General features: G+C 39.1%; 3 protein-coding genes and 4 long non-coding RNA genes across 11 annotated transcripts; 4 read left to right on the forward strand and 3 right to left on the reverse strand.

Annotated features, from left to right (window-relative positions):
• Positions 1-16,242: 16,242 nt before the first annotated feature.
• On the forward strand, positions 16,243-20,976 carry LOC120558794. Its single transcript, XM_039800054.1, has 6 exons — positions 16,243-16,821; positions 17,912-18,259; positions 18,619-18,900; positions 19,380-19,417; positions 19,507-19,665; positions 20,320-20,976. Exons 1-6 carry the CDS (start codon positions 16,782-16,784, stop codon positions 20,518-20,520), a joined length of 1,068 nt encoding a protein of 355 aa, XP_039655988.1. The 5' UTR covers positions 16,243-16,781; the 3' UTR covers positions 20,521-20,976.
• A 3,492-nt stretch (positions 20,977-24,468) lies between these two features.
• Positions 24,469-24,938, reverse strand: LOC120558809. Of its 2 annotated transcripts, none has more exons than XR_005639197.1 (2): positions 24,760-24,938; positions 24,469-24,662 (listed from the first exon to the last, which is right to left on the reverse strand). It is a non-coding gene; the product is annotated as an uncharacterized LOC120558809 (long non-coding RNA). The 2 variants fall into 2 exon arrangements; XR_005639196.1 differs by having other exon boundaries at positions 24,469-24,675.
• A 1,020-nt stretch (positions 24,939-25,958) lies between these two features.
• LOC120558796 lies at positions 25,959-33,549 on the forward strand. The gene is made up of 10 exons (XM_039800058.1): positions 25,959-26,055; positions 26,421-26,513; positions 26,866-26,964; positions 27,096-27,133; positions 27,224-27,329; positions 31,447-31,605; positions 32,160-32,258; positions 32,390-32,427; positions 32,518-32,623; positions 33,425-33,549. The coding sequence occupies exons 1-6, from the start codon at positions 25,989-25,991 to the stop codon at positions 31,566-31,568; spliced, it is 525 nt and encodes a 174-aa protein (XP_039655992.1). The 5' UTR covers positions 25,959-25,988; the 3' UTR covers positions 31,569-31,605; positions 32,160-32,258; positions 32,390-32,427; positions 32,518-32,623; positions 33,425-33,549.
• Positions 33,550-51,106: 17,557 nt separating this feature from the next.
• On the reverse strand, positions 51,107-53,967 carry LOC120558623. The gene is made up of 6 exons (XM_039799688.1): positions 53,903-53,967; positions 53,322-53,465; positions 52,492-52,522; positions 52,195-52,353; positions 51,917-52,009; positions 51,107-51,409 (listed from the first exon to the last, which is right to left on the reverse strand). The coding sequence occupies exons 1-6, from the start codon at positions 53,965-53,967 to the stop codon at positions 51,107-51,109; spliced, it is 795 nt and encodes a 264-aa protein (XP_039655622.1).
• Positions 53,968-54,365: 398 nt separating this feature from the next.
• LOC120558805 lies at positions 54,366-58,102 on the reverse strand. Its single transcript, XR_005639188.1, has 3 exons — positions 58,022-58,102; positions 56,287-56,355; positions 54,366-54,423 (listed from the first exon to the last, which is right to left on the reverse strand). It is a non-coding gene; the product is annotated as an uncharacterized LOC120558805 (long non-coding RNA).
• A 6,439-nt stretch (positions 58,103-64,541) lies between these two features.
• On the forward strand, positions 64,542-68,261 carry LOC120558808. 4 transcript variants are annotated; one of them, XR_005639195.1, is made up of 4 exons: positions 64,542-64,889; positions 65,678-65,752; positions 65,951-66,037; positions 68,178-68,261. It is a non-coding gene; the product is annotated as an uncharacterized LOC120558808 (long non-coding RNA). The 4 variants fall into 4 exon arrangements; XR_005639193.1 differs by having other exon boundaries at positions 65,962-66,037; XR_005639194.1 differs by lacking the exon at positions 64,542-64,889 and having other exon boundaries at positions 65,125-65,752.
• An 18-nt stretch (positions 68,262-68,279) lies between these two features.
• Positions 68,280-71,454, forward strand: LOC120558816. The gene is made up of 2 exons (XR_005639203.1): positions 68,280-68,320; positions 70,887-71,454. It is a non-coding gene; the product is annotated as an uncharacterized LOC120558816 (long non-coding RNA).
• Positions 71,455-72,089: the final 635 nt, after the last annotated feature.

A 72,089-nucleotide genomic window follows, 5' to 3' on the forward strand; every position in this document is an offset into this window, starting at 1 on the left:
TTGCGGTAGAACTGGACATTTAATTCGTAACTGTCCTGACAAAGTTTCAGACAGGGAAGCAAACGCAGTGAATGGGAACACTAAAGGCGATGGTGGTGCGGATGGGGGGGCTGACGTAGTTGAGGAGGTATTGCCGGGGCCGAGCTCGGCTGTGGCGGTGGCGGTGGCGGCTGCGGGTGTTCCCGGTGGGAGTGTGGTTGCGTCGACTTCGCTGCACTGTGAGCACTCGGAGACGACACACACCACTACACTTTCAGAGGCTAGTGTTGAGGATGTACCGAGCGTGGCACCGGTTTCTGAAGATAACGTGTTGAACAAATAGAAAGTGAGAATAGTCCAGTGACTCTGAAGGAGGCAGGTGGAATGGATGGTGTGGGGAAAGACATTTTTTTTTAAAGTACCTTCTAATAAAAGGAAGATAATTGATAAAATGGTTGATGCCAAAATAAGTAAAAGGAGTGAAGTGCAAGAAGATGTGGATCAGGAAACGGAAAGTGATGGTGGGTCTTCTGACTCCAGTATGACACTTTCTCAGGGGGATCTTAGTGGTCGGGAGTATGAACTTCATGATATTAAGTTATTCCTTAGATCAACAAAAAATAAAAGAGGTGTGCGTGTGCAGGAATATTTTCCTGATGTTAAGCAGTTCACTGAAAAGGCAAGAAGCCTAATGGCAGAGAGTTGCTTTACTAATAAAGAAGTCTATCGACTTAAGAAAATTGTGAGGAGTCTCAGTACTGATTTAAACAGCGATGTCGGTTAAAGTTGAAAGAAGAATGGCTGATGGGTTTTTACCTATTTGGGTGGCTTTTCTTTTCCTTTTTATTATGAGTGAAGTTCATGTAGCTACTTTGAATGTTAATGGGGCAAGGGATTCTAGAAAAAGAGCTACTATATATGAAGTAATTAAGCAAAATAAAATCGATGTTGTTTTATTACAAGAAACTCATAGTGACTTGAGAAATGCTGCCGACTGGGCGAGGGAGTTTGATGGCATCCCTGTGTTAAGCCATAACACTTCAATAAGTGGGGGAGTTGCCATTTTATTCACAAAGAATTTTAGTCCTATTTCTTATGATGTGGATGAAATAGTAAAAGGTAGGCTTCTAAAAGTAAAGGCTGTTGTTGAAGGTTATGTGTTTGTTTTTATTTGTGTATATGTTCCAACTGCACCAGTTGAAAGAATGGTTTTTTTGGACATATTATGTTCAACTCTACAAAACTGTTGCTCTGAAGACTTATTGTTCCTGGGTGGTGATTTCAATTGTACTGATAATAATCTAGATCGGAATCACATGGAGCCTCATCTGGCTTTGCGTAAACGCTTAATTCATATTAGTAAAAAGTATGATTTATGTGATATTTGGAGATCTTTAAATGGTAATGATAGACAGTACACTTGGCTTCACACACGTGATAATGTTATGTCATTAGCTAGGCTGGACAGACTTTATAGTTTTAATCACCATCTTAGTATTTTCAATAAATGTTATATAACACCAGCTAGTCTTTCAGATCACAGTATGGTGCACTGTAAGCTTATTTTAAGCTCAATAAAACCAAAAAGCGCATACTGGCATTTTAATACTAATTTGTTGAGTGATAATTTTTTTAAGGAATCATTTAAGTACTTCTGGGAAGTTCACAGAGCAAAGAAGTCTTCTTTTTATTCATTGCAACAGTGGTGGGATGTTGGTAAGATACAAATCAGACAGTTTATTCAACAGTATACTCATAACGTTACTAAGGAGTTGACTCGTTCTTTAGAGCTTTTGGAGGGAGAGATAATTGAATTTCAAAATCTGGCACAATCTACCGGTGAGATTCATTATTTAGAAGACTGTTCAAAGAAGAAAGCTCAGTTAGCGGATCTACTGGGGCATAAAATACAGGCTCTCGTTTCAGTTACGCATTGACATTCCAGATGGATGCACCGTCCCAATACTTTTTCAATTTGGAAAAAAGAATGGTCAGAAACGGCTTATTCATGGATTGTGCTCGAAGATGGAGTATTAGTGTCAGATCCTGCTGGTATTCGGGAAGAGCAGTTAATTTTATCAAAATCTGTATAAGGAGCGACGCAGTCAAGGTGTTTGTGTGGACAACGTTTTCCTTGACAGCCTACCAAAGGTGTCAGAGGAGGCCAATAATGGTCTTGAAGGGGTGCTGACCCTGGAAGAGCTTTATAAGGCCGTGCAAAGCATGGAGTCCGGGAGGGCCCCAGGAATGGATGGCCTCCCGATTGACTTCTATAAGGCTTTTTGGTTGGAAATGGGTGTAGATCTGCTGGAGGTACTGAAGGACAGCTTGTCGGAGGGTGGGTTGCCGTTGAGTTGCCGAAGAGCGATGATCACTCTTATTCCAAAAAAAGGGGACCTCACAGATATAAAGAACTGGCGCCCTGTCTCGCTTCTCTGCAGTGATTATAAAATACTGTCTAAGACATTGGGAAGCAGATTGGCTGGAGTGTTGGGTCAGGTTATCCATCCGGATCAGACGTACTGTGTCCCTGGTAGATCTATATTTGACAATATTTCTTTAATTCGGGATATTTTTTACGTCTCTAAATTGTTAAATTTGGACTGTGGCTTGTTATCTTTGGATCAGGAGAAGGCATTTGACAGAGTAGAGCACTCATATTTGTGGAGTGCTTTAACAGCTTTTGGTTTTGGCAAAAACATTATAGATATGATTAGGGTACTCTATTGTGACGTTGAGAGTATGCTGAAAATAAATGGTAGCTTATGTGCTCCTTTTCAGGTTCTTAGGGGTATCAGACAAGGTTGCCCCTTGTCTGGAATGTTGTATTCCTTGGCTATTGAGCCATTGCTTCAACAGATAAGAGGTCAACTCAGTGGTTTGTTTTTACCGGTTTGTAATAAAAAGATTTGTTTGTCAGCTTATGCCGATGACATTATGGTCATCATCAACAGGCAAAGTGATGTGCAGATTTTATTTAATTTAATTGAAGAATTTAGACTGTTGTCTTCTGCAAAGGTTAATTGGAAGAAAAGTGATGCTTTATTGGTAGGACAATGGGCTGATGGTAAACCTTGCCTTCCTGATGGGTTGTGTTGGGGAAATGGGGGTATAAAATATCTAGGAGTTTATCTAGGGGATGACAGTGTGTTACAAAAAAAATTGTGAAATTAAAGGGCGCTTGGAGAAGTGCAAATGGTTATTACCGAAAATGTCCTATAGGGGGAGAACTCTCATTGTCAACAACTTAGTGGCATCTTCACTTTGGCAGAGATTGGCATGTGTAGACCCTTCTCCACAGTTTTTAGCGGAAGCTCAAGCTGCTGTTGTGAATTTTTTTTGGGACAAATTGCACTGGATCCCACAGAGTGTTTTATACCTCCCCAAAGATGAGGGTGGGCAAGGTTTGATTAATTTACAAAGTAGAATGGCTGCCTATCGGTTACAGTTTGTAAAAGGATTACTTGATGGTTCTACAGATTTCAGCTGGCGTGCTGTGAGTTGCACTATTTTGCACACTATTGGGGGTTTCGGACTGGATAAATCCCTCTTTTTAATGGATCCAACCAAATTGGATTTATCGGAGCTGCCTGCTTTCTATCAAAATCTTTTCAAGGTGTGGAGTTTTTTTCGTGTGTACAAGACTGAGAACTCATATTCTCTCCACTGGCTCTTGCAGGAACCATTGATATTTGGGGCCCGTTTGGACATTGCTACTTCCTGTTATCTGCCGGGGTTCAGCACCATTTTTCTGCAATCCAAGGTCTTTACTTTGGGACATTTGTTGACATTAACTGGGCCTCAATTTGAGAATGTGGATGTCGTATCCAAACATTTACGAATCAGATCTGTTCGCGTATTAACTCGTTTTCTGGTCAAACTTAAAGCATGTTTTACAGTTGAAGAAGAACATTTGTTGAGAGACTTTTCTACAGGGGTTTGTTCTCCTGATGTTGAGGACCCCTTTCCGTGTTTGATTATTAAACCCAATCTTGAAGAGTGTACAGGTTTTTTGCTGAAATCAGGTGAATCTTTGTTTTTAGATTTCTTTTCAAGTGATGGAAAAAAACTGTATAGAGCCTGTGTTTTGGTTTTTAATAAGAAAGTGTTAGAAAAGAGAATCGATACACCATGGCGTTCTGTTTTTAAACTGAGAAATGATGTAAAACCTGAATGGAGATCATTATATAAGCCACCATTGTCTAAAAGGTTTGGTGATATACAATGGAGAATTCTCCATGGTGCCATTGCTGTCAATTCTTTTATTTCAGTGTTGAATCCAGAAGTTAATTCTGCTTGTCCTTTCTGTCCTCAAAGGGAGACTGTTTTTCATGCTTTCATGCATTGTGTTAGATTAGAACCTTTATTTATGAGATTAGAAGAATTGTTTTTGAGGTTTGATGAAACATTTTGTATTGAGACTTTCATCTTGGGTTTTAAGTACTTTCGGAAAAAACGTTTCATCTGTCAATTGTTGAATTTCATTTTAGGGCAAGCAAAAATGGCTATTTACATCAGCAGGAAAAACAGAGTGGAACAACAGTGTAGCGATGATGTGAACGTATGTTTTTTAACTTTGATCAAAGCTAGAGTCTTGATTGATTTTCGGTTTTATAAAACTATGAGTGATCTTTCAACTTTTAAATTGATATGGTGCAGTCATGGTGCGCTGTGTGCAGTTTGTGAAGGTGATTTGTGTTTTTCTTTTTAATTTCTGGAGGTGTTTATGCTGAAGAGATATTGTTAAAATTTATTGTGAAGAGATACTGTTAAAATTGTAAATAGTTTTTTCAAACTCTCTCTCTCTCTCTCTCTCTCTCTCTCTCTCTCTCTCTCTCTCTCTCTCTCTCTCTCTCTCTCTCTCCTCCAGATCTCCCCCTGGTTTTGGCTGTGTGTGTCCCTGTGGTGGTGGTGGTGCTGGCTGCTGTTCTGCTGTTCTTCTACAAAAAGAGGACTAAGCACTCTGATGGTGAGTTATCTTTCAACATTATCTGCACCATTTTAATAATTACTCATTCAATATAGAGAGAAATATGTTTGTCTGTTACTCAGGTTCAAACCAGAGAGGAAACACAGACATCACCAGGACTGAGGTGACTTTCTCTATCTCATCTATCTTTGTTAATTCTCACTGTTAGCTTTTAATATGGCTGCTGATGCACTGAGAGAAGGAAAGGAAACACAGCAGTTCAATCGCACAGTTTGCAATACATGTTCTGTAAAACTACAATCCAAGATGTTAAATTCAAGTATATGCATGTTGCACCAACAGTAATATTGTTTCCTCGAGGTTGAGGGTGGAAATTCGTTGTTTTCGGATGTCCATTACATTCCTCTTTCTTTGTGTTGGCGTTCTAACCTCCGGTGGATTTCTGAGGACTATGGTTAACTGCTCCTCAGATCTCTGCAGGGTAAATCCAGACAGCTAGCTAGACTATCTGTCCAATCTGAGTTTTCTGTTAAACTAAAACAACTTTTAAACAAAGTTCCTTCCTGAGGCTGTTATGCAGAGTACTTAGCACCACCAAAGACTGTTGTGATTGGTTTAAAGAAATGCCAATAAACCAGACACGTTTTTCTCCCATCCCAGAATGTTGTGTGGACTAGCCAGACCCTCCTCCACAGCTCTGTGGAGGAAGGTCTTGCAATGAGACTACCAGCACACAGTTGCTTTTTTTACACATCCAGCAGTTATGGAGCAACATGATCATTTCTTTGGAGACATGTTTCTGTCCACCTGAATGAAACAAACAGCAGACAGAACAGTTGGTGAACATAGAGAACCAGATTAAGAACCAGATGTGTTTTTAGGAGTTGTTTAAGCTGAAAACAGAGTCAAAATCAGAGTGAATATTAAACTTGCAGCTTATTCCACCGTCCATGTTGTGTAAAAACATCCAATATTAGATAGTAGTTGCTCTTCACTGAGAACAGCTGTGGTCAGCTGTTTGACAATTTTCACAAATAAGTATCAAAGTGTCAACAGAAACCTCTCAAACCACAGCAGCATAGTCCACTTCTCTCTTTACTCAGTATGCTCCAAACATTCACTACCTAATGCCTAATACCTAACCCTGACCCAAACACTCATTGTTCCTCCAAAATGCAGATAAATACACAGCTTCTGTTTCCCTCTCATGTACAAATGTTAAATGTTGACAACTTCTGCTTTCACATCACACAATTACATATCCAGACATGGTGCCACAGTATTTGAGATGTGTGGTTAAGTTGCTGTTACTGTATTTTGCTGTATTTTTGTTGTTCGATTAACATCTATGAGAACTGCCCTCCACTCTACACCCGTGCAGACTCCACCTACCAGAGTCTGGATCCAGCCTCCAGGGATCCAGACCACATCTACTTCTCTCTTTTCGATACAACACCTATGATGATGTCAGCAAAGGTTTCTGCTGAACGCAGCACAGCGAGCTTGGCGCTGCTCATGGCAGTGAAGGATTTTATTACCAACCAGAAGCGTTTCTAGGACTTGAGGAGGTTCAGGGCTTAGCCCGGACCCATTTAAAGGAACACCCGACATATTGGGACTTTAGCTTATTCACCGTATCCCCCAGAGTTAGACAGAGTAGAAGTCCATACATACCCTTCTCATCTCCGTGCGTGTCGTAACTCTGTCTGACACACCCACGCGCTAGCTTAGCACAGATCCTGGAGGTAACCCGCTCCATCTAGCCTACTGCTCCTAATAAGTGACAAAATAACACGCAACATTTTCCTATTTACATGGTGTGATTTGTATAGTCACAGCGTGTACAAATAACAAGGTCACATGAGACACAGCCATCTTCTAACCGTGTAATAAACTGGGAACTATATTCTCAGAAGGTGGGCACTGCTACTTCTGCTACTTGGAGGATTAGCTTGCAGCACCTGAGAAGCCCCGTGGTGAGGAGCAGAGAGAAACAACGGTGCTTTTCAGGTGTTGCGCTAATCACTCGCGCTAGTAGCAGTGCTACTAGTGTTACCGGCACCAGGCCTAGAAATCTGGCTACACAGGCTAGGAAGCACTGCGCGTAAGAAAACTGGGAACTATGAATCAATAGATAGAGAGCACAATGTTGCGTGTTGCTCAAGGCAAAGCTTGTTTATTTCTGAGCTCGCGTACAGTTCCCATACATTCACATTGTCTCTACTGTATTAGCTCTCTGATAAAAGTGCATGTCAAAATGATAATAAACCGTTATAAAAATAAAATAAATGGTGTAACCAAACTGATGATGAATAATATGAAACCGTCTCTCTCAATACTGGACCAAATTCAAAGATTTTGGTCAAATTCTAATAGACACAAATGCATGAGGAAATGGGGTCCAGGTTTAAAGGACCATACAGTTCATGGGAGAAAAGGTTAAACTGATATCAGCATAGTCCATGCCTTCCTGGGAACGAGAGGCAATGAGAGGCAAGTTCATAATGTTCATATGTTGACTGAGGCTACAGTGTCTGGGCAGACAAAATGAGGCAGTGTCTGGGCAGACAAAATTCAAACACCAAATGTTTAAACAAGACACAATAGGTAAGCAATGAATTATCCCTTGTACAATCATTGTAGTTATTTCCATATGACATTAACCCAAAATATAGTGAAACAAAAACAAATGAAGGAAGATAGGAAAGGAAAGTGAAGTAGTTAGGGGTTAACAGGTTCACTCCAGAAAAGAATTGGGGTTCACCAGTGTATGTACATGTGACTGTGTGCATGTACCTGTGGACTGGTGCATGTATGTTTTAATGTCAAAACAAAATACTCAATGCAGACTCTAGTCTGTATACATTCTGTCTTCTGATGCGTAGGTAAATAAAATTTGAGTCCTATCTCTCATTCTTATGAGCTACGTAAATTTTGAATTGCACTGCCAAGACTATACGTCAGATGTACCTGTGAAGATCGCACAATACGGTTAGTAGCAGATTTATGGGTCTACAACAAGGCTTGAGTTTGTTGACCGAAGAGATTCCTTCTCTACCGATGCTTCGCATTAAATCTCTCGCTACTAGTACCTGGTTGTGTTTCTGTGACACCCACAGTCTAAAAGCGTGCACTGGGTTCTTGAGGAACAGAATGGAACTAACAGTAAATGGTATCCTGAAAAGAATGTTACTACCGAAGCTCTGAGGTAGTTTGATTACTGTTTGAAAAGTTTAGGATGGAAGCCCATGTCCAACCGGAGCGGGTGAGGCATGCAGCTATCCCTACCACTCAACTGGTTTGAGTCTTATCCTCTTGGGGGAAAAGTCTCCCCTCCCCTTTCCAGGTGCAGAAGCTGCTCTTCTCCTGGGAGTGAGGATCGCATGTGGAGTTGGTCTGACTGAACGTGTGGTTCAGGAGCAGGACCGTGGTTGTCACGGCTGTGCAGTTGGGTGCAGGAGGTACTGGTATCCTCGCCCAGTTCTGGTAACTGGGCCAATCAAGTTCACCTGTAGGTGGGGCCATAAGTGTATGACCCCTTTCCCTGAGTACAGAGAGACGCCTGCTCCAGCCACCTTGAGGAGAGTCTGCGGGGACTCTGAAGAAAGGCAGTGGTTTTGCTGTGCAAAAGCTGGAGGCGGGTCAGGTGGGCGCAAGTGATGGTGCAAGTCTGTCCTGACACCGGGTTTCTTTGGCCAAAGTGATATGGGGACGTCTGTTGGCGTGCCGCCATAAAGGGGTGCACCTTTAACCATACAGGTGTGTACGGTGCATCGCTGTTGTTCAGCGAGCGAAGGAAAGACCTGTGAGGGTTGGAAAAGTCAAGGCTGCCAGACTGCGGCGGCTGTGTGCTGCGCCCGGCGGCAAGAAAAGTCAGAGCCAGGATCAGGCTCAGGAAGAATCATGGCAATTTGCTCATGAAGTACGGTAGTCCTTGTCCATCTGGGGCTGGCAGACTGCCTGCAGGATCAAGTGGCCTCAGGGTGTCGACCTGAGCCTGAATGTGTCCCTGGTGGCTGTCAGCGAGTGGGCCTGGCCTCAGGTGATTGTGACCGCTGCCCAAGTCCTCTGTGTCACTCACACAGATGAGACTAGGATGCCCCAGAGTCATCCTCTGGGGTGCGATATCGACCAAAACAGGTTTTGTGATGGGCGGTTTATCAGGCAGGTAGCTGGGAATGCTACCACTGAATGCTACGCCTAATACTGGTGTACTGAGGGGAAGCATTGTTTTAACGACTTCTGCAAAAGTGTTAGAAGGTGTCTGACTTACTCTGGAGACGCAGTCCAGCAGGGCTAGGGTGCTCACACCCCTTTTTTCCCCTGCTGTGGTATCTGTACCGTGGGCGTTGCCCTTGTGGGCAGGGTCTTTCCAGGATGTCAAGGGAGGAGTTTGTGAGGCGCTAGGCGTCGTGGTTTCGGGGAGCACTCTGGGCTCCTTTAAGTTACCTCCCTGGTCTAGTTCTGCTGATGACGAATCAGTGTCAGGCCCCTTTGGGGAGTCTGACAGTTCTGCTGGATACAGACCTTGTTTTGGGGATGGACGCGTGTTGTCCGAGTCATCGGGAGCTCCCTCCCCCTTTCGTGGGGGTGGAGTCCAGTCCGAGTGTGGCTTTGAGCTACACAAAGTATCCATTGCAGTGGGTGAAAGTTTTGATCCACTTTTACCGCACAAGGTTTGGAGGTTTTCTTTCTCTTTAACGAGGGGAGAAGTTATGGTTTCTTCAGGAGGTAGGATGTTGCAATCAGAAATTAGCTGGGGTGTCTCCTTGAGGAGTGGAGCACCTGTTTCCAGCAAACGGCCCGATAGAGGCTCTTGATAACTCTCACCGATGACAAGTTCTGACGCCTCTCTACTGGAGTTCACTAGGCTGCTAGCGCCGTGGTCTCTGAGTAGACCGGTGACTGGAGGCTTCGAGGGGAGCAAGTAGGTTCATCCAGGTCGGCTGGACCGTTGGATGTGGTAGGAGGGTCAGGCTCAGGGTCAAAAGGCAGCATCACGTGCTTCTTGGACGTGTGAAGGTGTCAGCATACTTACCAGTTCCGTTGGGTCACACCGGTCCCTCTGTCGTAGTTGGAGAGTATCATGCAGCCAAGGCCCGATCAGATCATGTCTCTGGAGCCGGGGGTCGTTCAGAACAGGAGAATCATAGTCACTCAGTTGAGGACGGCTCCTCCCCTTTGGCAGTGGGGAGGGAGTCTGATCAAAGCGGGATGGCGAGCTTTGTGGCTCGCACCGTTTGTCAGTGGACGGAACTCTGATTCTAGCTGTGTTCCTCTGATGTTGCAAGACCTTCCTCCCCCTTTTGGCAGGGGAGGGGTGCTCTCTCCTCCGAGGGGGAGGAGATGAGGAAGAAGGGTCCCTCCTCCGGGAAGGTGAGGAAGAGGGTTTTCTCTGTGGCGGAGATGAACAAGATCGGTCTCTCCGAGGAGGAGGACGAGAAGAAGATGAAGAACGGTCTCTTCTCTGGGAAGAAGACAGGTGGTTTTTCGCCGAGGTGGCGGAGAGAAACTGTGTCTCTGACTGTGAGGAAACCCAGGGGGAGGAGAATAGAACGCTGTTCTTTGCTTGGCACGCCGGAGCTGTGCCGAGAGGTCCTCACGGCTCTCCTCTAACCGGGAGACCTCATCACGCCTGGCTTGGACTCTCTGTCTAAGCCAGGCTGTTTTGCGCTGCTCAGCTTCATAGCTGTCTTGCAGCAGTGCGAGCTGTGCTTGGAGGACAGCGCGTTGCCGATGGGTTCGGCTCTGATAGATTAGCACCAATTGGCCAAGCAAGCCTTGTATGCAAGCTTTTAGCATCCAGGACGGCTGTGCTATGTAAGCTAAAAGTTCCTGGAGTATTTCATCGCAGGTAGTTCTACAACCATCACGGTTATTCTCTTCAGAGTCTAGGATGAGACAAGCGACCACATTCTGCAGGACTGTGTCGGTCGGCTCTTTGGAAGCTTTCGCCTCCAGCCTCTGGTACTCGAAGCGACTCATTTTACTTCTAGCAAACAGATTGCTACCAGGGCTCAATTCCTTTGTGGTGACAAAGGAAAATTAACTGTGAACAAGTTGATTCAAGGAGCAGGTGAAAGGCTTAACCTGTAGTTCCTTTAGTTTTAAGTGTTGACTGCTAATTAAGCTTATTACTACCATTTACCACCAACCCAATTCTATTGGGTAGTCGCAGAGGTCCACCAGTTCCGGTGCGTAATAGCTGTTACTGTCAAAAATCTGAGTGTTAGTATCAATAACTTTAAGATCGAGTAGAGCGTGAAAATCTTGACTGCTAACTAAGCTAGTTACTACCCTTTTACCACCAACCCGATCGTGTCAGGCGGCCGTAGAGGCCCGGACACCTCAGTTGAGTAATAGCCGTTACTGTCAAGGAGCGTGAAAAATGTTGTCTACTAACCAATGTACACACTGAAAAATTCACAGATCACAACTGAATGTATGCTTGGCAGGTTGCAGAAAAATTAATTTTCAAAAATAACAATTTCAGAAAAATTGATTTCTTTTTTTATATTTAAAATTGAAAAAAGGTATGGACAATTATGAATAAATGTTGCACTAAAGCTGGTATTCAACGCTCGCACAGGGCGTTAAATGTTGCGGGAAAATTATAAATTTTCAAAAACAAAATTTTTTTTTTTTCAAAGAAAAAAAATTAATATTCAAAAATTATGGATTATTATGTATAATTATTGTAACAACGCTGGTTCTAACAGGCTCACACGGGGCGTCATAATGTAGGATTCTCGTAGGGTACAGATTTGATCATTGGCAAATTATCAAAGATGTTTTATCAATATTAATAAAGTTGTGAATATGGTTATTAATAACTTTATCAAATCGACAAACAATCAAAACAGGGCACCACCCTGCTAGTCAGGGACCAATAATCAAACTGTGGAACAGTCTCATTTCTGTGGTAATCCTTTAAAAAGGAAATAAAGGAAGGGGTGAATCCAAGCAACGGACCTGATTGACCAGCAATTATTACAACAAGTACACAAATAATCACAAGCAACTGCTAATTAAGTATAATAAGATTTATTAACTTCACAATTATCAGTAGCTAAACAATAATCCTTCAATAATAAACTCCTATACCTTTTTATAATATCACAACCAAAAACAAAGCAAAACAAAGCAGCATGTGTCATGGACACGTCTGTGTCTGTGTGTGTGTGAGTGTGTGTGAGAGAGTGAGTGAAAAGAGGAGGGGGCGGTGTCGGAGTGTAGTTCTAAACACCAAAACAACTCCAAAAATGGCTACTCCTGTGAGCTGCACAAAACTATTTAGCCTCAAGAGGGCGGTAGTGGTGCTGCGTGCGCGGAGAGGGCTGAAGAAGCCGGGGGGTTGCTAGGCAACGAGAACGCTTAGCCGATCTGGTAGCTAGTTCCTGTTTTAGCTCTCTGTTCGAACGTAGGGAGATCCCTGTGAAGCTACGCGTTAGCTTGGTAATTGCGCCGGCTAGCTCGGGGGGTGTGTGTGTGTGTGTGTGTTGGTAGAAGAAAGAGAAGGAGAGTAAAGAAAAGAGGCACTTCTGATCTTAAGATATTGATAACGGCCAGCTCAGTGGCTTAACAGCGGATTCATCGCGAACTAAAAATCCTGAAAGGAGTTAGCAGATAGCAATTACGGTTTTAACCCTGCTACTTTAACACAACCAGAATCAAACGATATAATGATCAGTTATATATTCACAGAACAGATTAATAACCAGATATGGCCCATACATGATTACAATCAGATCACATTAATGGCAACAGCGGTAGCGAGCCCTTTGCTCATTAGTAACAAACCAAAACGCACTAGTTCTAATATCTGCCCAGAACTGTGTAAGCCTCTTACTGTACATGCGTTGTTTGTCAGTTAAGTCTCTCGCCAGAGCTTAACGATCCATTTCGTCCGAAGCAGAGGGGACGAACGTAAATCCAGGTCGACCAAACAAGAAACAGAGCGTAGTCCTTTTCTTGAATCCAGGCTGATTAAGCCCGCTGCAGATGAAGGAATACTTCGCCCAGTATTCCCTCGGATCCCCTTTGTATCATCATCATCATCATATTCTTTATTCAGGACACACACAAATGGTCCATAGCACAATACAAAAACATAGCAAAATACAAACAGATACAAGATAAAACACATACAATAAGAAATGTCTACAACAGTCAAAATTCCACAATACACAAAAAAGTGTTCAGATATTAGCATATAGATTAAAACGCCAGTGGTTCCACAATCTTGAAGTGAACCTAACTGCACTCAATGCAGGGTTCACTAGTGTTGCAATGATGCTGTTGTATGACTCTGTTAGTCTACACATACATCTGTACATGAGATTCCTGAGTACAGCAGGACAGGTGAATACATTGACACTTACAAACATTTGGCTTGCACTGCTCCATCGTGGCATTTTAAGCAGCAGCCTCATGCCATCATTATATGCCACATTGAGTTTCTGCATACTGCTTTTTTTATAGCGCCGCCACAAATGGGCAGTATACATTGGAGTACAAAAAGCTTTAAAAAGCGTGGTCTTCACAGACAGTGAACACATGCTAAATTTGCGATTCAGCATATTAGCTTGTGCATACAACATACAATACTGTCTATGAATGTCCCTATCATCAGACAGGTCATCAGTTATATAGTGCCCTAAGTATTTGACCTCAACACACACTTTAAGGACAGTACCAGAGAGAGAGAAATCAGGAAATGACAATTTGTTGTCGTCCCTGCTTCTAACAATCATTATATTACTCTTCGTAGAATTGAACTTAATATCAAAGTCTGAGCCATATTGGGAGCAGACCCTTAGTAGCTGTTGAAGGCCAGCACTATATGGACAGAGAATGACCAAGTCATCTGCGTACATCAGGTGGTTTACAATGGTGTCCCCAACCATACAACCTGTTCCACAATTGTTTAGCAACTTTGATAGATCATCCATATAAATATTAAAAAGAAAGGAGACAAAATGCTTCCCTGCCTAACTCCATTGTTTACATTAAATGGGGCAGACATAGAGTTACCCCATTTCACATACATTGACTGATGAGCATACCAAAAAGCCAAGATTCTCACCAAATATTTGGGAGTCCCTCTGCTGTGCAATTTGTAAAATAACTTCTCATGATTCACACGATCAAAGGCTTTAGAGGCATCAATAAAACACATAAAAATTGTGGAGTTATGCCTGTTATACAAATCTAAAACCTCCTTTAAAGGAAAAATACACATATCCGTGCCATGTTTAGGTTTAAAACCAAACTGGTTGTCAGAGGTCAGGACAGACCGTTCCAGCCTATTCAGTATAGTCCTCTCCAAGACCTTGGATAAAATACTGGCCAAAGCTATAGGCCTGTAATTATCCAAGCTGTTAATCTTACCAGCTTTGTTTTTGATGATAGGCACTAATGTGACAGGTAAAATAGAATCAGGTAAAATGCCATGGACTAACAACCCAGTAAAACAAAAAGCAATTAGGGGACAAAGTTTTCTACTAGCAAATTTTAAATGCTCTGCAGATATCTTATCCATACCGCATGCCTTATTATCTTTTAGCATCATAATTGCATCATATATTTCTTGAGGGAGAACTGTCGCATCTTCATTACCATCAATGTTACCCACTGTAAAGGATTTACTTTTAACACAGTTAAACAGCTCATAGTAATGTTTCTGCCACAACTGAGTAATGTTTTCTGAGCCACTAACACCATCAATATTCGTTGGTAACGATGTTTTACAATTATTCATTCTTTTTGATTTCTCTTCCAGAAATCAATAGGACTATTGTTTCGCAGCTCTTTGCAAGAGAGTCAGACCTCATTGCATTTTCATTCCTCTTAATGAAACGTAGAGCATATTTAAACTTTGCATTTGCACGCTTCTTATATTCAAATAAGGGACCATGTTTATGTCTGCCTGACTCATCCCATGCTTTGAAGGCCCTTCTTGCTTCAGCATGTGTCTCTTCCACATAGCCATTCCAGCCTGGCTTGACCTTGTACAATCTGTGTGTCTTATACAGAGGCCCGGCCAAACCAGGAGGGACTTCACAATATTCTCATAGAGGGAGCACAGCTCAATACCATGTTGAGAGTTCTTACAATTAATATCAGAGCATACAATAGAATCTTTAGGTAATTCAATGTTACTCAACAAAAAATCAGACTTAATATAATATTCTTTAAGGTCCTCCTTAGTCAGATTAGACCAATCTATTTTCCCCACACACATGTTATCTACAGACAGAAGAGCAGGTATATTGCCTGGATTAACAGATAAAGAAAAAGGCACATGATCAGTAGTGGCAAATTCATAATTAATTTTCATGGCCTCTATAGAGTCATGTGCCAGCCGCTGCAAATGCAGTGATCTAGCCATGAAGTTGTGTGCCATGCCTCACTGATGTAGGTGTAGCTACTATCAGGCAAGAGCAATTTGCTAGAAAGAATCAAGCCATTATCAGAACAGAACTGCATTAAGTGTTTGGCAAATAAAGCGCTGCCATCGGAAACATCTGCATTCATATCACCCACAATAAAGATGCACGTGGAAGCATTATCTTGAATGAAAGACATAACACAAGCCAATCTGTTAAGATATTCATCTTCATTTTGAGAACACTCATAGGGTGTGTAAATGTTTAAGATAATGAAGTTTTTAGCACCACAATTAAACTCAATTCCTATGGCCCAGTCAACACCCAGTCTAACCACCTTAACCAGCTGATCATATTTTTTATGCCATAACAGGGCAACACCGCCGGGTATTCTACCATGAACTATCCTAGTGCTCAGGTCAGTAGTAGATTCACGCCCCCCATAAAGTCTTTATGCAGGGAATTTAGACCCTCTAAATCCTGCTTGGATAAAAAGTTTCTTGAACACATAATAAATCACAGGCCTCCAAGAGTTTATCCACTACAAGCGGTGGCGTTTGTCTGCTTCACTGTGCCTAACGCGCAGTCCTCGGCGTTATAAGACACGATATTGATATTCATTTATGTTTATCAATCCCGGCCGCAGCCTGACTGCTGCTCCCCTGCGTAGCTACAGGTATAGGAACAGACACAGAGCGCTGCTGCTGTGGGCCAACCTCTCCTCCTGATCCCGAGGGCCCCGCTATCACCGTTAACTTTGGGTCTGCGAGCCTCAAAATAGCGACGTACATAGATCCCCTCCGGCAAAGTGTGGCCCCGTACATTTCATCAACTTCGTTGCATTCAGCAGTAACATATATCAGGCCGATATAAAGTTTGTACCCGCTCGAAACTTCGACCAGCGGGTGATGCTAGTTTGCTAGCTAGCTAGCTCAGCTAGTCCGGACTAGAGTGCTTCCTGTAGCGACGTGAGTCACGGTGGAAAAGCGAAGAAACACACGGTGCCGACAGCTTTTATCCTCCCTCCGCCTCCTAGTGGCGGGGTGGTGCATTCAAGGACCCGACGACCAATGGGAAAACTGCCATCTGGTCACAGGTGTGAAGCAGTTCTTTGTCTCACCACCAGTCTGCCTTGCCGTCCTCGTGTTGGATGCACTTTCTCCATTCTCCGGCTTTTTAGGAGTTTCGTGAAACTGGCTTTGGAATTCACATGTAGGCCAAGATCCTTTGTCCTGCCTCCCCTGTGTCTCTGCAGTCAACTCAATCTGAGCCAAATCACTGTTTAACCAGCTTCTTGGTCCCCAACAACATTAATGCCTCATTAAATTCCAACCAGGAACCAGAAACACTCAAAGAAGGGAGGAGAGTAGAGGGGGGGTGTGATGTGTTTGGAGGAGGGACTCCATCATTTAGAGAAGTGAACAGTTCCTGGTTTACCAGTGAAGAAGAAAGAGAGGCAGCGTTAAACCATCAGATCCTCCAACATGAACGTCTGTCAGTCTCTGATCTGCTTCTTCTTCCTCAGTGAGTAAACTCAGTTTCTAGTTCTATCATTCTGTCTCTTTTTACTCTGAAATTGTTCTTTATTTTATTCATTTACAGTCGCTCGGTTCAACTTTGCTGCAGAAGGGAAACAGTTTCTCACGAGTAAACTCTTTACAACACATCTTTTGTTAGACCAACATCATGTTGGTTTCTGTGGTTAAACAGGATGTGATGAGATCTTTTACTCTGAACAACAGTAGAAATACACTGTTACAAACTTGATGCTGCATTAACATTTCACAATGCAGAATGACCCATTTCAGATTTTCAGATTATTATCATAATTATTGATGCAATCATCACAGCTGGGAAAGGTGGAGCTCATTGTAAATACTTTACATACTGCTGTGTATTAGTTAACTTTTTATTTATTTTTAATCTAATTCACTTTGGACCTGTGCCTGTTGTTCTGCTGTACTTGTTTTCTAAGCAGTTATTAATGTTGTATTATAACTGTAACAGAGGAAATAGTTCTGCTGCTTCCCCCTGTAAATAATAATGAGATGAGATGCCACTCATTGATTTTCTGTGAGGCTCGAAAAACTTGTAACCATCCCAACACTTTGGTTTAAAAAGGAAACTACCTAATAAACTACTTCATTTTAAATGAATGAATGCCATCTTACAGAGGAGAAACACAGAGAAACCTGGAAGGCACAGCTAAACAGTCTAACAGCATTTTCTAAACTACAGTTTATGAATACATCTTGTTTTTAATTCCTTTTTTTATTTTGACATTGCATGTGGACATTTTATTCTATTATAATATTTCCATATGTTTCGTTATTGTTGACTGAATCACTTCATTGCTTTTTGAGTTGTTTTTATTCTCTGGGGAACATTAAATCAGAGTCAGACTGTGAGATTATTTTAATGCTTGAAATCTGAAAGAATCCAGATCTCTGTTGTTTTAAACTGTTACCCCTCAGTCACAGACTGGTTGAACTGGGCAGCTCCCAGTATGACTGTGGGGATCTATGTATGATTTATGGAGATGTGAAACAAATCAGACTGCAACATCTTACAGGAAGTACAGATAGTAACTATTGATTGTTCATCTTTTTAACAGCACTGCAGGATGGAAACATTGGTCTCATCAATGCAGAAATCTTCGAGAGTACAGGAACTGAAGGAGGAGACATCACAGTTGGATGCTCCTTCACTTTCTCTGGAAAGAGGAGTATCTTCTGTAAGGACGAATGTAAAGATGGAGACATTCTCATTGAGACAAAACAGTACACAGCTCAGAGAGGCAGATACAGCATAGAATATAAAAAGATTTCATTCTCTGAGATAATACTGTATGTGAGCATCAGAAACCTGACTCCGTCTGACTCAGGACGGTACAGATGTGGTTTGGTCAGATATTTCTCATCCTCACCATCATACCAGGAGATTGAGATCCGAGTTACAGATGGTGAGTTTCTACTGAGAGTCATGTTATTAACTGTTCACTGACAGCTGCTGATGTTTCAAATAACTCAACATGTTTAGTCTAACAGTTGTATTTAGAGCTGCATATTTTCATCATTGTGAACTCTGATAAATGCTCCTTTAACAGTTGATGTGTAAAATATGTGATGAACTCAGACGGTCCCACACTGCAGCTGATTGGAATCTTGTTGCACCAAACCCATTGATGACCTTCTGCATTTAGCTGTGGGATTAAAACACATGGATGTTAGCACAGAGTTCTCTGCAGGGAGCATCTGATCATCACCACTTCTTTGGATCTCTACAATCACCATCTGACTGTTTGATTGTGTTTTTTCACAGCTCCAACCTCTCCTCTCAGACCCTCTTCACCATCACTCCCATCAGCCTCCACACTGATGACATCACAGAGTTTAAGCTCCACACCTTCATCAGCCTCCACACTGATGACATCACAGAGATTAAGCTCCACACCTTCATCAGCCTCCCCTGAAGCCAGAGAGCAGACTCCACAGAAACAAACAAGAGCTCTGCTGTATGCTGGTCTTACTCTGGTCCTCTTCTTCATCATGTTATCAGTAGCTTTGCTGATTTTCTGCAGGATGAGGGCCAGGAAACCCAAAGGTGAGACTACAGGAAACACACACACACACACACACACACACACACACACACACACACACACACACACACACACACACACACACACTATATCAGTGAAGAAGTCGTATCACAACCATTAACACACTAAAGAGACAAACAAATTTGAAAAAAGCAGCTCGTAGGGCTCTCCAGGCATTGTGGATGTTCATATTGCGCAACTGTGTCCTGGGCGACTGTGCACGGAGGGTCTTTGTTAACAACGTGGACGGGGTCTCCTAGACTGCTTTGCAATGATTGGCTAACTCACACTGTGACTTCATTTTCTGCTCAGGATGCATGCAGGCTAGTTGTTTGCTGCTATATTAATGTTTTAAATCTCATATATAGAACCTTTAAGGTCTACCCAGAACATTTAGAAAGCTCTTTTTTTATATGAAGTCACAAAAGGTTTTTTAAAGTCATCTCTTTTTTCTAATCCTCTGAACTGCATGTTTTTTCAGAACTTCCTCTGGAAACTGAGTACTCTAATGTCACAAAGGTGAGTTTGGGTTCATCTGGACATCTCAGCATCATTAGTGTTTGAGAAACCAGCGGATATTAATACAAAGCCCTGTTCTCTTCCTGCAGGCCAACCGAGTGTATGAGGAGATCAGAGAGGACAGACAGAGCACATCTCCTCCTGTAGAAGTGTCTACAGTTTACACTTACGCCAAAAACACCAAACCAGATGGAGCGGAAACCACAGAGGAGTACAGCTTAGTCACTGCACCCACTTCTCAGAAGAAAGTAAGTCAAAAGTCTGGTAGGGTTTTAGGTTTTAGTAAACCCCTTCAGGCTGCAGCTAATAGGTACTAGTTTTTATTTACACAGCTGTTTCTCTATCCCTAGCACCTACCTATCTTTGGTGATCTTGAGTCATGTAATAATGTTCTTTTGCCTTTTAATGTTTGGATGCAGGCTTTGAGACGTGGCCTGAGACAAATGAAAATGTTATTGTACAGCAAAGGACTTTTTTTGTTGCATTGTCAGAATAGAGAGAAGATTGTGGACAAAAAAAGGGTTTAAATGTTTTCAAAATGAAAAGGAAATCCAGTTATTTACTCAGAAAATGTTAAGATAAATCAATATAGTTGGAGGAGGACTTCCATTTGTCTATTTTGTTCATCAAGAGAGAAAAGCAACCTATTGAGGAACAGAAACCAGGCCAGTTTGTGATCATACTGTACTGTATCTAAAGCCATTGAGGAAGAAGAAGTGTGAACAGAGAGAGAGAGGGAGGAAAAGGTGTGGCTGATACAGATATTCATGTTAAACAATAGATTCAGAGATCAAACCCTGTGAACAGTTTACATGAAGCAGCTCACGCTGAAATGATGCTCTTGTGAAGAAACAGGCGAGTAAAGTCAGGTGATAAAGTTTGATCTTTGTGTTTTCTTGCAGACTGAAGACGACTGGAGTGACGTCACCTACTCTGAGCTGGATCTTCCCAACGGTACAGCTGCCTCGCTGCACAGCGCCCCCTGTGGTGACGCAGATAACGTGGTCTACTCTGTTCCTCGGGTAGAAGCCAGCTCGGCCGGCAGCCACGCCCAAGACGCTTCCCCTCCTCTGTACTCTACTGTTACTTTACATCAGCTGTAGCTTCAACGCTGTCAGCGCCACATTTACTCTCTCAGGAGCCAACAGGGGACACAAAGTGCTTAGAATGAGTCACATTCACTCAAAGAAATCTGTGTTTATCGTTTTTTGGGGAAACTATGTCAGTTACAGCTCACATTATATTTTTTGAAGATGAAATGTTTTTATTAGCTCTATGTGTTTATTGCTTTTGCACAAATATATGTTCTTATAGCAGTTTATATATTATATTATTATATACTGTATTTATTCTATACTTTTCAAACTATACCAAACTACCTCCTCTAAAAATCTAGGCTGTGACGGGATACTTTGACCAATCTCAGGTGATTTCAGAGAGAGAGAGAGAGAGAGAGAGAGTTCCTATTGGCTGTTCTGTTAAATGCATTGCCCGGGCGACAGAGACGGGAGAGAGAGCTGCAGGAAGAGGTCTCACTCTACTTCAAATTCTGGCATTTTTTCTTTTCTTTCTACCCCCTGCAGCTTTAAGCTCTTTCCCCCCCCCCCCTCTGTACAGTTGTTATGAAGGGTAAACTTAGCTTTAGAGACCAAAACCGTCTTTAGTACCGGGCTGTAGACATGTTTATTTCTGCTGTAAAGGTGAAGGTAAACATTTGAACATGGGGCTTGTTTTTGGAGCCAGCCTCCACGTTGGCTTCATGTCTCAGCCCCCCAGGTTTCTGCTTGGTAAACACTGAAGGGGCCGCTGATTTCTTCATCTCACCGTTACCTGAAATAACAACATGGATTTTTAATGCAGGTCTGTTTTCAGTCTGAACGCTCGCTAAGGCTTCAACACTTGAATTATGAGAGGACATTTAGGGATTACACTGTACCAATTGTTACTGCAGAGTTTCTATAGACACAAAGCTGTAACAACTTTTAAAATTATAATAAATCATATTCTTTATGTTGCATTAAGTATCAGTTTTCTACAGGAAAATAAAAAACTGGAAAAATTCAGGCGCCATATAGTATTTAATTAAAACACAATGCCCAGATTTTGAAAAATAATTTGAAACTGGTAGATAAAAAATAATAAACATAAAAGACTCAATATAAGACTAAATTTTATAGTCATACATTGATTTTACAAAAATATGACTTCCCACTTAAAGATACAACCAAGTCTAGTTTTAATGTAAATTCAGACATAAACTCACAGATTAAAGAAAACACTTAGGGATCGTTCGCTATTTATGGAATGGACCACTGGAAAAAAATAGGGGAGGGTCATGTGTTTTTATTTTTTGTTGATGGGAGGGTCATCCAATTTTTTTAGTGTAGGGGGTAGGGTCACCCAACTTTTGTATTCATGAGAAGAGCAACATTTCAAAGTGGCTTGTTTGGTGCGTATTTATCCATGTAGCTCCATGTAGCTCTCTCAGTCTCGGCCCCTATCGCTAGCAGATGGGTCCCTCCCTTTTTAATCAGCCAAGCTTTTATTTTGAAAAGCTGAAACTCTCGCCACGGACAGCACCAGCCAGGAAAGCATGAGACGGGAGGTATATCCTTTCGGTCCCGGTGATTATTTGTGAAATTGTGCAAACGAAAGGCATTTGAGAAGGAAGGAGTGGTAGCATGCAAGCTCCCAAATTGACGATCGTCTGAGAAATGGAGTTTTGGATAATGTTCAGCTTCGGCAGTTTTACCTATATGCTAAAATATACAATGACTGAGAAAGCCTAGTGACGAGTCCATAGCAACTAGTGTTGAATTACCCAGTGTGCTTTGTTGAATGGTCTCAATGTTTCATTGTTTTATTTCATGTGAATGATTACTAGATGAGTTTGTTTGGAGGAGGGACTCCATCATTTAGAGAAGTGAACAGTTCCTGGTTTATCAGTGAAGAAGAAAGAGAGGCAGCGTTAAACCATCAGATCCTCCAACATGAACGTCTGTCAGTCTCTGATCTGCTTCTTCTTCCTCAGTGAGTAAACTCAGCTTCTACTCTCTCTTAATTATGTCATTTTTATTTATTATTTCTTTATCTCCAGTGGGTCAGTTCAACTTTGCAGCAGAAGGGAACCAGTTTCTTATTGATGGACTGTGTTTCATCACCTCTTGTCTCAGTCTAACAACATGTTGGTTTCTGGTCAAACAGGATGTTCAGAGTTGGTATGAGTCTCTTTAAAATGGAGTTCTTTAAAAGTGATCTACTCAAATTAGCCTGACAATCTGCAGTCAACTCTTGATCTCCTGTACTTGTAGTTTTAGAGTAGATTTATATTGTTTAGACTGTTTAGTAGTTATATAATAGTGTTCACCTTTTTAGAGAGGTAGAGAGAAAATAATGATTTGAAATTATTTAATTTGAACAACCTCCAAAAGAAGAAGTGCAGCAGTAAACATGCACACCAAAACCTCACACACACACACACACACACACACACACACACACACACACACACACACACACACACAGACCCACACACACACACACACACAGGTAATATTAAACAAAATGCTTGGTTCATAGGTTCACATTTTGTCTTAATAAAACATGTTTAAATGTTGCTTTTGATCCTGTTTGTTATGATTGTTTGATATTTGAGGGTTATTTTAGAGCCGAGGATGGATGTTGAGCTAAACATGCAAAACCTCATTTCACAAGAGAGCCAATCAGCAACGTCATTCTCATATGAGAAGTGGTGAAGGAGAAGAAAAAACTATAAAATGCACTTAAATATATACTAATATATTTATATTTTATATATAAATAAATGTTTCATAGTTTTACATTTCGTCTAAATAACATGTTTAACTGTTCTTTTTCATATCTTTTAGGACAGTACGATTTCTAACATGTTTTGTTCAGCTATTTTAGGGACTGTAAACTAATTATTTTGGTGGGAGGGAGGCTGAATCTTATATTCCTAAAAAGCCCTTTGCAGCCTTTTCAGTATTTTCTTTGGACCCTCCTGTTGACTGAGGAAGAAAGTTCATTACCCTCTCAACATTTTATAAAAACAATGTATTTAAGGCAAACATTAAAAAACAGTAAAACTGCAGCTACTCTCTATTTTTGGATAAAGAGATGCTAAATGGTTTGGCATGTTACCGTGGCGACGACGGTGTATATATATATATATATTGAGGTGCTCAAGTCCATCAGCACCTCAATACATTTTAGCCAGAATAAATGAGAAAAATATAATCATGGGATGAGTAAAAGATAACACACCCTCCCCTGCTCTCCTAAATAATATAGACTACACTCCCCAAGCAGAAATGAACATATACCCCTCCCTGTTTCCTAGCCCCTCTCCCCCATGATTATTATGGGACAGTCTGGTTTTATGTATTGGTGTGTTGAAGAAAGTTTTCCACTCTAGTGTAGTCTGGTTGGAGACATATTTAAACCTCTGTCTACATCTCCAGTTTGTTCACTAATTCCAATATGTCTGGTGGTGATGGGAACATTGACGGTTCTCACCCTGGTACAGTTAAGTTTCAGTGTTTCACAGAGGAAACTCAAATGACAAAAGATAAAACAAAAAGGTGCGTTTGTTTGAACTCTGTAGCTCCATCTGCCCCGAGTGGAGCTGCTATCTGACTACAGCTGCAGATAGTTGAGAAGAAAATCTATCTTTTGAAAACAATCAAAATCATTCGGCATAAAGAATTTCTTTTCATTAACATAACTCTCACTCAATAATGTTTATGCTTATCATCATATGTATCATTCATACCGGTTTGTGTTGATTTGCTCCAAACAAACAAACTTTCTGTCCTTCTGACTGTGTCTGGTTGTGTTTTGAGGCGGATTCATAAAGCCCAGGATAAATGTAAGCACGCGCGCAAGGCGTGGATAAGTTGAAAACGGGGGCCGACAACGCCAGGCCTAGGACCTCTTAAAACTTTCAAATTTGAGATAAAAGATTAATAGGTCCTTTATGTCGGGGGAGAGCAGTTAAAACCAGTGGTATTTAAAACAGTGAGTACAACCAGTTAAGGGATAACAACATTTATTTAAAAAAGAACAACTAAAGTTCCTCCTTAAAAGAATTCAAAAGCATAAAGCACAACCAACTAAAACCAAGCTAAAATAATGCAGCAGAACAGGAGTGGGAGGTTAAAGGACAGTCCACGGGATCCGCTGGCGACCACCTTCTTCTCGCCTGGCTCCTCTCCTCAGGTATAGCCTGCAGAGGAGAACTTAGGGCCAGTCAAACGTCCTTTAAACTACCACAGCTTTGTACACTACACACTACAACAAACAGCTGTCTTAAAGAGACTTACGCAGAAGGGAGAAGTTTCCCCTTCTCCCACTGTAGCCGCTAGCGGTCGGTGTTTGCGTTTTCCTCGGTGTATTCTCAGGCCTCCTCCAGACCGGGGACAATGCTGTTCTCACTGGAATCCCTTTCTTTCTTTCTTTCTTTCTTTCTTTCTTTCTTTCTTTCTTTCTTTCTTTCTTCTTTCTTTCTTTCTTTCTTTCTTTCTTTCTTTCTTTCTTTCTTCCTTCCTTCCTTCCTTCCTTCCTTCCTTCCATCTGCTCCGTTCTGTCCGCCCCATTGTGCCGTTGTGGTCTCTGTGTCCTCCGTCGTGCGCCCCTCTCCTGTTGCCCTTCTGCCCTTTTTATATCTAAAACAGTCAATCCATTCTCTGGTCCCCAGGTGCAAATCCTTAATCCTAATTAGGCTACATGTCCGATGGCGGAAGTAAAACCAACGTTTAAAAACACACACACAACATTTCAAAATGAAAGCATGCAATAACATAAGGTAAAAACACAACAAATACTAAAAACACAGCAAATCCAAAGTATCCAAAGCATGCTTAAATAAAATCAACTTCCGCCCCGTGACATGAACTCAAACTTTGACTTTGTATGTAATCGTGCTGTCTCTAAAACTGACCTCCCATTCTGTCTGAACACAGTAATGTTTCCATGTGTTTCATTATTGTTGACTGAATCACTTCATTGCTTTTTGAGTTGTTTTTATTCTCTGGGGAACATTAAATCAGAGTCAGACTGTGAGATTATTTTAATGCTTGAAATCTGAAAGAATCCAGATCTCTGTTGTTTTAAACTGTTACCCCTCAGTCACAGACTGGTTGAACTGGGCAGCTCCCAGTATGACTGTGGGGATCTATGTATGATTTATGGAAATAGAAACAAATCAGACTGCAACATCTTACAGGAAGTACAGATAGTAACTATTGATTGTTCATCTTTTTAACAGCACGCAACGCGGATGGAAACATTGGTCTCATCAATGCACAAATCATCAAGAGTACAGGAACTGAAGGAGGAAACATCACAGTTAGATGCTCCTTCACTTTCTCTGGAAGGAGGAGAATCTTCTGGTAAGGACGAATGTAAAGATGGAGACATTCTCATTGAGACAGAAGCGTACACAGCTCAGAGAGGCAGATACAGTATTACATATAAAAGATTCAATAATTTTTGCGACAATTCTGTATGTGAGCATCAGAAAGCTGAATAAGTCTGACTCAGGACGGTACAGATGTCGTTTGGACCGATCTTTCTCTTCCCATCATCATACCAGGAGATTGAGATCCGAGTTACAGATGGTGAGTTTCTACTGAGAGTCATGTTATTAACTGTTCACTGACAGCTGCTGATGTTTCAAATAACTCAACATGTTTAGTCTAACAGTTGTATTTAGAGCTGCATATTTTCATCATTGTGAACTCTGATAAATGCTCCTTTAACAGTTGATGTGTAAAATATGTGATAAACTCAGACGGTCCCACACTGCAGCTGATTGGAATCTTGTTGCACCAAACCCATTGATGACCTTCTGCATTTAGCTGTGGGATTAAAACACATGGATGTTAGCACAGAGTTCTCTGCAGGGAGCATCTGATCATCACCACTTCTTTGGATCTCTACAATCACTATCTGACTGTTTGATTGTGTTTTTAATGTTTCACAGCTCCAACCTCTCCTCTCAGACCTTCTTCACCATCAGTCCCATCAGCCTCCCCTGAAGCCAGCGAGCAGACTCCACAGAAACACACAGCTCCAGGTACATTTAGTTTATGTAGCCTAATAATACTTGTTGCACCCTCCATGGTGTCCACAGCTCTTTTTTATTTATTGTCTGAGTTTTGTCTCTTTTCTTAATTCTAATAAAGCTACCATGAGGAAGATGGTTGTATATTTAGAGTTGATAATCAGTTGTATGTGCAGGCTGAAAAGTGCATCTATAAAAACAGAATTTATTGATAGTTTGGACATCAGGGCTCCTGTTGCTGATGTTGTTCTGCGAGTGTGTATGTCGGAGCCAGAAGATGTTCTTTAATTAATAGTAGTAACGTATACCATCATATTCCAGAGAAGTGTAAAACCAACGTGTTCTTCTGCTGAAACAACCACAGGGCTGGTGCTGTATGTGCGTCTCCCTCTGGTCGTCTTGGTCATCGTATTATCAGTGGCTGCTCTGATTTTCTGCAGGAAGAGGAACAGGAAACCCAGCGGTGAGACTACAGGAAACACACACACATAACAGAAGCACCTGAACATCGAAAACTCACTGAAACCCCAAAACAACACACTTTACAACGTATGTTTAGGCTGTGACTAATCCTCTGAACTGCATGTTTTTCAGAACCTCCTCTGGAAACTGAGTACTCTAATGTCACAGAGGTGAGTTTGGGTTCATCTGGACATCTCAGCATCATTAGTGTCACTATCAACCAGCTGATATTAATACAAAGCCCTGTTCTCTTCCTGCAGGCCAACCGAGTGTATGAGGAGATCAGAGAGGACAGACAGAGCACATCTCCTCCTGTAGAAGTGTCTACAGTTTACACTTTCCACCGAAGCCAGTTCTCAGAAGAAAGTAAGTTAAAACTGTGGTGGGATTTTAGCTTTGGGTTCAGGAAACAGTGTCTTTAGACTTTAACTTGACTGGGTGACAACTTCATTGTACAGCAGAGGAACCTTTTTCGCAGTGGCCGAATACAGAGAAGATTGTAGTCACGTTCTTCAAATGTGGTTTTAAACTAACTTTATGTTTCTGAGTAGCGTGCTGCCTTCTTAAGAAACAGGAACCAGGTCAGTTTGAGATAACTTCTTATGCCACAAACTTCTGTTGATTTTAGGAAGTCCTCACACGGAACTTGTGAACAGAGACAAATACAAATATTCAGTTCAATATAAAAAAAATAGATTTGGAGATAAAACCCTGTGAACGGTTTACATGAAGCAGAACACGTTAAAATGATGCTGTGACGAAAAAGGTGAGTTAACATGAAAAAAAAGCTTAAGAGCTGAACTTTTCTTTGTTTCCTTGCAGACTGAAGAGGACTCGAGGAAACTAACTATTAGGGGGTGGATTTTGTTTTGCTCCTCTAAGTGTAAAGAGTGTTCGAGGTTTAAAAGGAAGGATAATAACTCTGGTGAATGAATCAGAACAGAACCAATAATTTATATATATATATATTTTAAGAAAATGAACTCAGCATGAATAAAACATTGGCTGTTTAAACCGTATAGGGTCTTCATCTTTTACAAAATATGGTTTATAAATATTTTCATCCACTCATCTCCAAGCAGCTGTTGGCAGTGTAGTACAATGTCAGAAACAATACAACTTTATTATCAGTCTATACTGAAATTCACTTTGCTTTCCCAAGCAGCTGCTCTGGAAAAAAGAAAGAAAGGAACACACAAAGTAAAACAATTACACATATAGCACAAAAGATGAAGACATATCAACAGCCATGACAAAGAAACACGTTCCATGATATCCTCAGATCCAGATGTGAATTGGCAGCAGGCTGATTTTGGTTTAGCAACAGTACAGGTCACTGCAAATAGGCTGATAGACTTCACATTACACAATATATTGTTTTCGCTGTCTTGCTGCAGAGGATCAGATATTGTAGCTAGCTGTCTGGATTTACCCTGCAGAGATCTGAGGAGCAGTTCAGCATAGTACTCATAAATTCATCGGAGTTTAACCCTCTGAAACCCAAGACATTTTTGAGAATTTTTTGCTCCTGTCACATTATTACTCACTGTGAGCTCATTTCTCACTCTATCTGCAAGTCTAGCATGTCAAATTAAGAAGCACCACCATGGAGAAATAGGAATATCTCATAAATGTCTTATGAGCAGTATAACACAGTTATAATGGCATAAACATAACAAAAAGGAAACGCGTCAAAGTTAAGTATTTGATCATTTATTTAAAAAAAAAAATATATATATAGAAAAACAATTGAATCAGATAATAACCCATTTCCCTAAGGGAACACATGTATATACAATACAGGAAAAAAATAATTTTGGCTGTAAATTATTCACACAAATAATGAATTACTTATTTAGGTAACACCAGTGGTGGAATGTAAGAGCTTTATTTATTAGTTTTACATTGAGTACTTACTTTTAATATTTAAACTACATTTTCCTGATGATACTTATATACTTTTAATGAAGAAACATTTTCAATGCAGGACTTGTACTGTAACAGAGTGTAGTATAGTACTTTTACTTAAGTAAAGGATCTGAATATTTCTTCTACCACTGTTCACCACTAGGCTGCGCTGTGTTTTGGTGCTGGTCTCAGGCAGTTTGGATGAATTTTCATCACGCGGCTGTACATGACAGTAAACTAACATGGCTGCCTACACCTAGCTGAAAAGCTGTAGAATTTTGACCATGCATACATAATGGCAGCGCCGTCAACGAGGCACATTTAGAGGACTGTCCGAAGTTTGAGAACCCAACGAACAATTTGTTTTTTTCAGTTTCTTTCTAGGGTATGTGGTTTTTCTTTGGCAATCTTACGGTGGCCGACAGGGGCAAATGCACTGCAACTTAATGAAACACACGCAAATAGACAAAACACAAGCAAATTAAGAAAACATCTTCATTAATTTGACAACACATTTAGCAAACACGCTGCAAATACACACAACACAACCAAATACACAAATGCGCTGCAAATATAGAAACGATGCAAAAAGAAAAGCACACAATCCCCGAAAAAAAATGCAACAAAAAAACGCTCCATCCAGATTACACAACAGAAGTTCTCCAGGCCTCTAGGGGGAGCGTTAAGTGCAACAGCTTGATTTCCGACCACACGGGGAGAGAGTGCTGTGCCTTTTTATTACCACGAGTTTACAGACACGTCTCTGCTGGTTGAGTATCACCTGTGACCTGAGCCAATAAACTAGAGACTCACCCACCAAATGAGAGGAAACATATCTCAAACACGGAGTTAATATTTACAGTCTATGATCTCAAAGCAGTTGCACACCGTTTCACAATGGTGCACACCGTTCTGAGATTGAACGTGCCCCGTCTCTCTCTTTCTCTTTCTCTCTCTCTCTCTCTCTCTCACTCTCTCTCTCTTTGTCTCTCTCTTCCCCTGTGGGGTCGAAAATCAAGCTGTTCCACTTAGCGCTCCCTCTAGAGGCCTTTAGAACTTCCGTTGTGTAATCTGGATGCAGCGTTTTGTTTTGTTGCATTTGTTTTCGGGGATTGTGTGCTTTTCTTTTTGCATTTTCGTTTCTGTATTTGCAGCACGTTTGTGTATTTGGTTGTGTTGCAGCCCAGTCTCATGGCAGTTCGTGATATGGTCACATTATTGAATCTATTGATTTATGGACAGGACACTAAAATGTGTTTTTTTTCGTGTGGTGATTACGAATTTTAAAGCAATGTATTTCAATGGGAAGCATATTTCATGAGCACAGAACGATTACGGTAGCGAGTAGTATTGATAAGGCGAAAGTCTGCGCAGATCGGGGTGGTGGATGGGTCAAACACCAGGAAAGGACTTTCACCCCGGAGACCGGGGATCGTGTCCCGCGAGTTGCAGTTCCTTTCCTCGTTATTCTCTTCCTAACCACAACCGTCCCGCTGTTTTCGGCGTCTCCTGTGTGTGACGGTTCCTTTCCCCGTTCTTCTTTTCCTAACCACAACCGTCCCGTTGTTGTGGCGTTTCATTTCATAGCGGTCCGTCCTGTTGTTGTGGCCGGCATGTGGCGCTTCATTTCCCGTTGTTGTGTCCCCCAGAGCGGGTTCGAAAATCGTGACCTGTACACATTCAAAAATCGTGATGTGTACACGAAATAAACGTCAAAATCGTGACCTGTACTCAAATTAATAAATCAAAATAACGTGATTATTTCACAAACTGGCGTGACACTGGGTTGTGTGTTTATTTGCAGCGCGTTTACTAAATGCTGCGCATGTGTTGTCAAATTAATGAAATAGTTTTCTTAATTTGCTTGTGTTTTGCCTATTTGCATGTGTTTCATTAAGTTGCAGTGTGTTTGCCCCTGTCGGCCACTGTACAATCTTTTAAACAAAACATGCTATTTCTAAGCAGACAGCGGGTTTTGGAGTTAGGAGGGTTAAAATGCCAGAAATCATATTCTATCGCATATGCTTCCTGTGACGCCTCCACTGCTAGCCCATGTTGTATGAGCTAAAGCATGTAAAAAAACAAATGAATCTAACTGAAATGGAAACTGAACTTAAAATGTATAGTATGTCATCAAAAATGTCAGACACATTTCATAATATAGTATGTCATAAAATATAATAGTTTTTTATGTTAAAGATTGCCATTGTATGTCATAAACAATCCTAGTATGTCATAGATACTTGATAGTTAATTACATAGCTTTGTTGAATACTTGATTCTGATTGGTCAATTACGGCGTTCTGAATAACAAAATTCATATGTGTGAAATCTGATAAATGCTCCTTTAACAGTTGATGTGTAAAATATGTGATGAACTCAGACGGTCCCACACTGCAGCTGATTGGAATCTTGTTGCACCAAACCCATTGATGACCTTCTGCATTTAGCTGTGGGATTAAAACACATGGATGTTAGCACAGAGTTCTCTGCAGGGAGCATCTGATCATCACCACTTCTTTGGATCTCTACAATCACTATCTGACTGTTTGATTGTGTTTTTAATGTTTCACAGCTCCAACCTCTCCTCTCAGACCTTCTTCACCATCAGTCCCATCAGACTCCACACTGATGACATCACAGAGTTTAAGCTCCACACCTTCATCAGCCTCCCCTGAAGCCAGCGAGCAGCCTTGAGAGAAACACACAACACCAGCTGCACCTGCAGCCTCAGGTACATTTAGTTTATGTAGCCTAATAATACTTGTTGCACCCTCCATGGTGTCCACAGCTCTTTTTTATTTATTGTCTGAGTTTTGTTTCTTTTCTTAATTCTAATAAAGCTACCCTGAGGATGATGGTTGTATATTTACAGTTGATAATCAGTTGTATGTGCAGGCTGCAAAGTGCATCTATCAAAACTGAATTTCTGTCAGGTCCATCAAAGTCAAGAACACACAGACAATAAAATGCTTCAGGAAAATTTATGAATTAAATTTGGCAGTATGGCTCTGTTCAGAGGAGTCCCCTGACCTTTCATGATTACCATGAAAAAGCAGAGAGTCAGAGGAGTCAGAGAGTCAGAGGTCGTGACCACTTGGCCTGCCAGAACGGACGCTGACGCTCAATTTATTGTTGGTTTGGACATCAGGGCTCCTGTTGCTGATGTTGTTCTGCGAGTGTGTATGTCGGAACCAGACGATGTTCTTTAATTAACAGTAGTAACGTATACCATCATATTCCAGAGAAGTGTAAAACCAACGTGTTCTTCTGCTGAAACAACCACAGGGCTGGTGCTGTATGTGCGTCTCCCTCTGGTCGTCTTGGTCATTGTATTATAAGCGGCTGCTCTGATTTTCTGCAGGAAGAGGAACAGGAAACCCAACGGTGAGACTACAGGAAACACACACACATAACAGAAGCACCTGAACATCGAAAACTCACAGAAACCCCAAAACAACACACATTACAACGTATGTTTAGGCTGTGACTAATCCTCTGAACTGCATGTTTTACAGAACCTCCTCTGGAAACTGAGTACTCTAATGTTACAGAGGTGAGTTTGGGTTCATCTGGACATCTCAGCATCATTAGTGTAAGTATCAACCAGCTGATATTAATACAAAGCCCTGTTCTCTTCCTGCAGGCCAACCGAGTGTATGAGGAGATCAGAGAGGACAGACAGAGCACATCTCCTCCTCTAGAAGTGTCTACAGTTTACACTTTCCACCGAAGCCAGTTCTCAGAAGAAAGTAAGTTAAAACTGTGGTGGGATTTTAGCAATTGGTTTTTTAGCAAATGCATACTATGCAACTTTTCCAGCTTCTGAAGCTTTGTTTTTATTTGACTGGGTAAAATCTTCATTGTACAGAAGAGGAAACATTTTTACAGTGGCAGAATACAGCGAAGATGGTAGACATGACAACAAAAATGTGGTTTTACACTTATTTTGTGTTTGCTGCCTTAAGAAACAGGAACCAGGCCAGTTTGTGCATCCACTTTATCTAAAGCCATAAACGTCTGTTGATTTTAGGATGACAGTAGTATAAATACAGATGTTCTTTTCAATATTAAACAATCGATTTGGAGAAGAAACCCTTTGAAGAGTTTACATGAAGTAGCACAGCTTTGTGTTCAGGAAACAGTATCTTCAGACTTTAACTTGACTGGGTAACAACTTCATTGTGCAGCAGAGGAAAATTGTTTGCAGTGGCAGAATACAGAGAAGATTGCAGTCACGTCCTTTAAATGTGGTTTTAAACTAACTTTATGTTTCTGAGTAGTGTGCCACCTTTTTAAGAAACAGGAACCATGTAAGTTTGAGATAACTTCTTATGCCACAAACTTGTGTTATTTTTAGGAAGTCCTCACACTGAGTGTTAAATGAGAGACAAATACAGATATATTTAGCTCAACATAAAAAAATTGATTTGGAGAAAAAACCCTGTAAATGGTTTACATGAAGCAGCACGCGCTGAAATGATGCTGATGTGACGAACAAGGTGAGTTAAAATAAAAAAACGTAAGAGCTGAACTTTTCTGTTTCCTTGCAGACTGAAGAGAACTCGAGGAAACAACTGTGAGGTGGATTTATTTTTTTGCTCCTCTAAGTGTAAAGAGTGTTCAAGGTTTAAAGTGAACAAAAAATAACTCTGGTGAATGAATCAGAACAGAACCAGTAATATATATATATATATATATATATATATATATATATATATATATATATATATATATATATATATTTATTTATTTATTTATTTTTATATATATTTTTTTTTTAAGAAAATTATTTAAACAGTATAGGGTCTTCATCTTTTACAAAATACTTTTTATAAATATATCTAAGCAGCTGTTGGCAGTGTAGTACTATGTCAGAAATTACATTACAACTTTATAATCAGTCTACACTGAAATTCACTTTACGTTCCCGAGCAGCTGCTCTGGGGAAAAAAAAAGAAAGTCACACACAAAGTTAAACAATTACAAATATAGCACAAAAGATGAAGACATAGCAACAGCCATGACAAAGAAGTACGTTCCATGATCTCTTCAGATCCAAATCTGAATTTGCCTCTCCCCCAAAACGGCCATTGTCCAATCACACATCATAGCAACCGTTACTATGTGAGCAGGTCCGACAAACATTGACTCCAAGCAAGATGGTGAAGCAGTGCGCCCACGGAGTTTGTAAATCGGACACTAGCTAGATACCCCGATTGTCTGGAGGATTCATTTGCACTAACGTGTTTACTATTTGGCAGCCTGAAAACTGGTATTAAAGGCTGTAGAAAGAATGCGGAATGAAAAGAGATCATGCGGTCAACAGTGTTGCCGTAGTAAATCGGACTCCAGCTGAAGTTTATAGCCTACATCCTTGACACATGTATTCTATAGTCCTAATAGTAATATACAGGCTTATATTGCAATCTTTAGGCCTACATGTAGGTGTACTTATATTTAAATAAACACACAGTAGCTGAGTTTATGCAGTGTCTTTTATTTTACTCATGTTTTTTTCATGAGTCAGAACGAGGCAACAGCTGAGGGAGAGTGCGTGTCCTCTGCCCCCCGTGCTGGACCCTGTCTCCTGACAGCAGAGGTGCTGGAAAAACAAGCCAAAATAACTCGGTCAATGGTACAAATAAATCGTTCATGTTCAAGAGAAAACGTTTCATAAATGAGTGCCAACGTGAGCGGTGCCTACAATGGATAAAACAGTGTGGACGGCCCCACTCCCAGTTAAATGTGTTGAACATTACGAAGCATAAATACGTCTGCTCAAAGGTAAGGCTAACAGCTAACTAGTTACCGTGTTGTCTAGATCTACTAACTAGAGGCAAGAACACAAATTGGACCAAAGTTATGATTACCATGGATATCATTGCCAGAATGTTAACCTACTCTCTAAGCTAAGTTTAACGAGCCCTTTAGCTTTAGCCAACATTAGTTAACATGTTCGCTAATGCTAGCTACATTAGCTGCTGTTTTGTTGGGTCTTTGAGCTCCCCAACGTTATTTTTCGTCAGTTTACAACAAAGTCGAACATTTGAATATATCCCTCCACTGCATACTGTAACCCCTTTGCCTCGATCTGGAGGATATCGCAGAGGTATTGCTCCAAAAAGGTCACTGACACGCACGTGTATACCTCTTCCCGTCATGGCAATCTGTCGCGGTGGTCGTGTTTGACCATTTGTTTGTCGGATGTAGCAACAGTAACTAAGGGGGGCTTGGCAAAAGGCTAATTGGCAGCAGGCTGATTGGACTGGAAACTGAACTTAAAATGTATAGTATGTCATCAGAAATGTCAGAAACATTTCATTATATAGTATGTCATAAAATATAATAGTTTTGTTTGTTATAAAATGCCATAGTATGTCATAAACAATTGTATAGTATTTCACAGATATATGATAGTTAATTACACATCTTTGTTGAATACTTGATTCTGATTGGTCAATTACGGCGTTCTGAATAACAGACTGTTTCCATAGTTGCAGTTCTGATTACCATTTTTAAAATTAACAGTTATTATTAAATTCATATTTTCTATCACATTATTGATTTCTTTGGTAAGAAACCGAGATAATGTAGAGCGAGCGGGTCATTTTTGTGAATTAAAACAAAAATCAATTTGCAATATTAATGACCTGCTCGCTCTACAGTATCCCTTACATAGTATGTCATAATATATGGGGTGCCATTTGTAAAGCGGCTCACGCTGAAAATAACAGCAACATTCTGTCACATTTAGCTTCAAACAATGTTTAAAAAACTGGTATAAATTTTTGAGGGTCACTTTTTTGCACATTTAAATCACATATTTGTCAACTTAGAGATATTTGAAATAGTTAAATCCAAATATTAAATGTTTACATTTAGATTTAACAATTATATTTAGCATTTACATTTAGATTTAATATTTAGATTTAATATTTAGATTTCATATTTAGATTTAGATTTAGCATTTAGATTTAACATTTAGATTTAGATTTAACATTTAGATTTAACATTCAGATTTAACAATTAGATTTAGATTTAGCATTTATATTTACATTTAGATTTTATATTTAGATTTAACATTTAGATTTAGATTCAAAATTTTGATTTAACAATTACATTTAGAGTTAACATTTAGATTTAGAATTTACGTTTAGATTCAACATTTAAATTTAGATTTAACATTTACATTTAACATTTAGATTTAGATTCAACATTTAGATTTAACATTTAGATTTAACATTTAGATTTAACATTTAAATTTAAAAATTAGATTTAGATTTAGCATTTAGATTTAACATTTATATTTAACAATTAGATTTAACATTTAAATATAGATTTAGATTTAACATTTAAATTTAACAATTAGATTTAGCATTTATATTTAACATTTAGATTTAACAATTAGATTTAACATTTAAATATAGATTTAGATTTAACATTTAGATTTAACATTTAGATTTAGATTCAGCATTTACATGTAGATTTAGATTTAATATTTAGATTCAACATTCAACATTTAGATTTAGATTTAGCATTTAGATTTAACATTTAACATTTAGGTGTAACATTTAATATTTGGATTTAACTATTTAAAATATCTCTAAATTGACAAATATTGTTGTAAATGTGCAGAAAAGTGACCCTCAAAAATTCAAAGCTAAATGTGACAAAATGTTGCTGTTATTTTCAGCGTGAGCAGCTTTACAAACGGCACCCCATAATAAAAAGTGTCATAGTATAGTATGTAAAAATTGAACATGTTTTGAAGTATTCCCTTTTGTATTTTCATATTTTCTATTGTAAATGTTTCTATTTTCTATTGTTTATTGTAATGCAAAAGACAAAAACCTTTTTGATTATGGTACAGTATAAATAAACAATGTCTAAAAACACGTCATAATACAGCATGTCATACAAAGTTTTACTGTATAGTATGTCAGAAAAAATGCATAGCATAGTACGTAAAACCTATGTATATTATTACCCATTTTTATGTTTCATAATTTCTATTGTAAATTTCTATATTTTCTATTATGTATCTGGGCCTTTGCACTGTTTATTGTTATACACCAAATTCTTTGTACTGTATGTGCGAACCTACTGGGCAATAAAAACCTTTCTGATCAAAAAGTCATAGTATAGTATGTCAACAAAGGTCTAAATATTCATAGAGTAGCATGTCATTAAAAAGTCATAAAAGTAATCGTATAATATGTCATAAAATGTACAGAAATGTCATAATGAATTGTCGTATAATAGTCAACCGTTTCCTAGCAGCAGCTGCTGTCTCGTAGTAAAGACTCCGACTCAAACATCTGTTTGATGTGAAAGAAAACTACAGTAAACATTGTCATTTCAATCTTTTATTGAAAATAAACTTGACATGAATTGAACATTGGCAGTTTAAACAGTATATGGTCTTTGTCTTTTACAAAATATATAATATAAATATTCCCATCCTCTCATCTCCTCCAGTTGTGTGTTGATACCAAACTGTCCTGCAGTGTGACTGGCAACACTAAACAGCAGCTGTTGGCAGTGTAGTCGGGCGGGATATATGGATATTGTAGCCACATCCATATATGAGGCTAGATATATTCTTAGATCATTGGGTAACACTTTACTTGAAGGCATCTACATAAGAGTGACATGATGTCATGACACATGAACCCTAACCCTAACCATAACTTGTCATGACAAAAATCGAATGACACTTACTAAAAGAAGCGTTATGTCATAAATGTTTATGACTGGTTTATGTTTATGAAACGTTCATACAGTGTCATGTCACTCTTATGTAGATACCTTCAAGTAAAGTGTAACCAATTATTGTAATATCGTGATATGACACAAGTGTTGTCTTATCATGCTTTTACAGGCTGCATTACAGTAAAGTGATGTATTACTGTATGACTGTTCTATTATTTGCCTTTAACACTTAGTCATTGTATCCACATTACTGAGGATTATTTATCTAAAATCTCATTGTTTTAATATTTTGTGAAAGCACCAATAGCCAACCCTACAATATTGAAATCCACTTATTTCAGGGGTGTCAAAGTAATTGTAGCTCATGGGCCATATTCCCCTAATCTGATCTCAAGTGGGCCAGACCAGTAAACCACTCCAGAAAGATCAGAAACTTTATCTGCCACAGAGTTTCTTGTCAGCTTGATGTTGGCAAACGCAAGTTGCTTCTGCCTCGACACGTTCTAAGGCCATTGTAGGAAGAAAAAAAGTTACGGACTCAGGAGAGAGAGGTAATATTCTGAGGAGAAACTCAATTTAAAAGATTTAAGTGGTAAATTTGGGAATTGGAATAAATTACTTCTCTGCAATTCTCACATGCCAAGTCATCCAGTGGGCCTGATTGGAGCCTTTGGCGGGCCGGTTCTGGCCCATGGGCCGTATGTTTGACACCCCTGATGTATTTGGTCAAAAATATCGTGAAATTTGATTTTCTCCATATTACCCAGCCCTACAGTGTAGTCCGTACAAGTCACTGCAAACAGGCTGATAGATTTCACATGACAAACTATATATACTACTCTTGTCACAAGTTAATGTCCCTACCCGCTATTGTTATCATCTTTATCGCTGCGTGTGGCAACAGCTGCTGAACCCAAAACTACAGAAATCATATTTACACACATCAACTTCCTGTGAAGCCTGCTGCGCCGCTCGCCAATACTGGCCAAAAGAAATAAAAACATATAAAAATCAAATTAACATAACTTAGAATGAACTATAACTTAAAATGTAAAAACAATCATTACAATTGGAAGACAAAAACTTGGTTAATAATTCCCTTTGACAAACATATAGTGCTAAATGAAGAATAAAATGATAATTACTCGATACAAAACAAATTAAACACAACACGTGAGTTTTAAATAACGGAGGTGGAAATCAATGCTGTGGCACATTTCAGGTAAACACACCGAGGAGGAGGATGACAGAATAAAAGCTGCATAGAATAAATATCACAAATCTCTAATGTAGAGAAGAAAACTTTGGACCATTGTGTGCTGTTTTTACTCTCAAACTGTCTTATTACAACATATAATTATTTAGTAAGAGTGCTTCTTTGACCATCTTATTATGTCATCAATTTCTGCTTTTTTTCTTGCCAAAAATGTACTTTTTCCACAAAGATAACAATTTAAATATACACCTCTGAGTGTTTCAGTGCAAACTGTGCAGCGCTGGGTTCTTCTTCACTACCTTAATTAGAGCAGGAGAGAAAACTGAGACCCAAACCCCCATCCTTAAAAGAAACACAAGTGCCAAAACATTTTTTTGCACGTCTTTTCCCATCTTTCAGGCAGCCGCTGGTTTATTTACCAGTACAGATTTACAAAAACCAACTAGCAGACTTTTGAAACTTGCCTGTAATAAATTCCAGTGTACATTGTCTACATGTGGGCTGCAGCTAGGTAGCATTTCTATTATCTGGCAATCTGCAGTCAATTCAACATGTTATCAGTGAACAGGTAACGGTAAAAATGCCTGTTTTAATTCCCCTGTATTCAAATTGCTTGTTGTATTCAACAATCTGTCTAAAGATATTCAAATCCTCACATTTGAGAAGCTAAAACCAGCAAACATACAACATATTTGCTTTAAAGAGCCCCTTTTATGCGGTCCCCCCCCCATCTTTTAGTCAGTTGTTTATGTAATAGATGTATAAAGAATAAAAGAAACCATTTCACTCCAAATGCAGCTTCCTCTCCCCCAGACAGCACTTCTTCTCTGCCTGAAAACGCCTCGCCCACATTCCTGTTTGGAATTCCTCAGTTAGTGATGTCACTGACTGAGAAAGCCAGCCAAGTTTTTCATCTGTGCTGCCCATTCCCCTTATTCACCGCGCCTCCATCTTGAAAACCAAAACGAGGCTAGGGGGTACACTCTAAACCGGAAGTTCAGTGACAGAGCGCAGCGGGCGTCTGTCGTCATCAGGTCGTCATGGCGGTACCTGTGTGGACTACAAACCTTTCATCTCTTCCGGAATTAACAGTGGACTATGTTGAAAAATGGGCAAATAACGACTGCAAGATTCCTCGGGCTGTTTTGCTGAAAGGTTACAGCAACTGGATCGAGGGATATGTGCACGACGTGGAAGGTAATACACGATGATGACGGCTTTTTTTCTGAAATCAACATTAGCTAACGTTACTTTTAAAGTTAGCTTGTTAGCTAGCTAATACAACATTACAAGCTGATGCTAAGCATTGTTAAGATATATTAACCATACCAGACTGACTGTTATTTTGAGTGTTAACAATACATTATTTTCCCGACAGTCAAGAGTGGCGAGACAGTCAGTGTGAGAGCTAAGTCTTTTCGCTCAATGCGAAAAAACGAGGCACCTTACAACATTCAGGTATCATGACTGTGGATAAACTGCTCCGTTTGCGGAGTGGTGCCACTGCTAGAACAAAGATGCTTGCTAAACGTTCAAATGTTCATTTTGATCGTTCATATCAACAGTTCATCTTTCCCTGCTAGACTAAAAATAACATATGTGCAGTTAATGTGATCTTTAGCTAAAAGTGTATTGGAACCATCAGTCAAAATGGCTTGTTTCCAATGTGTCACTACAAAGCAAGGCAGGGTGCTACTGTTGGTTATTAAAGTTAATAAATATTAAGTATAAGTAAGTTTGTTTACAGGCATGGGTTGCTCAGTTTACACAGCGATGTTAAGTAGGGTTGGGGAAGGTACTCTTCAGGTCTCACAGGTAACACAGATGCTAAAAACGAATCAGTAATGTCGTCCACAGGGATGCACAAACCCAGTAACATTATTTGATTACTTTGAAACTTATATGCATCTCGGCCTCAAAAACATCTTATTTTAATAAACAGCTGGTTACAAACCGCTTGTCAAATTACTGTTCCCCAACAACAAAATTCCCCAACCCTGGGTTTTAGTACAATGAGTGTCCAACATATTAGGTACCTTGCAAGCTGTATTAATCAGTATCATGTCTGATGTCTAGAACAAACCTAGCAACTTAAACATTGACTGTTATGCTTTCATTGCTGGAACATGAAAACGCCAGTTGTACCTAATTAAATGCACACTCAGTGTACATCACCATGCTCTGTAATTCCATGTTAGGTATTTATATCACCACCTATTTTGCTAGGCCAGTTACATATTCTTTTAAATCCTTAGAGTTACCATGACTGTTTGGGTCTGGGCCAGACGTTTAGAAAAATATGTTTGTATACCTATCTAAATGTGAATGTGTTCTTAAACTTGTTTGATTATTCTTAAAGGTGGAGCTGTCCTTCGAGGAGCCATTCATTGGCAAGACCACCTGCAACTGTAAAGCTGGCTTGGGACAGTGCAATCACCTAATAGGACTGCTCAACACGCTGCCCACTATATAAAAATGGGGTATGCATCTGTCCCCCCAACTGCAAGCAAAACATCTCTACCTCAAGCCTGGCATGTTCCATCAAGGACATTAGGTCTCACGCCAAGAGCAGTTAGCACTGTGACAGTATCCAAAGTCAAACCACCAAAGAAAAAACAGCGCTCTACTGAGGGGATTGTCTCTAATTTGTATTGTCCTGTGCCACTTCCATTACCAAGTGCTGAATTTGCAGAGACTCTTCGTAGCAACCTGGCTAAAATCGGCAGTAAGAGCCAGATGTTAAAGTTACTGGAAGCAAACTGTAAGCAGCCTGCTGAACTGGTCTCCACAGAATTTGGGGACCTTCCCCAGGGTTCTGTATTAACTTACCAAACTCAACGTCCACTGTCCATTTTCAGTGAAAATGACCCTGAACTTCCTCTACCTCCACAGCCATGCTCATTTAGCACTGCTCTAGATGATACTGAAACATTCTTCTATGGTGGCCTGGCTGTCACACTGTCTGATGCAAAGCATCTAGAGATGGAAACCAGAGGACAAAGCAGTAGCAAGACCTGGCATCAAGTACGAGCCAAACGCCTGACATCATCATCATTCAAAAGAATCTGCTCCAGGGTGAGAGACTTTGACAGTTTGGCAGCCAACATGAAGGAGAAACAGTTGACACAAACTAAAACAATGAAGAGAGGCCTTGAAATGGAGCCAGTTGCTGCTGCTGAATACAAGGAAATCACTGGCAATGAAATCTACCCCTGCGGGTTTGTAATTAACCCCCATGCCCCACATCTGGGGACCTCACCTGATAGGAAAGTGCGTGACATTAGTACAGCACCAACCTACGGACTTCTGGAAATCAAGTGTCCAGACAAGGACAGTTTTAAAGACTGTGCATACTTGTACTGCAAGACCGATGGAACCTATGCTCTGAAGACAATCCATGAGTATTACTACCAGATGGTGTGACAGATGGGTATCACCGGTATGACATGGTGCGATTTCTTTGTCCGGTGCAAACAGGACCATCACCTGGAGTGGGTCCACTTCAACCCTGAAGAATGGGAAAACATGAAATCCAAACTTGACAGTTTCTTTTTTACATACTTCCTGCCTGCCTTGTGCAACAAAGGTACATGAAAAGAGCATCAATGAAATGAAACACAGGAGCCCATGTTTAAAGGCAGTGTTTTATTTTTCAGAGGTTTCATGACAAGTGCTTTATATTTAAAAGTTTTTGTGAAGTAACATGTTTCTGATAATGTTCCTGACTGACTCACACTCACACACACACACACACAACAACAACAACACACACCACACACACACACAACAAAACACACACACACACACACACACACACACACACACACACACACCACACCACACACACACACACACACACACACACACACACACACACACTGTGGTGGCAAATTTTATTTTAACCATTTGTTTAATGATATCAACCATTGGTTTGATTCTTTTATAACGCCACAAGATTTAGCTTTTTCATGTGTAGATTCAAAAGGCTCCAAGTAAAATAGTTGGCAACCGTGAACTATAGCCCAGTAGAGTTATTTAGTTCTACTAGCCTGAACCTTCTCACATTGTTGTCATTTTGGGTAACAAAGATATAACTGAGGTTATGAATGACATCTTTTGGCAGACACGGACATATTTCTGATGCTGGCGGGACAACTGATTGACAGAAAAGACAGACGCAGGGCTGGTCAAGAGTTAATCGAAGGATTAACTAGATTAGGCAGAGAAGCCTAACAAATTAATCTACGAAACTATTAGCACGGTTCATGATTAAGAGGCGGACTGCAGTATAAATAAAATAGTTTACTATTTAAGAGATTTTCACTGCAGGGTCGCACCGGGTTTTGCAAGGTTTGCCGACAAAAGAACTAAGTTTTGTGGTGACGATCACATCAAAAAAGAAATAGTATACTATAAGGTTTCTGTCAATAAAGGGGAACGAAACCCTCCCGGCCGAGCAATGCATCTGGACCCACTGTGGGTGAGATGTGTCAGAAATATGGACCAAAATTTTGGAATGTTTCCGATGTCTGTCATAGGATACTGGTCAAAATGTTTTGGCTTTCCGAGAAACGGATCTTTGTGTACAAAGACACTGAGAATGTTAAAGCAAAATTTTAGAAGAAGTAGAAAGAAAATGAATGGGAAAATCAATAATTAAGAGGTTTAAAGCTACTGAGTACAGGAAAAACAAAGAATGTTTTAAAATATAGATAAAACAGTGATCTAGGGAAAGAATGCAAACATACATGCACCAATAACCTCATCAGTTCTAACCAAAGCCCATTTCTGAGCTTTCTCTAAAAATCAGGAAGACAAGCTGGAGAAATGGAGGGACGAAGAGGACACAGACTCAACTCTGGAACAGGATCGATAGCATCCGTCACACCTGCATCGGGTGGAAAGACCAACGAGTACGTGAGAAAACCATGTTTGAATCTGCTTTTATCCCTCATGAAAAGTTTTTTTTGGTGCAGTGCTGTTTTCATGTAAAATGAACAGAATAGCAGCTTGTTCAGTTTAGTGTTAACAATTAGATTTTTACTTGAGCCGGTCACCGAGAATGTCTGTACACGTTCCTGATGTCACTGTAAGACTTTTGCTGCCAAAGCTATTGAAGCGTTCGTGAATATGAAACTGTCTCTGCAGTCTTCCCCGATGCTGGGACTGCCAGATCCCTAAAAACAGTTCATACAGACATACACGTAAATAAACATTCTTGCAATGAAGACATGCTTTTTGCACGCTACAAACACTCCCCACACGATAGACAGATCAAATTAGACGCAAAAACAGCACGGTTAACAGAAATAACTTTTGGAAAATATGTCCAAGTATTCAATGTGTTTATCTGGTGTGTATACAAATTGCCTAGCATGGTGTTAATTATATATGGGAAGAAAATTGTATTTTTAGTTGATTCGGGAGCAACAATTTGGGTTTTAGTGAAGATCTTTGTTCTTCAATCAGAAGCTCTCTGGTAAACTAGTTTTTCCTTAGAGAAGTGATTAGTAGAATGGTGATCCCAGAAAAGTTCACCATTCTTATATGTGTGTATTCAGATCCTTAGGATCCTGAACTAGATAATAAAGGAAAATGTTCATTGTTTCTTTCTCCCTTTCATCTGAGTGTCCTGAAAATTTGTTATGCAGATTGCATTTGAAAATGTCTATTTGAAATTGAAGACATTCTTTCACCCACGGGTCTTAGGAATGTTTATTCTTTTGCCCACTGGCTTTAAAGTTGTGGGTTTGATAAAAATCCCTCTTTGGCTGACATATTTTTGTTGCAGCCTAAAAGTACGCATTTGTTTACAAATTATAATGGAACACGTACCATGTCAGTCTGTTAATCTCCTGACTACGGTAAAACAAATTGGGACACCAGTAGTTAAACTTAAGGAATCACAAATATTACATGCATTCCTTTTGTCACCTTTTGACCCTGATGAAGACTACGTTGAAAGTTTTTTTTTAACAAATCAAAGGACGAGTATGAGTTTTCTTTTGTCTACTGGCATATACACATGTCCAGTGGCTGTCACCTTGACTGATAAACTATAGAAGTTTTTCAGAAATTCTAACTCAAAAGCTCACATTCATGTTTCTTTGTCTCCAACAGAAGAGGAGACAGACCTAGGACACCTTGTGACTATTTGTAAAATTGACTGACTGGACTGACACTATTGATAATGTGTTTATTTGTCTCCATCGACAGGAGACTATAGAAAACCCATACAACAACCGTATGTGTTGTATTCACAGTGTTCACATATTCAGTGATCGTGTGACTACAAATAGATGCATATTCACACGGTAAAAACGACATTTTTATCTACTGATGTTTCACCACTTTTTGTCTCAGGTACAGCGTTATCTCTGGGCAAAACACACAAATGTGACGTGGATTGACAGACAAATTGTTAACCTGTAGTCATCAAGCTGCGTTCGGACTACAGGCCCCAGAATACATCAGTACACGCTAAAACAGGAAGTAATCGACAGAAATCCGACCGTGTTTTTAACTCTTTATTGACGGATGGGGTTTATAGTTCCGTGTTTAGATTCTCCAACACGTGCACTTATTTTCTCAAGTAACATAAATAAGAAGAATCATTTTTATTATGAATGTTAAAGTTTTGTTTCATTCAGGACCTTCGAGCAGTAAATGCAGTGGGTCTATGCTCGAGCACCTAATGTCTCCCACAGCTAAACATAACATTCTGCAGGGAATGTTAAATGTTTTCATTCTCTGTTGTTTCGTCTAACGTTTTTCTTTCCTCAGCGTTCCAGTAGAAAAGACAGTAAATATCGTTTTATAGTTCTGCGTGATGGTAAGCTGTACACCTTGACACACCTTTATGAGGAATACATTGAGTTGTTAATTAATGATGCCATAAATTACAAAAAGAATAACAGTGTGTTTATGTACCCTGGAGAAATCCTTCTTTCTTTGAGAGAGGACAGCCAGAGGAGGAGACACACACACACACCACACAGAGATAAGACACAAGCTAAAACCAAACATGAGTAGTACAAGTGAAATTTTGGTTTAAAGAAATGATTTTGATATACATTTTTGTTGAATGTTATATGATATGATGCTTCCCATAACAGGTAACGATTTGGATAAATAGAAGGCTAAAAACTTTAAGTTGTAATGATTCTTGGAACTAGCAGATAGTAATTAGTGTTGCTTTGGTTTGTAAACTGGAGATAAAAAAATGACATAAACAATGTATTTTGGGTAATTCGTCTTAGTTTAATGGTGATATTGAATAAATGAAGGTTTAAATGAGATTTAATCCTAAAAGCAGTACATTTCATATCATACTCTGAGTTTTTGAGTTGCTATATCAACAAATTGTTTTAACTAAATTAGTTGATGTTGACGTTGAAAAATTTACTGAGGTGAAAATTCCCCTAAAGAAATTATTTATTGAACTTTTGTTACGGATAAACAGGATTTGTTGTAAAACCTAGAACAATGTTAAGGATTAGAATATTAAACAGATTATTTATATTGCTTTTGAGTCATGAGCTTTGTCATGTCTCAAAAAGGAGGGATATAGTAGCAATGATAAATAATGGGTTTAATAAAGTAGCAAGGGAAATAAATAGTGTTAAATAATTTTTCTAAAGACGTTTGAAACATTTGTTGTGACATCACTGTAGCTCCAGTTTAAAAGACCTTGGATAACCAAAGTGCTAGAATAGTTAACAATTGTACATTGAGAAAATCTGCTTAGGTGAGAACAAAATTGACAAAATTGATAGACTATAAAAAAGGATAATCTACCCCGTGATTGACACAGTAGTGTAAGGGGATGCAATAGTAATTGTTTTTGTTTTGTTGATTCTGATCTGCTCTAAAGAATTTTGCTCTAAAGATTTTTTTTTCTTTATTTATACATAGGTAGGGAGAGGCCCATAATAAAAAACACCTATTTCTTCCACGGCAGTATTTCAATCAGGAGAGACTTCGTTTGCAGATATGCAAAAATATTTATTGTACAACTGTATGATATTGAATGTACGAGCGCTTTGCCTGAAACGACAGCTGACAGCACAAGGAGAGAACAGATTTAAAGCAGAGTTGTAAGGCTGTGATTGGCCCTTGAATCTCGTGGTCGAGTCTGATTTGGTTTAACTGACACGTCACTTCTTGAACAGCTGATTTGATTTAAGAATGGAGTAGTGACTGGGGTAATGACGTCTTCCTGAAAGAATTTGCGCTGAGCTTCATAAGGGAAATGATAGGTTAGGTTAGGTTATTGCGTGAGAATTTTCTTCTGCTCTTTTGGCCATAAGAATCCAGGTGTCAAGCCTGGGGATTCTGTGGGGATAACAACTTCAGGAGGAAGGATTGGCAAATAGACGGTGACAGAGACCATCGCGATCGTTCCAGTGACACAGGGCAGTGAAAGGTTCCAGGGAGAGCCACCTGGATACACGCGTCACTACAAAAGGTTCCAGATGAGGAGAAGAGGACAGGTTTTTCTACAACCTGCAACAAGTGACGAGCAGATCCTCTGCTGAGTCACCCACGTGCCATTTCTGAAGCGACAGGGAAAACTGGAGTTTTTCTCACTGTTTGCAACACATTGAGAGAGGAGGAAAAACCAGAAGATTTTCCAAGGAGGAAAAACCAGAAGCTACATACTGGTAGTGTAGCCTGCTGTTTAAAATCATTTCAGAAGACAGCAGTGATACTGATCTCTTCTCTGACAACCACAGCACATTTGCAGAGCACATTCTCTGACAGTGACAGCAGAATATACTTCACAATTGTAGAGGACACACCACCTCTCTCTCTGAACACACACACACACTGCACATTCTTTTGAGGAGATGTTAGTAGAGAGAAAATCCCGCACACTGACCATTACGCAAGCAATAATTTATTAGAAAAATACAACGTTTCGGTCTCAGACCTTCATCAGGTTTACCTTCATCAGGTAATTTTACCTGATGAAGGTCTGAGACCGAAACGTTGTATTTTTCTAATATTATTGCTTGCGTAATGGTCAGTGTGCGGGATTTTCTCTCTACTATTTTTGATCTGTTGCCTTTGATCATATCCTACGCACCTGCCCGACAAAAGAGGTGTGCAAAAAAGTTTTTTTCACGTTTGAGGAGATGTTGACATTCCTCTGTGACTCAGTGCAGAGTGCTCTGAACACACACACAATGAGCAGGAGGACAGAAAGGACTGCAACAGGTACCCTTCAAGAAGAACATGGGGGTTTTTCCACATTTGTAGTGTGTTTATTCTTCATTACTGCATTTATGGGTTTTGCATTTTATTTTTGATGAGAGAAAAGTATGATAAATCAGGTGTAACCATTTCTCCCAACATTTACATACACCAACACACCAGTGAAGAACATGGAGGAAAAGACGAGTCATGCATTCACTACTTTTTTTAAATGGTGGTTGGAATACAATAAGTACTAGTACAGAGCTAATATTACTGTAATGATTAACTTACGTCCACTCTTATGTTCCAATAAGAGGCATTATGATGGTTGGTATACGAATGCTACTAAATTGGGGCTAATTGGGCTTTTGTACCTTATGTGGTTCCTCATGACCACACAAACTCAACTGATAGATTATTGATAAAGAAAGTAAATTATTCCTAAACAGCAATATTGTTAATATTGAACAAAGTTAAGTATAAAGACCTAGGCCATTTTTGTTGTGTGCTTTAGAACTTAGGAAAAGTTCCTTGTGGATCTTTTATTATATTGAAGTCATTTCACTTTCCACGACACATATAAACACCACATTTGACTTAGACTCTTGAAAGATTATCTAATAGATGCATTTTCTACTAAGGAATGACTTGGGTATAGTTAAGAAATGTATGCGTGATGTAGGTTAGAATGATTTTTGTTCACTATTTCTTCGCTCACAGAAATAAGCTATTTCCAGTGAAACTACACACATAGAATAACTGAATTTTATTTTTGCTCTGACAGCACTTAATGATGTTAGAGACGAGGAGGGGTCAGTTTTATTCTGATTCTTCTCAACTTTCACTCTGTGAGAGCTTTGATAATTGCACTGAGCGTGCTTCAATTGATTTATATTAAAATAACCAAAGGAGGGAAGCATTTGATGCTATTGGATAATTTAATTATCAGATTTATGGAAAATTTGACTTTGCTGTATGGGTTTTCTGTACTTGGGGTTTAACCATGGGTTGTCAATGGACATGGCATGGGTAGATATCAAATTAGTAAATTTTCAAACTTCACACCAGGTTATTTTAATGGTTAAATACATAACACATTCTTTACACAAATTATAAGGCACTAGTCTGATGTGACATTAACCAGTGACATTAAGGTCCAGGGATTTTAGCAGATTATGTTTGGTCTTCGGATTTGTTTTTTTTGTTTGCTATGTCGTTACCCTAATCAAGAAAAAGAGTTCACTTCATTCTTATGGTAAATATGATTGAGCCTTCTGACGTATTCCGTCTTTCTGAATATGATAATAATGTTTGGACACTGTCTCTGATACTGTGTGAGATTGATTCTTGCTAACACTGTAAAATCCGATTAGTTAACCTTACTTAAAAAAGCATGCAAACCGATTGCGCCCTAAAAACTAAGTACAGTGGAATAGGTATTGCGTGTTGTATTAACAAATCCCTGTTTAGTATAGTATACTTACTCTTGAGTTTAAGTAACTAAAAACAATGTGTGCGGTGTACTTGACAATTTACTTTAGATGTACTCCTGACTTAGTATAGACAACTCAGAATTACTATTTCAAACAACTAAGTACTGTAATGTGAACTTTACTTTGTGTGTAATCTAAACACGATTATTTAAGTTGGGCTAACTAATGTGACAATTCCTGCAACTTAGAATTTCTCGTTTTTAGTTACTTGAAGAGCGATTCTGATTTACTTGTTTAAACCATGCAAACCGATTGCCTTGAAAAGACCAAGTAACTGTTACTTGTGTAAATTAAGTACTTCAAACATTCATTTTACCTTATTCCATTTACAGTAGATTAGACATTTAGATGGTTATTCTTCATAATAACCATCTAAATGTCTAATTGACATTCACCAAACGCTCACCTATATGTTAACTCTGTTCTGCCAACTCACTATACACTTGTCACATAAATGTACCAGAGAAGAAGTATCATAAAATAGAAATATTTGAAAACAGTTGAAACAGGTTTATTCCTTGAACCTCAACCATTGTTAGTTTACAATGTTAAAATCAAAGTCTTAAAACCCTTTGATCTGGTATAAAGTATGCATTACCTTGACATTTGTAATTTTATACTGATTGTATTTCATCATCTTAAAAATTATTATGGTGTGCTTGGCCCAGATAAACCTTTTTATTTCAATCAATCAAATTTTGGCACAGGATTTCACGATTTTGAATTCTTGACTTGGCTGATAAGTAATTTTATTGTTAACTTTTTTTTACCGAATTATTTATAGGAGTATGAATTTTTGGGAAATATACTTGATTTTATCAGTGTATCCGGTACAGAGATGTTTAGGGAAAACAGTCAAATCTGCACCTTAGACAACTGACAGAGATACTAATTGGTTTTGAGGAGATTAAAATGTTAGTCATTACTATAAGTGATCAGTACCACTTGAAGACAACATTCAGACTAAAATGATAAATGTCAAGGTATTATCGCCAACCACAGAATATCTCTTCTCAGAACCAGAACGCGCATACATGCTTATTACACTACCATAAAATATAAAAATAAAAACATTCTTCAAAAGTACAGAGTGAAAGTAACACCAAGGGATGTGAACAATGGACTTTGTTGGATTGAATGTTTGCCTATTTGCCAATATACATCGGTACCAAAATTGTTCTTCAATAATCTTCCAGTAATAATTGGCAGCCAATGTATTTGGCTTTATAAAAAGACATAAATTTCTCATTTGTGGAAAGAAAATTCCAACCCTGACCTTTTATTTAACATAATCCTGAGAAACTGCTTTACTTTTGTATTAACAATAAAGTTTAAAGACCAAACTGCTGACAGTATCAACCTGCTGACTATTACAAGTGACATCCAGTTATTGTACAATAATGACTATGGCAACCGATCTCATACACGTATGAATGACCATACACCTGCAGCCTCTAAATGTAACTTGCTGATGAACCCAGTGGATATAAAACAATATGAAAGGAGTGCCTTAATTTAGCTAACAATAAAAAGCAACTGGACCCACTTTTATAAACAAGATTGTATGCCAAGTGTCACTCTTGATTTTTACCATTCTAACTCAACAGGAGATTTTAAGAGTTTGAAGTTTGGGGGAGTTTGTTCTCTCCCAGGCCAAGCATCACTCGTTGAAAGAAGCTGAATGTGTTTTTCATGGCTTTAGGGTAGTCCAAGTGTAGTGCATAGGACAACCCAAACAAGAGGCAAAGTGCTTGAGGTAGGTTCTGGAGATTGTCCATTACAATACCTCCTTCAAGAATGATGGCAGTAGACACTGGGTCAAGATGGAGATGATTTGGCGAGAGGGGCACATCTTCACTGATGACAGTCAGCAACCCAACAGATACCTGGTCCCAGGCCTCATCACTGTCAGAATCCTGTATACAACCAAACACAAACATTACAACAGGTAAATGTTGATTGGCATTATCAATTGTCATCAAGTCATCTGTCCTGCCAACACTTCCCTCCAGCCTATTTTTTTTTTTTTTTTTTACACCCAGCTTACAGACATCCACTAAATAACATGAATGAAATTAAGCTCTAATGTCTGTCCTAATATAAACATTATTCAGATGTTATTGCTGTTACAGCTAGTGCATGTGAGGGAGAGAAATGTTCTACCTCTTGTGCAGAACCCACAATTGCAGCACGGCAAGTGGGCTTAGCATTGTGGCACTCAGCAGTGCAACCATGTGACATGGACTACAAATGGAGTTAGTTGAATGGCTGCTTCATCATTTGTTTAGGGTTTTTGTTGTTTTATCTTTTTTTTTATCACCCTGCTGGCATACACTGAACTGTCACAGTTAGCATGCAGCCCATCTTTGTTCTGAACTCACAGTAATATACAGTATGTGCTCTTTTAAGATATGAGAACTTACAAAGGAGGTGTTGTAGAAGTTACTGGGGTCATCACCAAGCAGAGCAGGGATGCCTTGGAGAACAAGGGTACGCACTGCTGTCACATCTGGTTTCTAGAAGTGGATAGAACAAATAAAGTTCAAGATTAAGCAACATTCAGAAGTTACACTACAAACCCATTTTTAAAAGCATATGAAAAAGGTGTCACCATGTATGCTTAACAGTGCAGAGAACAGTTGCCGATTGCAGTAGTTATCTAATCCACAGCAAAAACTTAACAAGTCTGTAGTGGACTGACCCTTGAATCAATTTGCTGCACAATCTCAGCCAGTTTCTCTCCAACACTTCCTTTCTTGGACTTGAAGATTGTGACAAAGCGTGGTGTGTAGCGGTCAACAGCACCAAAAAAGTCATTCTCCAGGTTTGTCGTGGCTATGCTGTTGAACTCAGCAAACACCTACAAGACAGAAAAAAAATGTCAGTGAGTAGACTGGCTTGAGCCAGTGTGGAAATTTTGGAAAACCTTTGGTTACCAGTCCTAAAACCTAAATGCACACTAGGAGAATATAAAAAGCATATCAATATCTGTACGTACTTGTCTCTCTGTAAAAAGAGCTGGCCAGCTCCTTCAGGGTTTTCACTGGAGGTTCAGCCTCCACAATCTCCCGTCTCCGCGAGTGGGAATGTCTGGTCCATCTTAGATGCAATGACTGTTCCACTGGGGTTCCGTTTTTCATTTCTTCAACCAGGAGCTTTCTTTCAACTTCTAGTCTATCTTCATTCTGCCCCTCAGGGAGGTCTGGTAAGTAATTGACCTCAAACCTTTTGGTCTTTTGAGGCCTTTTGATGCCATTCCTGGGCGCCTTTTTACCCCTGATTTATAGCAACTTCTGCACATCCAGCTTTTCTCAGTTTAGTGCGATAGTTCCCCATTTTGTATGTCAAGCTATTCTTCCAGCCAGAACACCCATCTGGCGAGCCTGGTTCCCTCAGGCAGGGATGTTTGCTTATGCGCCAATGCCACAGAATGGCATCGTTCTTCATTTGGATAGGCATCAAATTTGTAGATCGCTTCAGCAAGCTTCTCCAAAAAACCATGCTTCATGTCTCTTGGTACATTCAGGTAAGTTTGGTCTCGTAAAACTGAAGATTAGCCTGTCTCAGTCTGAATTCTACATCAACCGAGAAGTTTGGAATCTCAAAAACTCTGGCCATTGCTCTTGTCTTGTTGATGATGATGAGCTGTATGTCGACAGAATCTCTGTATCATCTGAGACATTTGAGGCATCAGAAATGCTGGTGGTGGAAGCAGGCACCAGTGTCAGTGTCACCAATGAAATGACCTTCACAGTTGCTTTTGTAGCTGGCAAGTCTCCTATGTCATCTAGGTTGCAGAGGGAATAACCAAAGTCAGGGTCTTCATACATAAGATTGAAGTCATCCTGCAGGTTGTATTTTTCTTTGACTTTTATCTTCAGCTCTTCAACCGTTTCTGGTTTTCTGTCCAGTGACACTTTCCGTATGTCCCTCACATTTATGATGATTCTTAGTTTATAGCTTCCCATGGTCCTAGACAGAGTGGAGATCACTTTAGTACCCAGTCCACATGTCATTCAGCATAATATGTAACGCTTTTAGTGTGACGTACACATTGCCTTTCACTCTATAGGAAGATAAGGGGAAAACATCATTCAGTTCGGACAGATGGGTGACATTGAGAGACCCCTCCCCACTGAAGCACAACTCATAAGCACGTAAATGTTCAACATACCATGAGGTCAAAAGCCTGCAGACTAGCAGGATTTCTGTGTTGATAACAACAATATGTGTTATTTGCTGGAACTCTGGGAGACCAGAGCAACAGCCAACTGAAATGATCATATCTGCAGTGTACTTTACACCATGAACACAAGCAGAAGCTGCAACCAGCACTGTACTTTGCTTGGACGTTTCGCTGATGTAGTGAGCGCTGAACATTTTCAGGGAAAGATGTGATCATAACTGACCTGACTTTATCAATTTCCACAGAAGGCTTAAAGAAGGATGCAGAATCCAAATGGAAGGCCATCATCTTCTGGTGTCTTACAGCCAAGGTTTGTGCTACATTCTTGAAATTATGAGTGTCATGCACAACCTTTTTGAAAAATTTGTGCTTCCCTTCAAAACGCATCGTCCACACATCGACTAGTGGGCCAAAAGTTTTAATCAGTTGAGGGTAATGTTCAATAAAATGATGTTTTGGACGGAGTTTGTAGGTCGGAAAAGTTTGCTGCAGTAACTCTCTATGTTCTGAGATTTTGCAAACCAGAAAGTGGATTAACTCTTCAGTAAAGTGCGATGACATTACTATTTTCTAGTATATCTTTTAGAAGCACCAGTATCTCCCATGCTTTGTCTCCTTCTGGGATATTATGGCCTACCATCAATGGAAGCAGCCTCAGGAGAGCCCAGTTTTCGTGTCCGTTGCTAACAATGGTTCCCTTAGCGATGAAGGTCTTTGGAATGATCTGTGGTTGGTCAGCTTTATCTGAGAACGGTAAGGAAACTGCTTAATAGCCTTATTCAAACAGTCCAAAGAAACATACTTCTTGGTCATAAAATCCTGAAGACAGAGTGACATTTCTGCTGGTACTATACACTCTAAAAAAGTCATGCAGAATGTCAGGTGGAAAACCATCCACCACATGAAAGTGTTTCAAGTTTTCATTCAGTGGACACCCTCTTTTACACCAAGATGTCTGGCCATAGTATGGTCATGTATAACCTCTTGCACATGTCTGTCGTGGTCCTCTCTTGTCCTTGGCTGGTGTAGACCTGACCCTGACCTCCTTATCCTGTATGTCATTTTCTTACACATACAAAACCGACAAAAGAGATGTGCTGCAAAACTCTCCTGGAATCCTGCCAAAGCGTGAGCCCCCAAGTTGTCTGCTGCTACATACAATACAGTTCCTTTAACACTTTCTGCTAGCTGTTCAACATACACACCATGTTCCTCAAGAGTAACAAGATCCTGAATGAGAGGACGAAGAACTTCTGCATAGCCATGTTCCTTCACAGTCTTGACCTTACATAAAAGTGCAAGTTGTATAGAGTGGAGAGCTGACCCGATATTTGGAGTCAAGATTAGCAAGTACCCAATATACTGCACATAGTTTGTGTTTTTTCTTGGATGTTCCCAGTGGATTAGCAACCTCAAAATCATCTATATATAGCCCAAGAGCAATCCTAAATTCTTCCACATTCAAAAGAACATTTTCTTTAAAATGAGAGCCATCTCTGAATGAGTGGTATCCTTCTGGTGAAGCACCACATTCTACATGCAGCGCCTTATCCAGAATATCCTTATTTCTTAACAAAGCCTGCAACATTTTCAGTGTGGGGACATATACAACAGAACTATCTCTGTCAAGACGAAACTCAACTGGCATAACAAGAGGAAATTCTTGCTGTATATAAGATGCTCTCCTGCTAGCTGTTGATAAGGATCCTCCTGTAGAGGTGAATTTCAGCAGGACATTAGTTTATGAAACTGCATTTACAACGTCACTCACAATGGAATTATCCACGTCACCACAATGCTGACTGATAATCTCCTGGACTTTACTGTGAAGTAATGGCTGTGAAAGTAAGTGGATCTGATTGATCTGCTGAATAACTTCTTGTGTAGCACTTTCTGATATATGCAGGATCGTTTGCATTTTCAAAAACAAAGCGGCAAGGTTACGTCCAGCTGACTTTCCAAGTCCTGTATGTCACCTACAGATTCTTCAAATTCACACTCAGTGTCATCCTGTGAGGAAATATCATTCTCCACTTCAGTCAATTGATCTTGATGTTTAATGTTTGATACAATTCCGGTTTTAAAATGTGTTGTAGCACTCCCTTTGTATACCCTACTTTTGTGTGCATTAAATGTTGAATACACATTGCTGTGAAAATCACAGCCGCCGATGTGGACACAGAACTTTTGCTTAAGTTTTAAATGGCTGCGCAAGTGTGTGTGAAAAACTCTTCTTCAGTGCAGGGCTCTGTGTATTCACATAATTGGCAGTGAAATACAACTGTGGGTTTACTTGCTTGTCCAATGTTTGATTGACCGTGCCAAAACCGATAAATGCACTTTGAGTGCATTAAAAGATTTGAAAGTGCACAAGCAATCGTTATGAAGACATGGTATTGGCTGTTGCCGAGTAAAGCCTCCATGTTTTAGGCGATAGTGTTTTAACAACTGTCCTCTTTTTTCTGTAGAAAAATTACACTGCTTACAGGTCCACTGCATCTGCAAGAAATTATTTTAAATAATTTAAAATTTAGGTGTAAGTTGTAAGTGTGTGTGTTTGTATATCTACATATAATATCATCCAAAATATTGTACACTTTATCTCACCTCCAGTGTACTGAGGCCCACTGACAAAGCAGCTGTGAAGAGCCCTCAAGGCAGTTGCCACAAGCACTTCTGTAAAGGACAAATAATGTCTTAGTTAAAAGAAAGTTCCACTTAAAGTGATGTGATTTGTAGATTAAAGACACATAGTGCATACTTTACAAGCATTACAGGAGAATGATAGTTTTCCAATATAAATCCTTATAGATGTATCCTCTTACATGAATATTTGAAGATTCAGATTGAGTCATAAAAAACAATTCTAAAAATTAAGAGTATAAACAATCCTGACTTAAGTATAAGTACAGCAATATTAGCAACTGCATTTACTTAAAGAAATAACAGGGGAAAGTCAGACGTTGAAACACTTTTCTCGATATACCCCATTTTAAAAGAAAACGTTACAGACAAAAATAATTTGTTGTCATCAACAACTTACGGTGTGTTCTATCAATACCAGGTGCTATCTTATAAAAATATGGAACAACTTCGGTTAACTTGACTTTGATTGAAAGGTGCTTGCTCATAGGGGCGGGATGGAAGAAACACATCGATATACATTTTAATTTTTAATGTTTTTCTTGTTTTTATTTAACATGCTTGACAGGGTCCTTCTTAATATGTAGCGAATTGCAAAAATAAATAAAAAAATAACTTTTGCCAACAGTCATCATGTATTCTCCTTGTTTTTGGCTTTGCAAACGATTAAAACAGAAACTAGCAGTAGCTAAAGTAACTTATGTTCTCCTAATTGTCTGACCAATGTGGCTGCAAAATGTGTGTTGCTTACAAATTGTCTTGTTTAGTGTTTCCTCTACACACATAATGCAGCAAATTTCATTTGTAACCCTCGAAGTCTGTGTTGTTACAGCCAGGTCTCATGGCAGTTCGTGTAAATGTGACGTTATTTGAATCTATCGATACGCGGTTCACGGAGACGTTTTTGTCGGTTTTTACGGCGTGGACAACACGAAAATGTTAAGTAATGTATTTCAATGGGAAGCATATTTTGTGGCCACAGCACGAAAATGGTAGGGAGTAAAATAAAAAAGCCGAAAATCCGTGTAGGCAGGTTGGTCGGGTGGTGGATGGGTCAAACAACACAGGACTTTCACCCGGGCGAGCGGTTTTGGCGTTTTGTTACTGTGGTGCGCGTCCCCAGCGGGCCGATCGCTGGGCCGCCTCCGGCTTATGGAGCGTCCTTTCGCCGCCTCCCGCCTCATCCAGCGGGTTCCCCAGCGGGTCGCGCCGGGCGCCTCCCCGGCTTATGGAGCGACCTTTTGGCCCCCTCATCCAGGGGTCCCCAGCCGGGTCCGACTCGCGGTACCTCCCGGCTTATGGAGCGACCTTTCGCCCCGGCGTCCTTTCGTCTCCGTGAGCACGTAACAATAGATTAAGAATAACGTGGACATTTACACGAACTGCCGCGGTGGAGACCGGGTTAATACCCTACATTCGACCAAAATACAGTACAGCCACTGTGTCAACTCGGGGAAAACTAAAAGTTCCTCTAGTAACATTTAAAATGTGAGCGTTTTCACTTTAAGTTAAAATGGATTTACAGGGTGAATCACGGGATGGTGGTGGAAAGCCGCCCAAAACATGCCCGAACATGTGCTCTGCCTGTTAGCTTGTTAATGTTTAGCTAGCTAGTTAACATATGATAGATTATGTTGAGGCAGCAGACAGAAACACAAATTCACACACAAATATTAACCTAACTTGCTTGAAGACTTACCTTATTGTTCCACAAGCGATGAAATCTCTAGCAAATTTGTCGGCAAATTCCAGAAAATGTGTTGGCTCAGGCCGATTGGCACCGCTTAACAATCCTGAGCAGGAGACTGAACGGTGGTGGCTTTTACTGGCGCATGCTCACTCACAGCCCTGCTTGCTGATTGGATGAGTTCCAAATAGTCTCTCTAAGCAAGTTAAGATAACTTCAAACAAAGTTATATTCACCCAAAACAATAAGTAAATAGCTTTTTTCACCATGCAATTAACCGTTACTTTGTAAAACCAATTAAGAAGCACATATTATTGATAACCCAACTACAGCTAACTCATTAATGCAAGTTATGACAGCTATTGGAATTTACAGTGTACTATTTAAAAAATTTTTTTTGTACCTTTCCATTTAACATGTAAGAAATAGACATGAAGATCCATAAGGTTGAATAATAAGAAGTGTGATTAATTCTATAATAAGGGTTGAATCTTTAAAAATAAAATTTATTTTTGTGATTATTTTGTAATCAAAAGGGTGAACTGTGGTGGCAAATTTTATTTTAACATTTTGTTTAATAATATTAACCATTGGTTTGATTCTTTTATAACGCCACAAGATTTAGCTTCTTCATGTGTAGATTTAAAAGGCTCCAAGTGAAATAGTTGGCAACCGTGAACTATAGCCCAGTAGAGTTATTTAGTTCTACTAGCCTGAACCTTCTCACATTGTTGTCTTTTGCTTAGATAGAAGTGGAGAAGGCCGATGACTGTTTCATTTACAGGGAGAACTACGTAGGTTTCTGTCTCCTGAGATAAACTGTTGTTTAGGCTAGTGTTAGGAACAGAGAGCAGAGGGAAAGGTGAGACAATGGTTTGACTTTTCATGATGTCCTCTTTTCAACTATGGCCATACTAGAAGATACATTTAGAGGGGTGGCTTAACAGAGTTTCTTCACTATATGATGTTTGGATGTTTAGACTTTAGGTTAGAAAGACATTTTCAGTTGTGCTGCGTGTGTACCTTTGAAACTGTTTTCTCCATTTGCAAATGTAAATAAATACTCAAAGACCAAACTTTGGTTTAATTCTCAAACGGTCATTATTCGTTTTCATTTGATCATTGATATTTCTAAACGCTGCTGCTTCAAGGAAAACTTCCACCACAACACACACACAAAACATCTGTGCAGTAGATGGCTTCAGTCGCCAAAAATTACATCAAAAATAAACACTGTTAAAAATAAAAGAAACTTGACTGTAAAACAACCTGTCAGTGTAATTCAGTGTGCTCCATGGTATGGACAGTATAATTTCAAACCAGTCCATAAAAGACAATTTCAAGGGTGCACTGGCACTCTTTAGAACAGAGGCCCTTGGAAGTTACTCAAGAGGGCACAAACAGTCCACAGTTGATTGACAGAGCCCACTAGTGTCATTGGTAAGACCCTATCGAATATGTGATACTCTTTGATCCTCCTAATGGCACGCTCAACATGAATGCGAAGTCTGGCTATGGCTTGTGTCTGTCTCACCTCTTCCTGGCTGAAATGTCCACTTTGGGCCTAAAAAGGCGGGATCACAAGGGAGACATTGATTTCCGTGAGAAGGTCCTTGATGAGAAATCCCTTTATCAGCCATGACCTCATCGCCTTCCCTCAAGTAGACACAGGATCCCTGATTCTCTTGTGATCTCCTTGTCAGATATCGAACCTGTATACAGGTCACTGACAAATGTGACTAAACCTGAGGGAGAGATGCCAACTAGGCCCTTAAAGGTGGTGTTACCTTTGTAGTGGGAGTAGATTTCAGAGTTGAGAACTTTTTAACTAGGTCTCTGCACGCGTGTATTTCTGTACAATCTAATATAACTCTTGTAAGTGGGAAAGGTGCTGGTAGCAAGGGAGGCATGAGCTCTCGTTTACAGTTTCTCTCGAAGGCCAAATTGGAAGTGATCCTAACATGAATTGTAGATAGTTTGCCCAGGTTACAACAGACCCTGCTTACAGTTGACAGTGACACATCAAAGCAGCACTGCAAGGTCCTGTTCAGGAAAACCTTGCCTAAGACGACAAAGAAATAGAAAACAACGTCAATGACGGCCAGTTTAGGAATGAAAACCCCTGCCTTAGCACCCCCGTCGCCAGCTTGCCTTATTCGCGTGCCTGACTCCAACTCTACCATGTTTTCTGCAGTAGGCTGTAGGGCCATAAACACTGCTTTCAGTGTGTTGTAATCAGGAAAGCCTGTGAAAAACATGATGTTCTTATCATCGCCTTTGGAATCTTGAAAGGAGAAACTGCTTGGTTTGAAGACGTGCAATTAATTCTGCTTGATCGTTGATGATCTTGTGGGCTTCCTTTAAGTTGCTCCTCCAGTGGCGGGGCAGTTCAGCATAATCATGATCGGGTGGTGAAGTACACCACACTACAGGGTCCAGCTTTAATAACAAACTTTACTATCTTGAGGTTCATGATACCATCTCGTACACGATAGTATCTTGAGGCCACTTAGATAGTACTTAGGTTAATGATAGTATCTCGAGGTAGATAGTATCTTCGAGGTTGACGTAGATAGACCTCGAGGCTACAAGATAGTATCTTGAGGCCACCTAGGATAGTCATAATTAATTTTGACAAAGGGACCAGGGGGCTCCAGAAAATACACATGCTTCCTTTCATGGTCAAAAAGGGGATGGGAGAAATTTTAAATATGCTGTGATTTTAATTTTCTATTTCATATAACAAAAAATATAATCACTTGAAAATAGAAATCTAAAAAGGCTTGTTTTTTTCTATATTCAGAGACCGGAATACATTCTTACAAGTAAATAGCCATGAGTCACCAGTGCTTTTCAGCCCAGACTAAATTACTTTGGAAAACTAATGCTATATGTATTGTTTCATTTATGTATTTCATGAAATGAAAATCTAATGACCAAACATAAACTACCATATTTGCTTTTAACCCAGGCTGCAGGGGGACATTCTAAAAACGCTTTTAACGTGAAAAAAAAAAAACTAACCATCACTATATTTCTATGGCCATATCTTGTCATGAACAATTAAGCTCGTCAAAAACTGGTAACACTTTATTTAGATAGTCAATCTGTAGATGTTTTACAAACTATCAACAGATTATCAGTACATTTCTCAACTGCACAGTCTGCAGACTCTGGCTTCAACACTTAATCTGTAGATGATCTATAAACTATCAACAAAATATTGTGCTTCCATAACTGAATGACTGTAGACATTCTCAAATGAATGTCTGCAAACTTTCAACAATTAATCTGTAGATGATCTACAAACTATCAACAAAATATCTTACTTCCATAACCAAATGTTTTTAGACATTCTCAGCTGAATGTCTGTAGACATTCAACAATTAATCTGTAGACGATCTACAAACTACTTTAATAACTGAATGTCTGTAGTCATTCAACAATTAATCCGTAGATGAACTACAAATTACTTTAATAACTGAATGTCTGTAGACATTCAACAATTAATCTGTAGACGATCTACAAACTACTTTAATAACTGAATGTCTGTAGTCATTCAACAATTAATCCGTAGATGAACTACAAATTACTTTAATAACTGAATGTCTGTAGACATTCAACAATTAATCTGTAGATGATCTACAAACTACTTTAATAACTGAATGTCTGTAGACATTCAACACTTAATCCGTAGATGAACTACAAACTAACACGTTTTATTGTGATAATCTATATATCTATAGATATACAACTGCTTGAAACAGCGCATTTGTAGTGTATCAATAACATATATACATATACCGTATATACTCAACAACTTTGCTACAACTTATTTGTAGCGTGTCAATAGCATCTCTAAAGTATTTTTAACCATATACATCTACCGCAAATCTCTAAGTCTATTAGCAGCATCACTAAGGCATCTGTAAACTTTTTACAACACATGTGATGTCATTCAAGTAACTATCTGTAGGTATGCTTTGTGACTATCCAAATAAAGTGAAACACAAGTGAAACCTAGTTGACTGTTTATGGCTTATCTACTTCACATTAACAAAATATATATTGATCAACATGTTCAGTGCGTTCACAAACTCTAGAAATAATCTATAGATATGCCTTATGACTATCCAAATGAAGTGAAATTTATTTGACTGGTTATGGTTTATCTACTTCACATTAACAAAACATCTACCGATCAATATGTTCAGAATATTCATAAACTCTAGAAATAATCTATAGATATGCCTTGTGAATATCCAAATAAATTGAAATTTAGTTGACTTGTTATGGCTTATCTACATCACATTAACAAAATGTCTACTTATCAAAAAGTTCAGTGCATTCACAACCTAGTAATAATCTATATGCCTATGACTATCAAAATAAAAATAAAACACAAAGGAAACTTTGTGGACTGTTTATAAGCTTATTTACTTCACATTTTACATAATATCTGCTGATCAACATGTTCAGTACATCCACAAAGAACGAATAATGGAAACAAAAATCACAGCATTGTATTGCCTGGTATATTGCCTGGTCTACCAAAATGTACACATCTTATACAAAAACAGAGCCTCTAATACAAGCGATGCACTGAAATCTGCTGCAACATTGCTGAACATAATTTATGAAATTACAGAGCCTAAGGTTGATCATTATGTTGAATGGTGGTTTCTGAAATTCCAGTATACCATGCAACACAAGTGCATATGTGTTCACTTCTACAATTCACATTTGGAGGTTAGGAGAGGTTAGTAAAAGAGGAGAGTATAAACTTTACAATGGCTAATGTCAGGTGTAGCAGGGAGGAGTAGGGAATAGTGGACCCAAAATGCAGAGGCAGGCAGGCAGGCAGGAGAATGTAGAGGTGGAGGGTTTAATAGTCCATAAAAACAAGAGCAAAAACCCGGTACCGAGAGCGCGACAGGAACACACAAACACAAACAATGATCTGACACTGGACAAGGGGAACACCAAGACTAAATACACAGACTAATGAGATAACACAAGACAGGTGACACAAGGGCTGGGAAACAGGTGAAACACATTAGGCAGGGCAGAGTAATCAACAAAAGGAGGGAAACAAGACAGGAAGTAAATAGTACAAGACAAGACAGAAAACCAGGGACTTCAAAATAAAACAGGAAACAGAGCACAAAACAGACCACCAAAATAAGACAAGACACCAAAACCATAACAGCTAATATCTACAATGTGTCTCCATTCATGAATATCTTATGTCCTTAAAAAGTCTACCAAGGATTCCATGTTTATGTCTTTTGCCCAACCAGTAGGTCCATTCTATGAAGCAGAGCTGCCTTTTCAGAGACTTTTCTGTTCGGTTTCCACGCAACCGCCATACCTCCTTCTTGTAGGTCTGCCATGCCCTCTCAATGTTCTGTGTGTGTAGACCTGTAGCTGGGTCTACGTAATTTTGACTGTGGTTGACCTTCACGTGTCTGTAGCCTTCCTGTGAAAGACTTGAATATGCTCTCCACTCATCACTTACTACCGTACTCTGAGGTTTTATGTGCTTCTTGATAATAGGAACCAAAGGTAGCCTTGTTCCTCCTCTTCACTCGACGAAGGGATGGGTCGTCTGGCGTTGCCCATAACTCAACATCCCAAATACCCACGTCTTTCTCCTCCATGTGTTACCAAAACGTCCTCTGGCATACTGAAATAAAATGTTTAAATATAATGAGTAGACAAAGGGAATCTCCCAACACTTTGAAGAGACAGTTTGCAATTAAAACAATTAAAATAATTTTGTAGTACAAGATATTGAGCTGGTTTGCAAGATCAATTTGAATAGAATTGAATGAACCATGTTGTTCGTACAGATTTGTAGATAATGTCTTTTGTTCCTTTAATGTATTTTTTTATTATTTTGTATATAATTGATTGCATAAACTAACTTAGCAACAGAATACATACCTTTCTTTTATGACAGCAAATTTGCTTTCATCAATGTGGATAAGGACATCAACTCCACCTATTCTCTGCCCTTTTTGCTTCCGATGCTTTCTCATGCTTTTAAGACAGATGTGCGGAAGTTTCTTTTGCCATCCTTGAGAGTGTAGCGCTACTCTTAGAAATCCCATCTTGCAACATGTCCACTGGCGCATACACAAACCTTGTGAAAATCTGGAAACATAATGTTAGACATTTGATTCATTATTGTGAAGAATGTATATACATTTTATAAACACATTGCATGTTTTACAGGCAATTTAGCATTATGTCGCTAATTCTCAGTGGACATTATACAGTTTGTGTGAGATCTTGTATAGTTTTCAGTAAAGAAATTGAGAAAGGAAATTTACACCTTCATTCATCCACTCAAAACAGGTCTGTATATTTATTAAATTCACAGTTTCTCGACTATGCTTTCAACCATCTATAGTTAAAAGCACAACCAAATTCCAGCAAGTCAATACCCTAAAATAGATAAGACCAAACTGAAATATATTAAGTGCATATACAAGTAAATGCATCCAATGCAAAAGAATGTCAATTTAAAAGCACAATAAACCAACATGATACAAATGTGAAAAATGTTGAATTGAAAAGAAAAAAATATAGTTTCTATGTGTTTATTCTAATGGCACAACCAACCTAACTGGATTTGAAGAATATAATGCAAGTAATCAATGGTGTTTAACAGTTGTCAAAGTTGTGTCTTCTGAAGAAATATAGAGTGAGTCAAACAAAGCACTGCTTCTGGGCATTAGTGACATGCAATTTCACTTCTTTCTACATTGCTTGTCCAACCTAAAACTCAGACATGTCAAGTGTGAGCTGTCATTCACTTGTCAATGTTAAGTTGCAGGCTCCCAACCTACCTGAGGGAGAAATCCTTGTTGATCTTGTAAGTTACTGCAGTTACCTTTTATCTCTTATAACCAATAACATATTTAGAAGGTATTTACCTGTGTATGTATTTCATCCATGTAAAAAGGCTGGAGTGAGACCGATAGAAAATGGACCCAGTCCTAATGCTTCTTCTTAATCGTCGACATGTCTTTCTGTGGCACTCCCCGGAAATCAAAAAATATATTTTTTTATTTTATAGACTTGAATAGCCTTGTTGAGTTGACAAAACATTCAGTGCACATGGTTAAGTATCCTATGATGATCTAATTAAATAGTCGGCACATGCTAGAAAAGCTGTGTGCTATATAAAATAAATGTTGTTGATTGATTGAATAGCCTATGTTGTTTTCACACATTTAAATTAAGCATGCTTTTTTCAACAACAAAAATTACTTGCTTCCAGCAGGTTGATACACCTAACATTACAATAACACACTACAGTTGGCTAATAATGACTTACCAGATGAAGTTGTCTGTGCACTGGTAGGAAACCATATTCATCTTATGTCCACATTGCTTGCATTTCATCTTTCCTTTTAGCAGATGTTTTTTCTGTAGCCATTTGATCAGTTTTAAACTGGATTTTTTGTTTTGTTTGACATAAACTTTATAAATTAGTTTTCTAATGCAACAGTCCATTATTATCATAGAGGCATGTAAAGGATTCAAAAGAATTTGAATAGAATTGGCGCACTCCTTGACTATATAGTAGCCTATTTGGCGCCCTGCCATTTCATTGGCTATCCCATCCCGGCACACGCCAATACATTTTATCTTCTCCAGTCTAGACCAATAACGAATGAGCAGTTTTAGCTCACATCTGAGCCCGGGTTCAAGCTCACATCCACAAAGGCGAAGGTAAGCAACTATGTTTACATCTGTGTAATAACATATCTAACGTTAATGATGTAGGCAAGAAAAATGTAACTGCTATCTATGGCATGAATCATATACTTGTTCAGGAATAACCTAATTACCTTGAGCTTAGCTGACATTATCTGGCTAGCTCAAAGTTTTAATCACTACCTGTATGGTACAGTAGCTAACTATTACTAGTATCTTTCTAGAGTCCACACAGCATGGCCGCTCTGGGGACAAGAGGACGAAAGCGTGTCCATGACAAGGAGGAAGTTGAAGAACAATGTAAGTAGATGCTTAGTGATAGTTAGCTATGAACTAGCTTAGATTTGTGAAGGCTAGCTAGCTTGATAGTTCACATTAGCAATGACAAGCTCATAAGGTGGTTTATTTGGGTGTTCCTTATCATTACTGGAGCAACTGTTTTTATTAATACACAAATTTGTATTGTAGTTATGTTTGGTCATCTCTTTTGTGTGCCTCATTTTTAGCTCGTTAGCAGAAACATTATTGTGGCTATTCTACAAAACACATAGTTTTGAACATTGGCGTCTGGTGTACAATAATATTGCTACAGTTTGTTTGAAGTTAACATGATGTGACGTTTGCAGTCTATGGCTCAAACACAACTAAAATGTACGTCATACTATAAAAATAAGGCCATAGTACAAGTTTCATTCTCAAAGTATTACATTTCGTTTACAAAGGTCTTAAATTATTTCTTGTCCTTTTGTAGGATTATACCGTAACGTCATCATAAATAAATTCTTTACAATTGACTACTCGTGACTTGGATGTTATACGACAGTAGGCCTACAGGTACTGTTTACGTTTAGTGTTTTTCTTTACGTTCTTGACCGTGAAGTGTGTGTGCTGTTGCGGCCACGTGTATGTATAATAATAGCGGCGCAACATGGTGTTTTATAATAAATCTGTGGTGAGCAAGCTCGATCTGGCCCTAAACATCCAAGCTAGGTCGCTAATCAATTAGGAAAGAAAACAAACCGGAGCCCCACTCTTTATCCTCGCTACTTTCAAGCAGCCTAGGCACAGAAGCAGAACAGGATGAAACAATCACTAAAGCCACTGGCATTTACATTAGCATATCATATTACATTATATACAGTTTTGAAACTAATTGTAACACATTATAATGCAGAAGTTAAATTTTTTATTATCCTATTTATTTTGTTTTTGTTTCATAGCATTAGAAGTCAAAACAATTGTCATATTATCTTATGTTATTATAGTACAAACAAACCTTACAAAGCTATTGGGAATGAAATATATGATTGTGTGAGATGAGTATTATAAAAAAAGTTTTATTAAATACAGTACATGGTAAATAATTCTTTTGTCAGGCCTAAAAATTCACATTGGTTTTCCATTATATAGGCATGAAGTTGGCATTACATTTCATCCTAGGTGGTAGTAAAAATATCTTAAAAATTCTTAAATCTAACCTGAAGAATCCTGTCTGAAGCAGACCCATGCCTTGCTTCTATTGAAATTTATTGAAAAATGTTCTGGTACAGGATATAAAATCATCTATTCCAGAATATATATTTTAACAATTTAATGATTAAAAATGACTAACAATTAATAAATAAGTTACATAAATTATTGACAAGCTTTATAATTGTACATTGCACCTTTTGATAGGCAAAATGCATCCAACCTATTCTGAAAAGAGTTAATTGAAGGGGAACACACAACTTCTTCTGGAAGCTCGCTCTATGATTTTACCGCACGGAGTGGGGAAAAATTCTTTCTCTTTTCAGAGAGGCATGTTCTAGGATAACGTTTTAAAGAATTCCCTCATCTCTCATACCTATTGCTCCAAAACTGAAAGTTAGGCTCAACTGTTACATCATATATTCCCTGTATATTGGGAATACCTGTACTTATAGAGATGTGGGGGTTCTTGGTAGCACAGTGGTTAAGGAGTCAGACTTGGATTTCTGACTAGGCCAAATGTCGTTTACACTAAGTTGCTTCAGATGATGTTCCTGTAAGTCGCTCTGAAAAATCGTGACTGCTAAATGACAAAAAGTACTGTACTGATTATTAGAGCAGGAAACCCCTCAGTTGTGTTTTATAAACTCCTTAATACACAAATTAGAAATAATTTACAGTTGCTTCATATAAAATGTTAGTTGACATGTTGACCTTTTTTTAATTTATTGCCACAAAAAAGCCAGTCTCTTCCCCACCTCCTTGGTGTTATCTCCTAATTTAGGCCCTTTACTTTTCCCTGACCTTGGTTCATTTCATAGCATCGTTTCCTACTTACTTGGTAGTTGGAAGGACAACAATAGGACAACAAGGTCATGTGTCTCTACAATTTAAAAAGAAATGCCAGAAATGTGCAGTACTTCTGCTTTGATTAACTGACATCTTCTGTATTTGTTTCTGTCTGTTGCAGCTCAAGAAGATGAACTTAACATTAACCAAGAATTAATTATATGGAAAAATAAAGCAAAGATCCTCCAGGATCGAGTGGAACAACTTGAGAATGATAAAAGTTTCTCGAGCAGCAACTGGCTGAGATAACTATTGAAACTGAGGGTAGGTAACTTGACCACAGTTTAATTTAGTCGGCGGTCGCACAACTAAATAACGTAAAGCGGGGGAAGTGACAAGATTTGTATTGGATTTGCCTGGAACACAGTATTCAGTAAAGCATTATTTATTGTAATTTTCAATACACTGAAATCATCATAAATGGAGAAATTATAAATGTTTGTCTAGTGGTTTCTTTAAAAATAATCATTTACTAGAGATGCACCAATTGCAATTTTCGGTAACAGTTGGTGTTGTGTTTCTATGGTATAATTAAATTGCTTTTGTGGTTTATATATTGAAAGGTTTAAAAAAACGTTTGACAATAGGCGCAGCCAACACTTGTAATACGAACAGAAATTGTTGTAGGACAATTTACACTTGCTTTGAGCATTATACTGAAAGATGAACGAATTTAGCTTAATCACAATCTGAACCATTACGTTCGATAGACGTGAACCGTTGTGCAGCACGTGTAAATATGATGGGCACAGAATTGGAAATATGGTCACCGGTCATGGCCGATCAGCTGAAAACCGGCCTTTTCCTGTCACATGCCAAACAATCGGTGCATCTCTATCATTTACTCAACTACAAGTTCTTTTACCATGCTATTTTGTTCATGGAACCTTTCTTTTTAATTAAGCACATTAGTTGGTCAATTAGTTAATTATTAGGCATTTGAGGTAAAGACAGTCTGGTGGAAAAAGGAGCCTATATTCGTTGTAGTCTATAGCAAAATAATCACTCTCTAAGGGTAAGACCCAAATGCAGACACAGAAGGCAGCGCTAAAATCACTAGTAGTGACAACTTAGGTCAAGAGCAGACACAAATTGTATACACACAGACAGGCATATTAGGGTACCGACATTAAGAGTGCAGGCTTGTAGTGGGGTACAGGCAGGGTTCATTTAGGCTGTGTCAGATTCCAAGGTAGAATCCAAAACGGAAGGCAGGCCCAACGTGTAAATTTAATGGTTAATAAGTAATAAGTAGTGAATGAAGAAAATGTTCACGTGATGTGACATGCAATTAAAATGTATTTTGTTTGTAATATATTATACAGTGACTGATGCTGTGCAGCCTGAGGAAAATGAAAAGAGGCCCCAGCTGACATCCCAGCAGTCTTTCAACGCTGACACCGATTCCAGCTCCAACTCCAATTCCAGCTCCAACTCTGATTCCAGCTCAGACTCCGATTCCAGCTCAGAGTCCGATTCCAGCTCAAACTCTGATTTGAAAAACAAGAAGCAGAGTAAAGAGAAGAGAAAGGGCAAGAAAAAGGACAAGAGAAAGAAGGACAAGAGAAAGAAGGATAAGAGAAAGAAAGACAAGAGAAAGAAGGACAAGAAAAAGAAGGAAAAGAAAAAGGACCAGAATAAGAACAAAAAAAGAAAAGAGTACAGAAGTCGAGGTAAGATTAAAAAAAAGCAATTACATTGGAGAAATTGTTTTTATTTTATGCAAGGCCAAACTAAATTGATTTACAGTTTAACCTTAATGTGTGTTACAAGATAAATAAATGTGTAATTATGAAAAGTACCTCAATGCATGCATCATTCAGTCACCTAATTGTAGATTCTCTGATCTGTACAAAGTGTGCATGTGCCACTGGGAATGTGTGATGGATCTGCTAGCTTTTAGCTAGCGTATCAGTATTTCAAACCAATTCCGTTTAGGTGTTATCTGTTGGCTTACTAATACAAGTAATAAAATGTTACTTATGAATAGTAAATCATCTTACCGTTGAAACACTTCAATTTGGTTTTCCAGAATGGTATCAGCTTGGTGCCCAAATTACCCATAAAATAACACATTCAAAAATGTCAGTGTTTCCTTTAGGATTATTTTTAGCAGTGGGAACAGGTCTCCATGAAACGGAGCTGACACTTCGCTGCAACACAAACTAATATATATTCACCTTTATTCACACACACAATGAGGCATATTTTCAGTTGTGATTAAACTGTATTTTTTGAGTTACTATATAGGCCAACTTTGATCTTGACATACAGGCTAAGCATTCTGTAGCAAATAACAATAAACCCACTATTAATTACATTATCTTAATGCAGTGTAACTACTTCAGCATGTAAATAATGCACCTAAAATATAAACGTGAGCAAGGGCGTTGAGCAATCGCTATTATATTGAATCAACAGCCATGTGCAATTTAGCTTGCAGGTGAAGAATACTAACAACGAAAATCCCCAGTTAACTTAATTTAAATTTGCAAGACCTATGAACTAATACAAGACCAGGCTTAAATGAACTGACAACATAAGTTATACCACTTACAGTTCTCAGGGACCATACACACCATCTCAACTGGCTAGTTATCCTTGTGTGTCCGCTATTCTCCGACAGCGCCCATCCGTAGCACCTATTTTTGATACCGTGGGGGCAGACATGGTGCGCCATGGTCAATCAACATAGAGGAAACGCTGAATGTTACTGATGGAGGAAAGTGAGGAGGTCGTTATTAAAGAGTAATTCAAGTTTCTGCAACCTAAAATTTATAACAACATGTATATTGACAGTTTTTATATTCTGCTGTTCAATTTCTTTTAGCAGGTAACATCAAAGATGTGGTCACCAGATACCAGCGACTGCTAAACTTGACAAAGAAGGGGTACACTATGTCTATGGCTTTTCAAAAGGCGGGCGTGTCAAGGAATGCCGTGGCTGCCACTGCACCCATTGCTGAGCTGTTCATTGCAGAAAGACAGGTGTTGGAGCAATTGCCTTTTTGCAGAAAACTGTCTGACCTAGTGAAGTTATGCACTGAGAAAATAATTGGAGAAATTGAAGAAAAAGTGGTAGAGATGAAAAGAAAAAGAGAGTTACTTCCATTCCAACTAAAATAAGCCTTCATGGGGGTGACAGAAACTACTCACTATAGCTTTTCACTAAATGCTCATATTATGCTTTTTGGTTTTTCCCTTTCCTTTATTATGTTGTCTTTTTTGTGCATGTAATAGGCTTCCAAAGTGAAAAAGCCCATCGTTTGTATTAGAGGCTCTGTTTTTGTTTTAGATGTGTACATTTTGTTTGACCAGGCAATACAATGCTGTGATTTTTTGTTTCATTATTTGTTCTTTGTGAATGTACTGAACATGTTGATCAGCAGATATGTAAATGTGAAGTAAATAAGCCATAAACAGTCCACAAAGTTTCCTTTGTGTTTTATTTTTATTTTGATAGTCATAGGCATATAGATTATTACTAGGTTGTGAATGCACTGAACTTTTTGATAAGACATTTTGTTAATGTGATGTAGATAAGCCATAACAAGTCAACTAAATTTCAATTTATTTGGATATTCACAAGGCATATCTATAGATTATTTCTAGAGTTTATGAATATTCTGAACATATTGATCGGTAGATGTTTTGTTAATGTGAAGTAGATAAACCATAACCAGTCAAATAAATTTCACTTCATTTGGATAGTTATAATGCATATCTATAGATTATTTCTAGAGTTTGTGAACACACTGAACATGTTGATCAATATATATTTTGTTAATGTGAAGTAGATAAGCCATAAACAGTCGACTAGGTTTCACTTGTGTTTCACTTTATTTGGATAGTCACAAAGCATACCTACAGATAGTTACTTGAATGACATCACATGTGTTGTAAAAGTGTTACAGATGCCTTAGTGATGCTGCTAATAGACTTAGAGATTTGCGGTAGATGTATATGGTTAAAAATACTTTAGAGATGCTATTGACACGCTACAAATAAGTTGTAGCAAAGTTGTTGAGTATAT

The sequence above is a fragment of the Perca fluviatilis genome, chromosome 5, assembly GCF_010015445.1.
Source record: "Perca fluviatilis chromosome 5, GENO_Pfluv_1.0, whole genome shotgun sequence".
In the NCBI taxonomy this organism is placed as follows: domain Eukaryota; kingdom Metazoa; phylum Chordata; class Actinopteri; order Perciformes; family Percidae; genus Perca; species Perca fluviatilis.

Bases quoted from the DNA above. Each gene is read 5' to 3' on its own strand.
- LOC120558623 (XM_039799688.1), bottom strand. From the start codon at position 53,967: ATGATGGCCTTCCATTTGGATTCTGCATCCTTCTTTAAGCCTTCTGTG. The intron at 53,466-53,902 runs GTCAGTTATGAT...CACTCTGTCTAG, and splicing joins GTGGAAATTGATAAAGTCAG to GACCATGGGAAGCTATAAAC. The intron at 52,354-52,491 runs GTACGTACAGAT...TCTGTCTTGTAG, and splicing joins CTCTTTTTACAGAGAGACAA to GTGTTTGCTGAGTTCAACAG.
- LOC120558796 (XM_039800058.1), top strand. From the start codon at position 25,989: ATGTCGTTTGGACCGATCTTTCTCTTCCCATCATCATACCAGGAGATT. The intron at 26,514-26,865 runs GTACATTTAGTT...AAACAACCACAG, and splicing joins ACAGAAACACACAGCTCCAG to GGCTGGTGCTGTATGTGCGT. The intron at 27,134-27,223 runs GTGAGTTTGGGT...CTCTTCCTGCAG, and splicing joins AGTACTCTAATGTCACAGAG to GCCAACCGAGTGTATGAGGA.
- LOC120558794 (XM_039800054.1), top strand. From the start codon at position 16,782: ATGAACGTCTGTCAGTCTCTGATCTGCTTCTTCTTCCTCA. The intron at 18,901-19,379 runs GTGAGACTACAG...ATGTTTTTTCAG, and splicing joins GAGGGCCAGGAAACCCAAAG to AACTTCCTCTGGAAACTGAG. The intron at 19,666-20,319 runs GTAAGTCAAAAG...GTTTTCTTGCAG, and splicing joins CACCCACTTCTCAGAAGAAA to ACTGAAGACGACTGGAGTGA.